The following is a 72,089-nucleotide window of genomic DNA, read 5'->3' on the forward strand; positions in this document are numbered from 1 at the left end:
AGGTCACAGAATGTGTCCTGAACTTAAATGAGATTCTCACTAGTCTAAACGAAAACATTCAGGAAAGCTCACTTCCCATGTACTGTAGGGGACAGGAAATTCAGGCTGAATATTAGAAGGGAATGAAGATAGAACATCCAAATTATATGATTTCTTACAAGATCACAATAACTGTAGGCTTAAGTGTTGACTGGAGAACAACAGTGGTGTCAGCATATCCAAAATTAACAACCATTTGTAGCATTATCTTGAGTATACTGAGTATGTGTGTCCCCCAAACACTATAGCAACATAAAGAAACAATCCACTGCTAAAGAAGAACCCCATTGCATTGTAAGAACTGGGACTTCCTTAACGATGCTGGACTTCGATCGATGTTTGGGTCACGGCCTGAAGGATATAGGAACGAGGAATCAAGGTAGCATGGAACAGGCTGTTGGGATGCACCCTATAACAAGACAGATAATACAAAACATGGTTTGTTTGTAACATTTTCTAACAGAGATAAAACATTTTCACAAAATTAACATCACTGTAGTCGAAAAGGTTAAAAATATTCTCAACACATTTGAAAACTAAGAGCAGGTTTCTGCAACCTTAAATGTTGAGAATTCTTACTGACTCAGATGAAGTAGTCTGTTTGGGGGAGGACCTAGGTCTCCACAGCTGCAGTGAATCATTGATTAGCCACCTACGTTTGGGGGGGGGTACAGCAAGCAGTTGAGGTAAACATTCCTTTTCTCTTCTCTTTGAAAGCTTTTTCATGGAGTTGTTGTGTGTATGACTTTGTAAGTTCGCTATTTTTGTGTCTGTGCTTTGTATACTGTTATTTGAGATTGTGTTTGTTCAGGTTTAACTTTTGATGAATTATTTACAGCATTTCAGTGTTCTTAATTTGTGGAACTGCTAATATGTTGAATTTATAAGATCTATAATTCATTTATAACATCTATAATTCATTGTGTGATGAATTTCATGATGTTAATTGTTTATTGAACTTAACTGACGAAATTTATTTGTGTTTTTGTTTCTTGTTGATTTGATTGCACCACTGCTATTGTCAAATAAATTTTGAGTACAAGGGTGAACTTTCTTTCTTTCTTTCTTTCTTTCTTTCTTTCTTTATTTATTTAATTCCACTGTTATTTTTGTCATAGTAGTACATCTAGTTGATTTTCTGGGCTCCCTATTCAGCTTATTAAAATGATCTGCGTGTACTGTACTTCATGCCTCCGATGTGAGATTTTTCTCGAGGAAAAACATTTGAAATTGGAAAATTTCAAAAATGCCTTTCAACTCAAGCACTTGCTTGAGTTTTTGCTTGAGTTTTTTAATCCTTAAAAAATTGGGGATAGAACAGGCCATGATGAAAATCATGTTATTTTTCATTTGCTGTCATTTGTAATACATGGTAACATATAAGCAAGAAACAATGAAAAAAAGACTAATATAATGACATTTATTTCCAATATACTGCTGTATGAATAGTTACCGTTGTAATTATCACATTAATCACTGCAAATTTGGTTTGATTTAATCACATGGCTTCCACCATCATTATTCAGCAGTGTGTAAAATAGCACTTGACGCCGTACACACTGTTATTTTGCATTTTATTTTTTTCAATTTCATGTTCTGACAGTTACTTGCCTGCACAGCCATGAGATATTAAATCATACTATAAACTTACCCATGTCAGATTATGTCTGTATGGGATGTATGCTATTTTTTATGCTTTTAATTTAAGTTTGTCAAATTATTCAAATAATGCCAAGGTTTTGCCTAATTCAATGCACTCTCCTGTAATGAAAATATACCAACAGTTTGAAATATAAGCTAACCCTGTACTTATCTGCTATGTTTATAGCTCACTTTAAATTTGTTCATAACTTTATCCATAAGAAATTCAGTCCTTGAGCTAAACAATGTGTCATGTTTGTGCTTAATATTGGCCTCATATAATGGCCTCATAATATTGTACAGTTTTTACAGTCTTGAACCGATATTTCAAGGTTGGAATAGGCTATAACTGAGATACAATATTAAATCCTATATATATTCTTTACATTTCATACAGTATATGCATCACACACTCACCTTCATTAAAGTATGAGAAACTTTCCTATGCACTAAAACCCTTTGCTCTCTCACAGGATATGCATCTTTTATTGAGTTGTCATCATGTTTGAACAGCTGCTTCTCTTGCCAGTTACTGTTACAGCGGATCAAAAACAGGCTTTCATTAGTATTTTTATTATGTCTTCCATAGCCGGGTGCCGTCCATCAGTCAAGTCCTACTCTGCAGATAACAGTGCTGCATAATTCGACTCCTGTAATGGGTTTTGCTCTGTTGCAAAACAACCAATTCCCTCTTCTGTCTGGTTTAATAGCTCTATTACTTTTGCTGATTAAGAGATGTTAAGCTGTTCCTTTCAGTCACTTGCTCTGTTCCATTAAACATATCATGCTTAAAGAGTGGATTTAATAGAATGAGTGTTAGTACAGCGTATCATAAATCATAAATGTATGTAGCAATGCCTTGTCCCATGTTTTAGTTGCCTAGAAAAATAACTAACATAGCTAATAAGACAAACAAAACAAAACAAACATGCTTATATTACTTAAACTGCAAAGTCTTTCCCGTGTTCAAAACTTAGTAAAAGCTTAACCTCTGACTGGTACAAATGCTGACACTGGAGACTCCTCCTTTAAAAGCTGAATTAACAACCCTTTACGGAAAACATGACCACGTCAATGATTACACACGTTTTTACTGTATATTGAGTGCCCACCATACAAGACTTCTATAGTAAACTGTTATAGAAATATAGAAAATGATCACGCATTCAAATGCACCTTGCAGATGGAACTACTGTAGGAAAGTTATCAACATCTTCTGGCCAATCAGAATCAAGCATTCCACAGTGCTGTGGTATTATTTAATACAATAGTATATGGTGAACTATGTGTGTATGTTCTTGATTCTGAAAAAATTGTCATCATTTAACACTAATTACTGTGCTGGCATGTTACGCTGAAACAAAACCGCATACCAAAACAATGTTTGTTTTTGTGAAAGGTTGTTGAACTACTGATAAATAAAAAAAACCCAGCCTGATATGTCCACCCTGCAGAATATTCAAAGTATAAAGCTCTGCAAAGTAGGTGGATTACCCCAACTGGATGAGGTTCAGAGCAGTAAATTACAGCTTAACAGATTCCGTATAGGCAGTTCAGCCTGGCAAAGGACTGCAGTTTCCATTACTCTACTGCCACTAAAGCCTTCTTCATACATCTCCGTCAGCAACCTGCTCCACTGATATATTACACTGCAAGAAACTTACAGCTAATGCAAAGGTAATTGCAGCATGGATTTTTAGGACAGACATATACAGTATGTGTCCTAGAAGATAATGTTGAACCTGGATCCATTGGTGGTGTATGTTGATGAAGAAAGTGTATTCCCTAATTATTGTGGAAGGACAGTAATTCAACACAATAGGCTGCAGAAAAAATCAACACCATTATGCATCATGGCAGGTTGGTAGAATTGAAGATTGCCCTCGTTTGTTGGAGTTCTTCCAAAAAAATTTTCCAGAAGTATTGCTGAAGTGTTCTATTTTAGTTTAGTCTTTTGTTCCACGAGTTCTGAAATGTCTAAATTCTTTCTGGACTTTATCGTCATCAGGCATGCCTGTCCAGGGATGATTAGTTATGGTTTTCCACCTGTATATTATCGAACCTATTGTACTGACAGGGATGTTTATGGTGTTTGCTATGGCTCTGTAGCTTTTCCCATTCGACCATGCTTGAAAAGTTTAGGAAGCTCTTTCACCTCCACTGTGATTGCTACTTGTTGTGTGAAATCTTCCCAATTAATGGTAACATCATTTATAATGACACCAAGAACATCCATCTATCCATTCATTTTCTGTCCTACTCAGGATCGCAGGGAGCTTGGAGCCTATCCTAGTTGGGGGCCAACCAATCACAGGGCACAATCGTGCACCCATTCACACACTACGGACAATTTGGGAATGCCAATCAGCCTACAACACGTCTTTGGACTGGGGGAGGTAACCCCCGAAGCACATGTGGGAGAACATGCAAACTCTACGCACACAGAGCGGAGGTGGGATGCGAACCCCCAACCCCGGAGGTGCGAAACAAAATCAAAAGGGATTGTGTGTGTAAATTTGAAGTGGATATATACACTAGAAGTATATTAAATAAAAACAAAAGTGCCTGAAGACTTATTTCCCTTAATTATACATGGAAGGAGTCTCCAGTGTCAGAACGTTCAGTAAGTTTTCTGCCACGGAAACCTCTTCAAGACGGAGGTTATTACGTTATCTTGTTTTGGGTTTGTGTTCCGCAACATTGAATGGATAAAAAGTATGTTTTTCTTTAATAAATAAAAATTGCTCTAAAATTGCTGTGGTATAAGTGGAATGACACACTTTGGGACATGTAACATCAACTTCAGTGTTGCCTTCAGGCATCTCACTAAGCCATCAATGATTGTTTTCCTATAGAGGCATTCCCTGGCATGTTTTTAATATGATTTTACTTATTGATTACAAGAATTTGTATGATTGAAATATAATGTTTTTGTAGACATTTTGGCATGAATTTCCATGTGTTTAGTCCTCACCTTCAAATGTAACTTTAACCTAAAAGCTTGATTTATGTAATTTTTTGTAAAACCGCGCAACTCTTTCAACCTTCAGTAGACACAGAATACGACAGACACACCACTGGATTCATTTATGTGCTTTTTTTAAAAAAAATTTATTTATTTATTTACTCATTCTTGTACAAAAAAAGGAGGTATGATATTACACAACCAGCAAAGGTCACATTTTTTCCACACACACAAAAAGAAAAACATCAAAAAACGATATGTGACCAGTTCATTGTTAGTGTTGACCCAATGTGAAGATGCAAGAAAACTACTTTTTTTATTATTATTATTATTTTTTATTTACTAACATCTGAATTACGATACAAACCTTAAAATGTAAATGCGGTGTACGGAATCAGTTTTAAAACATTTTGCATTTGAGATGAATTGCCAAAAAAAGTGTCTGCGGTAAATGAATTTCATTCAAAGTTTGTTTGGAAGGCCAATATTTCGCAAATTCACTTAGCAGTACATGGTTCAGTTAATCAATTGTTAATCGGTTAATCAATCAAAAACATGTGTTATTTCTATGAATACTGCGTAAACACTTTTTATTTAATGATCATAATAATGTTATTTAATGATCATTAGTCATTTTATATTATAGTACTGGCCTATTATTTACATCAAAAATCTTTTTTTTTTTTAATTAAAAATGCCATAATTAAAACATGCATGAATTTTAATTACACATGCTAATCTTGTGACATTTTGTGCCAAATATGTGTCATGTATTTGTCATTCAGGATTAAATATAATACACCATAAGCCTGGTTAGCAGCAAAGGATGTTGGGAGAGGCGTTCTTATACCGGCTCTTGGGATTTATTAATACTGAGGACAAATGAAGACTTTTTTTTTTTTAAATCAAAATTTTTTAAAATTTTTGTATAGGACCAATCGTAAGGATTGCATATGCAGACGGAGACTATTCAGAACGTCCTTATTATAAGGAAACTGCTTATAATAAAGAAAGTGTGGCTTGAAATAAGAAGAGGTTCATCTTGGGGGAGTTGTCTGAATGAAACATTGAGCTCCTTCATAATACTTCGTGAATTAAATAGTAGCAAAACGTTGCATTAGTCACAGATACAAACTGGGAATGAGACTCAATTTAAAAAAAAGGGGGGGTGGGGGGATATTGAACAAATAGTTATGCATCGATATCGTTTTTTTAATTTATTTTTAAATAGGAGTACACATTTTTTTGTACTCACTGAGATCAAGGGAACATATTTAGCTCTGTTTATGTTAGATGCTGCCTTGTCCTGCTCCTAATGCTGAATTGTGTCTTACACAAATATATACGTGTATGTGCGGGTGTAAATAATATATATTTATACATACACACACACAAACTGTGAGCTTGATATTTTCGCTGAGAGTCTGCTTAGCTTTCAATGGTAGTCATTAAGCAGGAAATATGTCCAGATTAATTTTTGGTCACTAGTGTGGCAACATACACTATGTCACATAATAGCACGCCGTATCAGATATGGGGATCGGAGCATATCTTAAAATGTATTTATTTATTTTTTAAATGAGGTAATGAGAACCTTATCAGTATCGATATCGATGCATCCCTTGTGTTAATGCAAACTCTAAAATGAACCCAGGACATTCATTCATTCATTTCTGGTACAACCTACTGCATAACCATAGGAACACTGAATAACTAATATGCATACATACATACATACATACATATTTCTATACATACTATATACACAAACACAGGGATGTCCTTCACTAGAAGTCTAGTAAACCTTCACTAGTTTACTAGACTGATCTGTACAACAGCCTCCAAAAGGAACTGTGCCACAAAACACTGTCTTGCTTATACAGTAAATTCTATGTCTTATAATACAAGTTCTATAGTAAACTGTCCAAACACAGAAAACATAAAAGATCATGTAGCCTGGAAACGCTACAAAGTGCATATTTTATATTATATATATATATATATATATATATATATATATATATATATATATATATATATATATATATATATATATATATAAATAAATAAAAGTCAGTAAAGCCACTGTCTGGGGAAGCAGAAGGGTGGAACGAATTTTCTGGAGCTTTGTGTAACCACAGGAAAAGAGTTAAGTGGGACAGGAGTTAATTCCTTGATATTTTGTGTTTCCTGGGTAAAATACTGAGAGCTTTTTAATTCAAGTACCGCCATTTTCTAGTCCTAGCCAGTGTGTCCTCTATCGCCAGTCATGTGGGTATTAACAGACATGTAGTAGGGGAAAAAAAAGGTATGGTCATTATAAACACTCAGACAAGAAGGATGTTCAAAAAATCCAAACAGAACAGAGAACACTTCAGTTTGAAGTACGCAAAAAAAGGATCACGGATCTGATTGCTAGGCGTCGACACGTGGATCAAACGCCAAGCGTTCATGTGTGCGTGGGGAGCCATCATCACTGTGGAAACCCTGACCTCTAGAGGGAAATGTTTGAAAGTAAACAATTCTTTGCTCATGTTTGAGACATCACTGGCAAATATGAAATTGATTTTGTTGCTGGCTGCCAGGATGACACTGAAAGTTTTGCAAATGAAAAAACAAAACAAAACAAAACAAAAAAAACAACCCAAATATATTATATATATATATATATATATATATATAAAGCTTCATAAAAGAAGCATTCAGAATTTCAGAAAGAAATGGCCAAAAAGTCTCATTGTGAATGAATTCAGTTGACATTTACTAATTTTCAAGCATTCCCCTCTTGACAGTCCTGTAAGGACTGCATCACATTACAGATTCAGAAGAGAAACAAGCCAACTTTCCTTACTTTCCTACCTCTCTCATCTCTCTTTTGGCTTGGTTTGAAGTAAGCTTCCACTTTTGTTGCTTCAAAACCAGCACTAATTCCTGCCATGTGCCAACAGCACCTCCTTGAGGTCAGGCCCATAAAGCTCTTTTGTCCTTACCCTCTCTGTCTGTCTTTCTCTCTCTTTCTCTCTCTCTCTCTCTCTCTGCTTCCTTTGGTCTCGTAAAGGGACAAATTTCTCTTTGCACTGTCCACTCTCCATAGCCCTCCTCTTTCTCTTGACCTTCTCCTCTTCTCTTCTTCTACGGTTTTAGCCGTTGAGCAGGTAGACGACCAGCTCGTAGGTGCACATCATGATGGCTGTGTTGGGGATCTGGCGGACAAGGTGGGTGGTGAGGCCTCGATACAGTGCTCTGTATCCTTCCTCTCGAACCACCATGCTTAGAGTCTGGAAGAACGAACGGTACTTGCTGCCCTCCTCTCGCAACCGAGTACGGACCACCTCTACAAAAAAGAAATAAGGCTGGTTTCAGTTTTGATGTTCATGCTCTCTACCCAGCAATGGATATACTCTAGTACAGTATACCTGTAGTATTCAAATGAATGTCTGTTACTGTCCCATTATATATTCTAAATATACAACTATATACACTACTTTGCTACTCTATGCAGAAGAAAACAAACATGAATCTACCATGTGGATACGCAATGGATGTGGCGCAGGTTTTGGAGGTGGCAGCGGCCAGCATCATGCCGACGAAGTCGGAGGCGTCCTTCACCGATTCGTCTTCATCATCCATGTTGGCACTCGCCTTGGATTCGAGGAGCTTCCGCTTGATGCTCTCATAGGTGACGAAATGAATGACAGTCTCAGAAATGCCCGCATAGGAGGCCGACATGCCACGGTAAAAGCCGCGTAGTCCATCGGCTTTATACACGCGCCTAACACACTCAAATGCACTCATGCGCCTCTCTCCACGGTTCCTGGGGGGACAAATGTCATTGGTAAGTATAACAATATACAATTTTTTTTTGTAGAATTTAAAGTGTAACAAGTTGGAAAAAACACCAACTCCACACATTTCATGTTACCATACATTTCCTTTGTTAAGTCAATTAGGGTATCTAATTCATTTTCCTTAAGAGGTCATTTCAAAATAATAGCTAAGACACATTCATTTCAGTTTTTATTTACTAGGAAAAAAGTTAACACACACTTTGTTTGTATCTGGAACTGGAATCAAACACTTGGGAGTAGCCTTCTACAAGCTTCTTGCGATACTTCGCCAGAATCTTTGCCCATTCCTCCTGACAGAACTGGTGTCGCTCAGTCAAGTTTGTGGGCAGGGTTTGTGATTGCCACTCCAATACTATTACTTTGCTGTCTTTAAGCCATTCTGTTAGAACTTTGGAGGTACGCTTAGGATCACTGTCCTGCTGGGAGACCCAGTTTTAAAATTTCTGGCCGATTCCCCAGACGGCCGGCCTTGAGGTGTTGCTGCGGTATTTCTAGATAATCCTTCTTAATCCTTATAATACTCATGATGGCATCTATTTTCTGAAATGCACCAATCCCTTTTATCAGCAAAATACCTCCAAAACATGATGCAGCCACCCCTGTACTTCACAGTTGGGATGGTGTTCTTCACATTAAAATCCTCAGCCTTTTTCCTCCATTTATAGCGCTGATCAATATGGCCAAATAGTTTTATTTTTGTGTCATTTTACCAGAAAGCACTCTTCCAAAAGGTGCTGATCACCTGCAAACTGTCTTAGAGTAGGGGTTTCATGACAGGCTTTCAGGCCATGATGATGTTAAACTCTCTTAATGGTGGATGTACAGTATAAACTTTACGTACCGCATGCCTCGAACTCCTTCACTAGTTCCTTTGTTGATGTCGTAATTGACTTGCCAAAAGAAACATATGGTAACAAAAAGTATAGTTGTACTGTTTTTCCTTACATATGACACTAATGCACAAGCATTGTCGTTGAATGGGTGCTTTTTCAAACCACATGCTTTCAGTGTGTTTCAAATTCAAAAGACCAAGATGGCCATTTCACATTTGGTGTTTCTGCAGCAATTTGTGGTTATGTGAATGTAGGTCTCTAAAGAACAACCCTCAATTTACCCCTAAGCAGAGGAAGCCAGCCTGAACACGCTGAAACTTGATGACAGCAAGAATGAACTAAACTGTGCAAGTCATTTGTTATTAGTACTTTGTTATTTTGTCATCCGCATCATGTCTGCTTCTTAGCAAATTTTACACTGGACAGAAACTCTAGGCCAAATAAGTTATAGCCCCAACTGTGTGATATTAAACGATATTTTATCTACTTAACTGACTTATGCAGGTAAACAACACCCATCGGTCTCTTTTGTTTTAAAAGTTCTTTGGTTTTCCCCATGGTGATTGATGCTGAAAGGATTTCACACTTCAATAATTTTGCTACATGTTTTTTGGTTTTGGGACCAATTGTTCGAGTTGGAGAATATGATTATCATGTGTAATGCAAATTATTTCGTTTAAAGCATTATTAGGAAGTTATAAAACTATTCATATAGCATATACTGGGGTAGGGCTTAGGGTTTTATGGGTTATGTAACAATCCCAAATATAACTGTTAATCATACAATAGCCGCTCACCTGGCATCCAACTGTAGGCGAGTCTTTATGAGCCAGATAGGATTGGTGGCCGTGATCGCTGTGAACCCTGGGGAAAAAGGATGGTAGGGTCAGCCATAGAAATGACATTGTTGCTCAACATAGGCAAGGCTAGAGAAGCAGGCCTACTGTCCTTTCAAAACAAAATTTACAAAGAAAAAAAAGAAAAAAAAAAGAAAAAAAGAAGAACTTCAGTTCAAAGAAACACTGTTGACTTCTGCAAGATGTTTTATAGCCTGTTTTTATTGCCTGCTGTTCAGGCATTTTCCTTATCAGGCTTCTGAAATTGGGACTGTTAGGTACACATATCAGTCAGGATTTATTTGAGAAGACTGTGTGTACTACTCAGGAATGCAGCAGTATCATTAACAGTAACATATCTTATGTCACGTGTTTTTTAATTATTATTTTTTAAAAACATTAAACATAATGATTCAAGCTACAAACACATCTTAGAGTAGTTGGCCACAGCATGGAACCTTTTAGTTAAAGCAATAGACAATTCATATAAAAAAAATCCATTTAATTGGTTTAGAGAGCACATTAAAATTATATGATGAATGAACTGAATCTGCGAGGGCACTTTTCAGCATAATAACGCAGTTATATAACTATCCATATGGCATGCCGGAAGGGCGCAGAGACGTAGTGCCACATGTTTTAAATTGATTACTTCACCACAAGTAGACTTTCCACAATGGCATTGTTTGTGTGGGGGGTGGGGGTACAAAATCATGCCTTGTGATGCAAGTGCAAGAGATTAGTAATAAATATCTTCACGGCAATGTTAATATTATGTGCAAAAAAAAAAAAAAAATCTGCAAATAAGTCGGCTTGACGTGCAACTTTCTGGATGCCATTGCCGTAAACCATTAACGTAACCCGTTTTTTGTCTGGAATAAATATTGTCTAGTAATCACAGAATAAAAAGAGGTCAAAACAATGACAGATGAGGCACTGCTCTGCAGTACTTTGGTAATAAATAAACATTCTTACATCAGTTGAACCAAGAACAAAAAAAAGAGGTGACCTTAGAGTAGGGGGTAGAGGGGCTCTAGATAGGATAAGAGACCTAGAGCAAGTGCGTGAAGGAGGATGAGAGAGAGAGAGAGAGAGAGAGTGAGAGAGAGATTGTGTGTCTCTGGCGAGTACTCACACGGGGAGGGGCAAAGCTCCTCCTCACAGCTGCAGGACGGAGCCTGCAGATATGGGGGGGGAGGTTGGAGCAGGCTGGCTCACAGAGTACAGGCCTAAAATAGACACAGGCTTTTCTGTACCACAGTCACAAGCAGCAGCAGCAGCAGGGAGCGGAGCACTTACCCCGTAAGTCCCGCCCTCACATGACCTACTAGACTGATCATCCCACCCAAAATTCCCAAAACCTCTGCTTTTCCCTTTTTTTCCAAATCTCATAAGTACATAGAGAAGAAGTGAAAAGAATATACAAGAAGAGTGAGTTTGTGAGTGAGAGAGAGAGAGAGAGAGAGAGAGAGAGAGAGAGAGAGAGAGAGAAAAAAGAGGCAGATTGGTTGTCTCTTGAGTTTTAAAGGACATCATTAAACCAGTGCTTTTTAAATAACTTGTCTGGAATGGCACAACATGTCAAATGGGTGCTGCTGGTTCAAAACAATCACCATTATCTTATCTTATAACAATAGAGTAACCTTAAGTGGGCCATAAAGTTAAACAGGGGACAAAGGCTACAAAAACAAAAATAAAAGGAGGTGAAGCAGTGCAAGTAAGAGGGTGCAAATGCTAACCTTGTCAACCACTTTGGAAAAAAATAAATAGCCTATATATGCCTATGAGTATGACTGACTACTGTCAAAAGCTTCATTATTAAAATCTCAGTAGTGTTTCCTGTCTGCAACATGTCGGATTATCAAGATAACAAACCTCACCCAGTTAGTTATGGGTCTTACTGTACAGATGCAAACTTTTCCACATTTTGTAGAGTTACAACCTAAAACGACAATGAACTTAATTGGGGCTGTATATCATGAATCTACACAAAATAGCCCAACAGTAAAAGATGTTATTGCAGCTTGCAAACATTCTCCCTCATTGCTGTAAAACCCCTGAATTAGTAAATTGGTACTGCTGCTCATCATCCTGAGAACACCATCCCCCTTTGTGAAGCATGGTGGTGGTAGCAGAATGTCGGTTAGCCTGGGTCACTGATTTTGGTGGGCACTCACCAGGTGGTGGACGCATTCTGAGATCGTCCAAGATTCTCAAGAACGAATGTTTGATGTTTGTAGGATTTATTTGGAATTATCATTTTAACTAGCAGATGAACCGATAAGAATTTAGAACTGGTCCAAATAGGGTCACAGTCACAGCAAGCTCAAAAGATGTCTGAAATGGTTTTTCTTAAATAGCTTCCTTTCTGTTTGAAATAAATTTTAAGGGTATTTCAGGCATACAAATTGGAAACAAGAAAGACCAGACTTGGTGGTGGAGGTATCAAGTTTATTAATGAATTTAATGGTGCACAGGATGTCTCCCTGAACTTTGTCCCGAATTTATCCGAGCCGGGATTTGTGTGTCCCAATTTCAATATTTTGTGTAGACTCCTGACATAAGTCCACTTCAGTTCTAGTTTGTAACACTCCAAAATGCAGAAACGTTCAAGAGGGGTGAGTACTTATGCAAAGCACTGTAAATAACTGGTCCTCAAGGCTGCACTAACGAGACTCCTCCTTCATGCTTAGACTATAGGTCTTCTTGGTACATATATTTGGTACTATGTCACTCCTAAAGAAAGTAGACTCAGTCTTGGAAATGCATAAATGAAAGAGAAATAAATATACTGATCAGCCATAACATTAAAACCATTTGCCATGCACTCTGGGTGCCCATGACCCTAACGTTGGTTCACCGATTGTCCTTCCTTGGACCACTTTTAGTAGGTACTAACCACTGCATACCGGGAGCATCTCTAAGACCTGCCGTTTTGGAGATGCTCTGATCCAATCGTCTAGCGATCACAATTTGGCCCACAAAGTCGCTCAGATCCTTATGATTGCCCATTTTTCCTGCTTTCAACACATCAACTTCAAGAACTGACTGTTCACTTGCTGCCTAATATATCCCACCCCTTGACATGTATCATGGTAACAAGATAATCAAATGTTATTCACTTCACCAGTCACTGATTTTATTGTTATGACTGATCAGTGTAAATAAACAAAAACAAAAAAACAACAAAAAAACCTTGTCTTATACCTATGGTTCTCAAAGTGGGCTACCAGGACCCCCAGGGGGCCATGATAAAAACAAACAAACAAACAAATTATTAGAGCGGTGGAAATCACAACCCACATTATCAAATTTATTACATTTAGTGGTCCAAGCACCAAAGTAAAATCAGCCCTAATGTGTTGGTGGAATATTATAAGGAACATATATAGGGTATATATAGTTATATAGGAAAAGGAATAGAAAGCTAGGTATAGGAATATAAAGCTGTAAAAGATTATTTGACAAATTTTAATAATGGTCATGAAATTCTAAACTGAGGGAGGGGGTGGAATTTATTTTGTAGTTAATAGGGTCCCTGGCTTTAAAAAAACAAACAAACAAAACAAAATAAAAACTTGCGGACCACTGTCCTATACTCCAAGTAAAAAAAAAAAAAAAAAAAAAAAAAAAAAAAAAAAAAAAAAAAAAAAAAAAAACCCTCATTCTGAAAAAGAAGCAGCTGATTTTTGTTTGATTATTTCCAGAGATTCCTCTACTACTCAAGCCTTATTTTTATTTACTTGGAAAATTGAAAGCATCAGACCAGTTATCTTATCTCCTGCCCCATAACCTACAATTATTTATGTGCTCCATTATTGCGCATAGGCTGATTAACTGATTACTTTTAAATCCTAGTTTTAAAGCTATCTACATCCTTTTGGCCTGGAAATCTGAAGAAAAAACAAAAACAAAAAAACCCCACAACACCACAACTGTAGTGTAGAATAAAATATAGTATTTTTTTCTTATAAGTTTTTAAATTTGTGTTATATAAATAGTCTGGACATAAATTACTCTCCAGCTGAGCAATAAGCTATATTTAAAACCATAATCAATCACTCTAGTAGTTTGTATTTTCTTTACTGTTATGACTATGAGTCATGGATTGCCAGAAGTTGTTCCAGTGGTTAAATTTAGCGGTCAGGCAGCACGTGTAACTTTATAGCTAGTGTTAATCACCTTACTCTCCAATACCTTTAAATGAAAATGTATGTTAAAATACCCCCAAAATTTGTGTGATTCAGAAGAATTAAGTTTGCTATACAGTACAACATTGTGATTTATACTACAACCCTGCTTTTTGGTCTGTAACACTTTTTACATTAATGCGCTCGTTCGAATACATTATTGTTTCTATAGCAACAACTCATTCACAGGTATTATATGCTGGACACGCCATCTAACATAAGGTATAAGGTAACATACTTTGTATTCCCGCAGAAATAGTGTGACCTACATTTCCTCTGGAAACATGGGATAGATTCTCACACACACTCTCTCACACACACACACACACACACACACACACACACGGTGAGTGTTCTGATCTGATCGGAGCTCAGTTTTGTTAACGAGTGAATGCTTTAATCTGGAAAGTTTCAAACAAGATAAACTACATTCAGTGAGGCCTCTTTATGTTTGCCCATAAACATAAAAAAAGTTACATCACATTTCATTTCATTTGTTGTGTAGATTCTGTAAAGAGCTTGCATAAGCTATGATCACAATCCGTCTAGCCGAATTAACAGACCAACATTCCTCATTTCTCGGTTGGCAGGGCAGCTTATACAATATTAATATTTATACTATAACATTGTCCCAATTCTCGATTCTGATCAGTGTGTAGGTGTTTACTAATCTTTATATTAATAACGCATTTTAATGCCTATTAATAATGGTTTATACTATTGCGTTCGTTCTAATACATAATTTCTACATGTAATTGTTGATATGGTGAAGCTTGCCTTTTTTTTTTTTAACATAAAATGTTCACTTAGCATTTTTGGAAGGAGTCTCCAGTGTCAGCGCTTCGTAACTGGTCAGAGGTATAAACGTCAGGAGAGTAGTTACGAGAGAGAGGAAAAAGTTGTGATAGAATGACTGTTTATAACAGTTATAATGTAAATAATAACAGGAACTAACTTGTTTTGAGGACGTTCCATAACTTTTAAGGTAACCATAAATGTACAAAATATAATACCAATTTCTGCCCCAGAAGTCAGATGGTATGCTTAAGTCAGGCTAGATAATGATATGTAACTTGCTAGCTAGTACTCAGGACCTAGCTAGTCTGCTTGCTCTTCAATAGTATTCTCTTTACAAAGCATAGTTATGTTTTTTTTCTCTAAAGGTTTAGCAAACAAATTCTATTCTGTCACATAAAAATACCACACATACTAGATATTTATAGATCTATATGTGTAGGTCCAGGCTACTACTACTAATACTTAAACAATTCTTAGCCAATATAATGTATAACAACAAGGTTAGCATTTGCTGACTATATTCAAGAAGATGTTTTCCCCCCTTCATGGCTTACAGGCTTATTAAGACCGTACAATCACAAAGAGATTAAAAGAAAATAAAAAAACACAGCTTCAAGCCTACTAGAGTGGCTACATCAATGATATAACTATCATCATTATCATCATCATCATCATTAGGAGAATCATGATCATACCAGTGAGATGAGAAGTGACTACCTGAGGCGTCCCGATTCCGCCCGCATCGCCCGCGAGGACCGCTGCCCACCGCGCATGGCAACCTACATGTTAGCGTAGCGCCCTGCTAGCGGCCGCTACTACACACAGCACAGACAGCGTGTGAAGCCAGACTGTTTAGTAGCACACTGGTATGTAATGATTTTTGTCCTCCAGCCCTCAAAAGGTAGAAGAAGAAAACAAAAAAAGTAGGAAAGGAAAGCACAACCTAAACTTTGAGGACCTGATTATTTTGAACATTTAGGTTTTTTTTTCCTTTTCTTTTGGCCACACTGTTTATTAGCAAAAAGTGGCATGTACAGTGGTGCTTGAAAATTTGTGTAGAATATTCTATATTTGTGCACAAATATGACTTAAAACCATCAGATTTTCACACACGTCCTAAAAGTAGATAAAGAGAACCCAATTAAACAGACAGGATAAAAATATTATACTTGGTCATTTATTTCTTGAGGAAAATGATCCAAATGTTACATATCTGTGAGTGGCAAAATTATGTGAACCTTTGCTTTTAGTATCTGGTGTGACCCCCTGTGCAGCAATAACTGCAACTAAACGTTTGCGGTAACTGTTGATCAGTCCTGCACATCGACTTGGAGGAATTTTAGCCCGTTCCTCAGTACAGAACAGCTTCAACTTTGGGATGTTGGTGGGTTTCCTCACACGAACTGCTTGCTTCAGGTCCTTCCACAACATTTCTACTGGATTAAGGTCAGGAATTGGCCATTGACATTGCAAAACATTAACTTTATTCTTCTTCAACCATTCATTGGCAGAATGAAATGTGTGCTTAGGGTCATTATCTTGCTGCATATCCCAATTTCTCTAAAGATTCAGATCATGAAAATATGTCCTGATATTTTCCTTTGCAATTTGCTGGTATAATTCAGAATTCATTGTTCTATTAATGATGGCAAATCATTTTGGCCCAGATGCAGGAAAACAGGCACAACCCATGATACTACCACCACCATGTTTCACAGATGGGATACGGCTATTATGCTGGAATGGCGTGTTTTCCTTTCTCTAAACATAACGATTCTTATTTAAACCAGAAATTCTATTTTGGTCTCATCACTCAACAATACATTTTTCCAATAGCCTTCTGGCTTATTCACGTGAATTTCAGCAAACTGCAGATGGCCAGCATTGTTCGTTTTGGAGAGCAGTAGTTTTCTCCTTGCAACCTTGCCATGCACACCACTGTTGTTCAGATGGTGAACTCATGGACGTTAACATTAGCCAATGTGAGAGAGGCCTTTAGTCGCTTAGAAGTTACCCCAAGTTCCTTTGTGACCTCGCAAACTACTACACATCTTACTCTTGGAGTAATCTTTCTTGGTCTCCACTCCTGGGGAGACTAACAATGGTCTTGATTTTCCTCCATTTGTACACAATCTGTCTGACTGTGGATTGGTGGAGTCCAAACTCTTTAAAGATGGTTTTACAACCTTTTCCATCCTGATGAGCAACAGCAGCGCTTTCTCTGAGGTCCTCAAAATTCTCTATCTTTTGAAAATCTTGTTCATGCCATGATACACATGAAACATGTGATGTAAAGATTTTGATAGATCCCTGTTCTTTAAATAAAACAGGGCACTCACTTACACCTGATTGTCACCCCATTGATTGAAATCACCTGACTCTAATTTCACCTTCAAATTAAACTGCTAATCCTAGAGGTTCACATACTTTCGCCATTCACAGATATGTAATATTGGACCATTTTCCTCAATAAATAAATGACCTAGTATAATATTTTTGTCTCTTTTGCTTAATTGGGATCTCTTTATCTACTTTGAGGACTTCTGATGTTGTTTTAGGTCATATTTATGCAGATATCTAGAAAATTCTAGCACACTTTCAAGCACCACTCTATGTAGCAGCAGACTACATTAAAGTAAAGATTTCTGATAAATATCCTAGACATAAAGTAAATAAATACTAGCACTTCATTTCTGCTTCATATTTAACTAATTTGTTTGCTTTGTTTATTTTATTAGCAAAAGCTTATGTTGTGTATAAGCTTTCCAAATAAATACTAGCTAATTAGGCTAATTCCCACCCCAAACAAACACTATAAACAAATACTATCATAACGTTTCATGAAGGTAGTGCTGGCTCTTTGAGTTGACCAATCAGCACTTTCCATTTGGAGATGGAAATAAATATTTGGCTTCACAAGCTGTGCAACGTAAAGCTGACATTTTAAATGAAGTGTTGATCCTAAAAGTCTTCAATTGTGCTTTCGGGCTAAATTCTAGGTGCTAACAAATATCATGTTTGGAAAAAAAAAAATCTATCCAAAATATGGGCCATATTCCATAAACTAACTATTCCCTGTTCACTGAAACACTAAATAAAGATGCTAGCTGATCTCTACATCCATAATATTTATGCTACTAATCTACACTTTAAAAGATGTCCGTTTTCAAACACTGGTTAAATCCCAAGATACAAAGTGACTACTAAGAGGTCATTACCATATTAGTTCAAAATGTCACTCACAAAACCAAACAAGCAGTGCAAATACTTAGCATCTAAAATACGGGGAAAAAAAAGCAACTTAAAACTAGGACCACACATGTGATTCTTACCTGCAAGGCCGGCGGAGACCATGTGCACCTGCGTGGAGTCAGGCTCAAGTACGCCATTTAGCTTCTCTTTGGCCGTTGAGTAGGCTGCAAAGTAGATCGCTCTGTAGAGGAAGAGCCAGACGATGAAGATTCAACACAACTGAGATTCAAGTGCATTGAATGTAGCAGGCGTGTGTAATTGTACTTGGGTATCAACTTTGTTACATCAATCAGTGTTATCTTTAAATGTGTATATGATTTGTTGAGGAGTTAAAAAGGTGATGTGTGGCCCAAATGTATATTTTACCATAAGTACAAAACACATTAACAGCCAAAAACACAAAAGCACCTTTGGAAACATGGCAGCAAAACTGGCAAAGGAAACTGGGTTATTCAAAAAGTCACTGACAATATAAAATCTAGAATCATTTTTTGCTAGGATGAGGTTTTTCCGAATTTGCTCTTGTGGTTTTGACATGTTGTATTTTTAAATTTTGTTGCGTGTTTAAAAAAAAAAAAAAAATTTTTGCTGTTGTGTTTTCTGTTTTTCTTGTTGTGGTTTTCTGATTTGTTGTATTTTTTTTATTTTGCTGTTGCATTTTAAAAATATATATATTTTGCTGTTTTTTATTTTGTTGCTGTGCTTTTAGATTTTTTTCAATTGTGTTTTCCGATTCACAGTTGTGTGTTTGGTTTTGATTTTGCACTATGGGTATGCTGTTGTATTTTTTGTTTTACTGCAGTGTTTTCTTTGTTACGGTTTCTGATTTGCTGTTGGGTTTCTGAATTTGCTGTTTGGTTTTTGATGCAAAAAAACAAACAAACAAACAAACAAACAAACAAACAAAAACAAAAAAAAACCCCACAAAGACAAATTCGGAAACATGACCGTGAAACCACCTAAAGGAAACTGAATTACTACTCACTCTAAAGACAGACGTAACCTCATATAATATTTTCACGTTTCTGATTTGCTGTTGTTTTTTGGTTCTGCTGTTGCATTTTCCGACTTCCTGTTGAGTTTGGCTGATTCCCTTGGCTGATCGGTTTCCGAGTTTGCTGTGGCGTTTCTGATATGCTGTTGTATTTTTGGTTTGTTGTGTTCTGCACTTATCAGACATCACCGTATTCTCTTGGTTTAAGGTCACTGTATTTTCTGCACATATGCCCATGCACTTACAAGGCAGGAAAACTTAACTGCATTATACTCTAGTGAAACGAAGACACGAAAAACACCATCACTGTCATGGAGTATTTCAGTAACTGTGGAAAAAAGATACACCAGCTAGCCCACTGGATGAGTAAAAATTGTTAGCTAGCATAATGTAATGACACACGGTGGGATAGCTAACTATTTAAGTGCATTAAATATAGACTAAGGAAAACGAAAGAGTATATGACTGAACTGGAGGCCACTGCTCATGAGGAATGGACTAAGATTCCTCAGGAACGCTGCCAGAAGCTGGTGTCTGGCTACACATCTCGTAACAGCAAAAGGGTGCTCTACTAAGTACTAAAGATGCTTGCCATGAAGTGGTTGAATAATTGTGAAACTGGAGAAATCATTATAAGTTGAATTTTCAGTTGAATTTGGGGAAACCAATTGAAGCACTAGTTGTGTTGAAAGATTTCAATCGCTTTTGTTTTATTTGCTCACTGCAAACAGCTGAAAGTCTGTATATTTTGACAATAAACCTGATTTGCAATGGGGGTTGAATTTTGATTGCAACTGTATATCAAGTTTTATTATATGTCTACTGGCACAGCCTAATGTGTGAGTGGGTATGAATAAATGATGAAGCAATGAACGTTAGTGATTTCAAATCTTCTTTACTTCCCTTTAGTGCAAACAACAGGAACTAGCAAAACAAGAAACATACTGTATGTGGGACAAGAACATGGTCTTCCCTGACAAAAAAACCCCAACATATATAAATATATATACACACATACAGTATCTCACAAAAGTGAGTACACCCCTCACATTTTTGTAAATATTTGATTATATCTTTTCATGTGACAACACTGAAGAAATGACACTTTGCTACAGTGTAAAGTAGTGAGTGTACAGCTTGTATAACAGTGTAAATTTGCTGTCCCCTCAAAATAACTCAACACACAGCCATTAATGTCTAAACCGCTGGCAACAAAAGTGAGTACACCCCTAAGTGAAAATGTCCAAATTGGGCCCAAAGTGGCAATATTTTGTGTGGCCACCATTATTTTCCAGCACTGCCTTAACCCTCTTGGGCATGGAGTTCACCAGAGCTTCACAGATTGCCACTGGAGTCCTCTTCCACTCCTCCATGATGACATCAAAGAGCTGGTGCATGTTAGAGACCTTGTGCTCCTCCACCTTCCGTTTGAGGATGCCCCACAGATGCTCAATAGGGTTTAGTCCATCACCTTCACCCTCAGCTTCTACAGCAAGGAAGTGGTTGTCTTGGAGGTGTGTTTGGGGTCGTTATCATGCTGGAATACTGCTCTGCGGCCCAGTCTCCAAAAGGAGGGGATCATGCTCTGCTTCAGTATGTCACAGTACATCTTGGCTTTCATGGTTCCCTCAATGAACTGTAGCTGCCCAGTGCCGGCAGCACTCATGCAGCCCCAGACCATGACAGTCCCACCACCATGCTTGACTGTAGGCAAGACATACTTGCCTTTGTACTCCTCACCTGGTTGCCGCCACACATGCTTGACACCATCTGAACCAAATAAGTTTATCTGGGTCTCATCAGACCACAGATCATGGTTCCAGTAATCCATGTCCTTTGTCTGCTTGTCTTCAGCAAACTGTTTGCGGGCTTTCTTGTGCATCATCTTTAGAAGTGGCTTCCTTCTGGGACGACAGCCATGCAGACCAATTTGATGCAGTGTGCGGCATATGGTCTGAGCACTGACAGGCTGACCCCCCACCCCTTCAACCTCTGCAGTAATGCTGGCAGCTCTCATATGTCTATTTCCCAAAGACAACCTCTGGATATGACGCTGAGCACGTGCACTCAACTTCTTTGGTCGACCATGGCGAGGCCTGTTCTGAGTGGAACCTGTCCTGTTAAACCACTGTATGGTCTTGGCCACCGTGCTGCAGCTCACTGTCAGGGTCTTGGCAATCTTCTTATAGCCTAGGCCATCTTTATGTAGAGCAACAATTCTTTTTTTTCAGATTCTCAGAGAGTTCTTTGCCATGAGGTGCCATGTTGAACTTCCAGTGACCAGTATGAGGGAGTGTGAGAGCGATGACACCAAATTTAACACACCTGCTCCCCATTCACACCTGAGACCTTGTAATACTAACAAGTCACATGACACCAGGGAGGGAAAATGGCTAATTGGACCCAATTTGGACATTTTCACTTAGGGGTGTACTCACTTTTGTTGCCAGCGGTTTAGACATTAATGGCTGTGTGTTGAGTTATTTTGAGGGGACAGCAAATTTACACTGTTACACAAGCTGTTCACTCACTACTTTACATTGTAGCAAAGTGTCATTTCTTCAGTGCTGTCACATGAAAAGATATAATCAAATATTTACAAAAATGTGAGGGGTGTACTCGCTTTTGTGAGATACTGTACATACATACATATATATAATGTATCCCCGCTGTGGTGAGGAAAAGCAACAAACCAAAAGGCAGAAGATATATTTTTTTTTAATTTATACAAATTTTCCAATATCTGGTTGCTAGACAAATGCACAATAACGGCCTGAGAATGTGGACTCGTTCGTCTACAATAAATGAACAAACAAAGATTTAATCTCAGTCTCTGGGGTATAGCCTCAGTTAGATTCATTATACAATAACCGCTGTAGGCAAAACACCAGTTGATTAATCGACTTGCGCTAATAAAGTTAATTTTGAATTTGCATTGGTCCGAAAAAGGTCAAGTTCCAACAAGACGATTAACAAAACAATTTGTTTTGCTAACTGCATATAGTGCCCTCCACTAACTAGCAAAGAAGGCTGTGAAAAATTGTCTTTATTGTTTAACCTTTTGATTAGATTTTTTTTAAAAATGACAAACATACTCTGATAAACACACACACTATATATATATATATATATATATATATATATATATATATATATATATATATATATATATATATATATATATATATCTCTTTGGTAATTATATGTGTGCAACAATTACTGGCACCCCTATGAATTCATATCAAATATATTTAAAGTATATCTGCATTGATATTTGACATTATATTATTATATTTTTAGTACACCTGGGTGACTAGGAACAGGAAATTGTTCAACCCTAATGTCCTGTTTCACAGGGGTATAAATATGAGGCAACACATAGACCAAATTCCCTTAGTCATTCATAACAATAGGTAAGACCAAGGAATATAGCTGTGAAGTGCAGCAGAAGGTTGTTGAGCTTCAAAAAATGGGAAGTGGCTATAAGAAAATAGCACAAGCATTGAAAATGCCCATTTCCACCATCAGGGCAATAATTAAGAAGTTCCAGTCAATTGGAAATGTTATGACTCAACCTGGAATTGGAAGCGTGTCTATGTTGTCTCAACTCGCTGTGAAGAGGTGAGTCGAGTGGCCAAAAAATTGGGGTCAGAAAGTTTCCAAAACTACAATCCGAAGTCACCTACATCACCACAAGTTGTTTGGTAGGGATTCAAGAAAAAAAGCCTCTACTCTCATCCAAAAACAAACTCAACCGTCTTCAGTTTGCCAGACACTACTGGAACTTCAAATGGGATCGGGTTCTATGATCAGATAAAACTAAAATAGAGCCTTTTAGCAATAAACACCAGAGGTGGTTTTGGCACACACAGAGAAGTAGCCATATGGAAGAGTACCTCATGCCCATGGTTAAATATGGCGCTGGCTCTTTAATGTTTTAAGACTGTTTTTCTGCCAGAGGACTGGTGTGTGTGTGTGTGTGTGTGTGTGTGTGTGTGTGTGTGTGTATGTGTGTATATATATATATATATATATATACAGTGAGGGAAAAAAGTATTTGATCCCCTGCTGATTTTGTATGTTTACCCACTGACAAAGAAATGATCAGTCTATAACTTTAATGGTAGATTTATTTGAACAGTGAGAGACAGAATAACAACAAAAAAATCCAGAAAAACGCACATCAAAAATGTTATAAATTGATTTGCATTTTAATGAGGGAAATAAGTATTTGACCCCTCTGCAAAACATGACTTAGTACTTGGTTTAAAAACCCTTGTTGGCAATCACAGAGGTCAGACGTTTCTTGTAGTTGGCCACCAGGTTTGCACACATCTCAGGAGGGATTTTGTCCCACTCCTCTTTGCAGATCTTCTCCAAATCATTAAGGTTTCGAGGCTGACGTTTGGCAACTCGAACCTTCAGCTCTCTCCACAGATTTTCTATGGGATTAAGGTCTGAAGACTGCCTAGGTCACTCCAGGACCTTAATGTGCTTCTTCTTGAGCCACTCCTTTGTTGCCTTGGCCATGTGTTTTGGGTCATTGTCATGCTGGAATACCCATCCACGACCCATTTTCAATGCCCTGTCTGAGGGAAGGAGGTTTTCACCCAAGATTTGACGGTACAAGGCCCCCGTCCATCGTCCCTTTGATGCGGTGAAGTTGTCCTGTCCCCTTAGCAGAAAAAAACCCCCAAAGCATAATGTTTCCACCTCCATGTTTGACGGTGGGGATGGTGTTCCAGGGGTCATAGGCAGCATTCCTCCTCCTCCAAACACGGCGAGTTGAGTTGATGCCAAAGAGCTCCATTTTGGTCTCATCTGACCTCAACGCTTTCACCCAGTTGTCCTCAGGATCATTCAGATGTTCATTGGCAAACTTCAGACGGGCATGTATATGTGTTTTCTTGAGCAGCGGACCTTGCGCGCGCTGCAGGATTTCAGTCCTTCACGGCGTAGTGTTACCAATTGTTTTCTTGGTGACTATGGTCCCAGCTGCCTTGAGATCATTGACAAGATCGTCCCGTGTAGTTCTGGGCTGATTCCTCACTGTTCTCATGATCAATGCAACTCCACGAGGTGAGATCTTGCATGGAGCCCCAGGCCGAGGGAGATTGACAGTTCTTTTGTGCTTCTTCCATTTGCGAATAATCGCACCAACTGTCCCCTTCTCACCAAGCTGCTTTGCAATGGTCTTGTAGCCCATTCCAGACTTGTGTAGGTCTACAGTCTTGTCCCTGACATCCTTGGAGAGCTCTTTGGTCTTGGCCATGGTGGAGAGTTTGGAATATGACTGATTGATTGCTTCTGTGGACAGGTGTCTTTTATACAGGTAACAAACTGATATTAGGAGCACTCCCTTTAAGAGTGTGCTCCTAATCTCAGCTCGTTAACTGTATAAAAGACACCTGGGAGCCAGAAATCTTTCTGATTGAGAGGGGGTCAAATACTTTTTTCCCTCATTAAAATGCAAATTAATTTATAAAATTTTTGACATGCGTTTTTCTGGATTTTTTTGTTGTTATTCTGTCTCTCACTGTTCAAATACAACTACCATTAAAATTATAGACTGATCATTTCTTTGTCAGTGGGCAAACGTACAAAATCAGCAGGGGATCAAATACTTTTTTCCCTCACTGTATATATATATATATATAGCCATGGCAGCATGGCTATCCCACTCCCCTGACTTGAAATCCACAGAAAACCTGTGGGATGAACTGAAGAGGAGAGTCCACCAGCGTGGACCTTGAAATGTGAAGGATCTGGGGAGATTCTGTACGGAGGAATGGTCTGAGATCCCTTGCCATGTATTCTCCAACCCCATCATGTATTATAGGAGAAGACTCTCTGTTATCTTGGCAAAGAGAGGTAGCACAAAGTATTGACTAAAAGGGTGCCAATAATAGTTGCACACATATTTAATTTTTTTTTTTTTTTGGATAAACCTGTGTTGTGTTTACAATTGTTTGATATCCATGACAGCAGAGCATTTTTGTGAATTTTTTTAACAACAGATCAAAGGTTAAACAATAAAGACAATATTTTACAGCCTTTTTTTGTTCATATTTACCAAGGGCGCCAATATTAGTGCAGGGCAATGTACATACACTTACAGATAGATAGATAGATAATATTATATAAATATCTTCATATTATCCATATTTTATATATTATATATATTTATCCATCTTTAGTACCACATCAATAAATATTATCTTATTCTACTTTGGCAAAAAAAGACACACGCAACAGCGAGATCCAAATAACCGAGGGATCACAAACCAAAAGAAAAAAAGTTCAGCGTATTAATACAGCAAGCAACATAGAGCATTGTGTGCTAATGCTGGCATGATAACACAGTACTATTTGAATGCTACTGGCTGGAGGCCTATTGCCTAATAAAGCAACTGGCTAAGAATAAGTGCAGGATTTTGTGTGCATCTGTACTGTAGCAGACATTTTGCTGTCCTGCTAACTGTTATATCCCTGTGATTAATTTCCTCAGTAACTAATCAAAGGCAAAGAGAAAGCAGCATACAAATGAACAGAAATCTAATAAGAAAAACGTCGTACCTGGACGGAGCCACTCCCACCAGGTTAGGTCCGAGGCCACGAAAGAGTGAACGAGGACCTTCTCTCTCCAAAATCAATCTAAGAAGAAAAAAAAAGGGAGGTTAACATTGATGGATGCTAGAAATCAAAGGCATGTTCAATGCTACACTATTCATTCATTTATGTTGACATTATTCTGGTTAAAAAAAAAGAAAAAAAAAATTCACCATTTTTTCCATAGATCACATTACTTCCAACATACAGTAAATCAAGGCATGGAATTTTAAAGAATTCTCCGTACCCAAAACAATTTTGATTCATCATTATCCATACCGATGTCCTAGTAAAGTGTGGCCACTCAGCGGCCATCTTGGCTACACGACCCATCAGTTATTTTCAGTCATATAAGACCAGGTTCATATCTACTTGAATGGACAGACACATTTACCAGAAATGGAATTTTTACACTCAGATTTAAAATGGACCTTGAAGATTGGAAAAAGTCCAGGTGATACTTTTTTTTTTCCTTTTGGTCCCGTTTCGGTGAACGTGTGCCTACTGTAGTTTCAGATTCATGTTCCTGGCTGACAGGAGTAGAACCAAACAGGCTCTTCAGCCTCCAGGTCTGACATAGGGTGTGTTCCGAGATGCTTTTCTGCTCATAACAGCTGTAAAGAACGGTTATTTGGAGTTAGCCTTACTGTCAGCTTGAACCAGTGAACCTCTGAAAAAGACGTTTCTGGCTGCGGAACTACCGCTCACTGGATGTTTTTCCACAACAGAGACTGCTGTCCGTGAAAATACCTTGTAGCATATGAGCCCACTTGCTCTGCATTTTTGTACCCCCTTTACATTACGTGTAAACTCACCTATGTCCATAGTAATATAGGAATAACAGCATTAACTTGATTTTCTTCCACAATTGGAAAATTTGGCATTAAAGAACGACCACAAATGATGATAAGGATTATTATAACAGCATGACAGCGATAATGATGATAATAATAAGACACATGGGTGACTCCTATAAAGAACTCTTCAAGGTAGAGAGTCACCGATGTATCGGCCAATAATCGGTATCGGCCGATAAAGGCAATTGTTCACACTGTCGGCCACTGGCCGATAGTTTAAAAACATCTGATGATAAGGGCCGATTATATCCTGTCAATCAAAAGAGGGTGGGAAAACACATCAAATTCGTGCTGTCTGTAAAGATGATGTCTCTTGTGTGGAACAATGGCAAAACTGCAGTTTGTAAGCTCTGTAATCTCTGCACTGATCAAAGTTTACACTGGACACTGCAGCAGTAAAACGGGAGTTTCGTGTCAAGTCTAATTTGTTTTGTTTTTTCCGCGCTGCTCAAGCTGAATTAAAGCGCCAGTGCAATGATGAAAGATTTAAATGAAGATGAGTTGACAAAAAAGTATATATTGCACAGAAAAACATATTTGTAGAGTAGTATATTTCATGTCCAGTTAATGCTAATATATAAAAAAGTTGATATTATATATTACCAGTTTGATGTTCACTGATGAAGTAGAAATGCTTTTGTTTGTGGTGAGTGAATGTGAGACCAACAGGAGGTGTTTCAGAATTCAGTCAATGTTAATATGAATTAATAACATTCAATAAGTTAAGAAATCTTACTTTAATCTTCAGAATTGAGTTCATGTGTTAATGTCAATTTGAGTAAAGTGTTTTCTGTTTATGACACCAGTTACTGAACTGAAGAGAATAAAGTTTTTATTTGCATTTCTTTCAGAATTGTGGAATTAATTATTATTAATTTAAAAGAAGGCATAAAAGGCAGAACTATCGGTATCGGCCGATATCACTCTGAATAATTGGTTATTGGTATCGGCTGAGAAATTTTGTATCGGTGCATCTCTACTTCAAGGTTTGCTTTTTTTTTTTTTTTTTAGGTGTGAAAATTGCTGACTGCCAATGAAGGATGTGGTTAAATAAATAAATAAATAAATAAATAAATAAAATAATATTGCCAATATACAACTGTCCTAGTTGTACTTATCGCATTTATCTCTGCAAATTTAACAATATGGCTATACCATCTTTACTCAGCAGAATATAAAAGCTTTTGATCCAGCACATCCTAATTATTCTGCATAGGACATTTAATTGTGTTCCCAGTTGGACATACTAAATCTAGGTTGGGAAATTATGTCATGTCTGTGTGGAATGTAGACTAAATAATGCCAATGTTTTTGCTATTTTGATGCACTATCCTCTAAAGAAAGAAGAAAACAAACACCACCACAGTTTGAAGGATACTAAAAGAGTTTGCTGGTGAACCACACCAGCACTGACTCTGGCACTAGGCCCAACCCTGCAAGGTTAAAAAAGCAGTAGAATAACCCAACCATAACATGACTCCTCAGTTCTCCTTGTCCTCTTTCACTTTCTCAAACAGAAACATCTGAAGGTCTTACACACTTGCAGCCAGTAACAATGTATAAAAGGGAGTGTATATTCTTTCCTCCCGCTGTTCTTAAGGTTCTGATAAGCTACTGATAATTGATGAATGTTCAAGGGTTTCAGAACATTGTTTCAGGTGCTTCTCGGACATGCTCGTGGAGCATCAAGAGCCTCGCAGAAACTTCACATGCATCTGTAAGGAATTATGCAATGACCTACTTTTCGTTTTATTGCGTTTCTTTTTTTCCCCGTAATACGATGGGTTTGGTATTTCTACATTCCTTCGCAGAGGCTGAAAACGGCATGTCGGTTTGCCAACGCGGAAATCCCCTACCAGCGAGAGAGAAAGAGCGGAGTAGGAGTGCGAATGAAAACATTCAGTCCTTGACCAATGGCTATTGCTCATTTTGGGAAGAAAAAAAAAAAAAAAAAAAAAACACGTAGAAAACTACAGGCATAAATTTGCGTAGTTTTCAGTCCCAGCTTGTGAATTAGGGCTGTGACTGAGTTTCTGTGTGGCACGGCTGCAACGTAGTGATGAAAATGAAATGCAATGCAACAAGAATTACATTCAATTCTGACAAAAATTTAGGTGACTGATCGTCACTAAAGAAGCTGAGCGATGCAATGAAAGTTGTCGGGGTGGTACGTTTTCTTCATGTCACTAATGAACAGTCTGTATTTCGCTCTGGCGTAAAACGATATCCAGAAGAAATGGGTTATCATGGCATGACTGGTAACCCAGGTAATACTGCATGCCATTAATACTTGTGGATATTAAATTGGCGATGGATGGTGTCTGAGCGCGAATCCGAGTATCGCCACAGCCATGGCTGGGAGTCCAAGAGAGCAAAGTTGGCTTTGCTCTCTGGGTGGAAGGGATGGCGTATACTGTATATAGCTAGTAGCAAATAGAATGGGTTTTTAGAAATGTAAATAAATAAATAAGACCTGCGATGACACCTTGGATGGTACTTTTGATGCTTTGCCTCCTATTATGCTGGACACCTGCTGGCAATGGCAGTTATGACACAGCTATGGCTGGCATTTAGCTGCCGGGGAACAGTGGCAAAGGGCACGGAGAACATCCTGTCCAATTACTCTGTATAGCAGTGTGGTACAAAAACAACTCATCTGTCACAACGCATCTGTTTTTAGGGTGTTCAAACGTACAGGTTGTTCTGTGTGTAAAAGCAACATTGTGAGGAAAAGCTCACTATTGTGTTTTATATTTGGTTAATGGGTACATTTAACAGATTTATATTTCACTGTTCTGGTGAAAGATTTAAAGAATTTGTAGTCTGGATTTGGGTTGGAGGGAAGAGCTCTGTGATTGGACAGTGCTTGCATTTCAGTGTGGCACGTCTGCAACACAGTGATGAACGGGAAATGCAATGTAACGAATTTAATGAATTGCATCCACTTCTGACACAAAGTCAGCATTTAATTCTTTAAAAAGCTATACCATTCTGATTGTTCAACCAATGGATGAGCAATGAAATAAAGGCTTTGAGAATGAAAACTAAATTTATAGTGCATTTTGTGAAAAGGAAAGAGCGGCTATGACTTGCTCGTTGGTGTTGCCCAAGTGGTGCGTAAGTTTCGGATGCGTTACTTACTTAAGGCAGTGCAGGGGTCCGGGAGGCGACATACGGGCGACGCTGGCCCCGTTCACGGAGCTCAGCTGCACCTCAGAGATGTAGAGCGTCACCGAGGAAGACTGCAGCCTCGTCTTTACAACCTCCAGTGGACACGTCAAGATGGCGCCGACTGTGCCCCCACAGCTGGACAGAAAGATAACAAGAGTGGAAATTCAACAGACTGACACTGGCGACTCCTTCCATTATACGTTGCTCAATCTGTTCATATTCTCTACAGAAACAATACCACTATGAGTGCGTTAACGTTAACCTACAATCCGTCAGAGCCACTTCAAGACTTCGGCAGGCTTTTTTCCATAACGCATTTCCTACTGGATGTCAATACACAAATATATATGTTGTATAAGTAGGCAAAATGTCTTGGTACCCGTTTCTCAAGTAATGGGCAGGCACATTATAGTCATGGCCTTGTTTCATTCAGGAAATAGGTCATGAATCAGGTGCATCAAGTTCATGGCGAGGATTATATGGCCTACACATGCATGGCGTGTGCAGGTACAAAGGTTGGCGAAAACAGCGCTACAACAAACAGGTGTACTGAATGCGGGGCCCAAGCAAACCTCAGTGCACATTTCATACTCGCAGACCTCCTTAAAAATATGAGATTTTTAGGCGCTGGAAAGAAAACTCATCCTTAACAGGAAAACTAAGGATAAATCACGACTATGATTGAAAAACAATCCTTGTAAAGCCTGAAGTGGAGTATTTTATTATTATTATTATTAATATTAGATTGCGTGACACATCTGCTGTACAAGCACAAGATACTGATAACTTATTAGGAGAGCGTTAATACAAAACCTGTGATCTGAGTTATGGCCAAAACTACTGTCAGAGCTGCTGTTCTAGAAAATTAGGAAATCAACATCTTCTGACCAATCAGAGTTGAGAATTCCAGAGTATGTCATTGATTGAGAATTCATTTTGGGTAAATCTTTGACCACTTTTTTTTTTTTAAATAATCAAAAAGCTATATTTCACAATGTGAAAAGGCTACCAAGAGACCTACAACGACATTAAAGGAGCTGCAGGATTATCTGTCAAGTACTGGTCATTTCCTGCATGTGGTCTGATAAGCCCACATGGTAGATAAGGTAGAACTTTTTGGGCATAATTCTAAAAAAGTTTGTTTTGACGCAGAAACAAGACAACTTAGCACCCAGAGTGAAGCGTGGTGGTGGCAGCGTCATGCTATAGAGCTACTTCTTTTCAGCTGGTACTTGGGGTCTAGTCAAGATAGAGGAAATCACGGATAGGTCCACAATTAATAGAAATCTATTTTTGGCACACAACCTGCAGGTCTCTGTTAGACAGCTGAAGATGGCGTAAAAGGTCACCACAATAACGACCCAAACCACAAAGCCAAGTCAATAAAGGAATGGCTTCAGAAGAAGAGGAACGGCCCAGTCAGAGCCCAGGTCTAAATCTTATTAAAAACCCATGGAAGTACTTGAAGAGGAGATCTCATCACGATTCGAAGCATTTTTGCAAGGACGAGTGGGATAAAAATCACCAAATCAAGACGTTCTAAGTCGGTAGATTCTTACCCAAAAAGACGGAGCGCTGGATCACAAGCTGAAGGTGCTTTAACAAAATATTAGTCATGATCAGTTCACACACAGGCTTGTTTATTGACATTTTTTTTACATAACAAATGAACAGCATGCTGTTCTATCTTGAACCTAGTGAGAAAAGTTTGCGTGGTGATTACAACAGCACAACAGCCTGTGAAGTGCCGTGCCTCTTAGCGAGACCAATTTTGCTCCGCCTTTCATAGGCCGACCCACATTACTGTGACCTTCGGCCTACTTTCCTCCTGCATGTCAACGCTAGAGCTTACTCGCTCGCTCGCTGACGGCTGTGTGTGGAAACATGATACACACACACAAGTATACACACAAGCGTGGGGGGTACAAAACAAAGCTGCAGAAAAATAAAAAAAGTCTGCAAGGAGCAAGTTAGAGCTCAACTTACTGCACTTTCTCCTCTAGAGAAAACGATTTCATTAAAAGGAGCGCACGCGAAAAGCCAAGCGTCCGCCATTCAGTGCTCGAAGGGAAGGAAAATAACCACGTATGAATCGGAAACAAACAATCTTGCTCGAAAACTCCGTCTTGCAGGAAGATAAACAATGAAGAATTACAGCCACTGAGACACGTGCATTAACATTTATTTGACTTTTAGCTTAACCATTCACCTCAAAATCATTTCCAGTGTGTTACCCATTTACTGTGACAGGAATGTAGACGTGGCCAAAGAGTGCATCTCGGTTTGCAACTTGCATTAGGTTACATTTTTAATACAACTCTTGAAGGAGTTGAGACTAAAATCCTCCTGGAGGACTGGAGTCCAGTAAACTTGAACCATTCCCCTACCCTATCACACCAACAATAGGGTTGTTACGGTTAGTCGTGGTGTATGATCACATGGTTACCACACTGTTAACCTATTCATTTACACCAATCTAGTTCCTTACTCCAAGGGTTCTCATTCCTTTTGTGTCAGGATGGACGTTCTCAAATATCTAGCTTGGACGTCACAACCTGCTTCCTTTCGCCCTAAACCGTACTACGACGATCTCCATTTCCCTGTGTGGTGGACTTGGACTGCCCTGAAAACCCTTAGGCTGTGTTTAATCCGCTACTGTTCTAAACACGTTGCTCCTTCTGCTGCCACTCCTAGCACGGTCCTAACTTTATCCTACACGACTGCTACAAAATACACTGATGAACATTGTGTTGCTGACCACAACTAAACCACACAATCTATTTTTGACTAAGCAGCACGAAAGATTGTCGTGCTAGTTCAATTTGATGCTCAGAGTGTCAACTTTCCTCACAGCCAAGCTCTCTTTTGGCTTATAACAACTGACGGTGTAAGAGATCTTACGGAAACGCTGTTTTCATACAGAACAGTTAAAGGGATTTGTTTCCTTTTGGTTTGTTGTATACACAAGGAGGTGAAAAGAGACTTTCTGATGTACAAGCTGCAATAATGTTTTCGTTTAAATTGTTTATCTTGCCTAACAAATCAGGTAAGTTAAATCCTTAAGGGAATTACCAAAAGATTGAACCCTTTACAGGGTCTGTGCGACTTTTCATGGTGATATTTGCAAATTGCTTTTGGGAGACCTGAGTCTTGCTCCTCAGAGACCAAACCAAAAGGGCAGCCTGTTCTCGCCAGTGGCATCCTTGAAAGATCACAGATTTCAGCTTTAGGGGTTTCGCATAGTTTATTGAATTTAGGGTCAGCGAGTCCTTAGAAAACTCCGATAGCCGCCTGACAAGCTGTGCATGTGCGGTGAAGGTCAAAAAGATCTCCATGCTGTTTGTGTTAAGAATAAAACACTTTAAGGAGTACTGTTATAAGCAAATAATCAACAACAGGGTGCTGTGATGAAGCGGATATTCCTGTGACCTCCCTGAAGTTGATTATTTTTTCTATAAAACAGTGCATTCTTAAGTATATTATTTCTCTAATAATTAGGGGGCCAAGCATCAAAAATGCATAGCCACCTTATTTTGGAATGTACGTTTCTTCTTATTATTATTACTTTTGATTTTGCTGTGACAGAAATAATGGGAAAAAAATTACGCAGCGCAAATTGAACCTAAACACTAAACTTCGCTCCATGCCCACACACACTTACTCGGATTACATATATAACGTAAATATAAACTGGGACTGTCTACAGAGTGTCTTGGTTTTAAGATCCGTATAAACAGTTCATTCACAACCATTTGTTTTGCTAATAATCTTCGCAGGTAAACATCACCAATGTCGGTGATGTCGTTTTGTCCCTATTATCAGTTAACATAGTTGTTCAGCTCAGGATCAAAATCACCCTTCGCAATAAAGTCAAAGCCCTCTTATAGGATTGACAGACAGGGTCAAAATAGCCATGTGGAAGTGAGGGGCGTTGTCCTGTCAATTATCTCTCCTCTGATTGGCTGACATAAACGAACGCCATTACACGAATAACAGTCCACCTAATTTGCATATTAGCATCCTATAATTGCGGGTTATTTAATTAATTTGTTTATTTATTAATATTTCTTTTAAAAAAAAATCTTTCTATGACATTATTTTCCCTTTTTTTTTAAAAAAAAATAGTTTTGACAAATAACCTATTTTATTTATTTATTTATTTATTTATTTTTGAATGTACAAATACAAAGTCACGCGAACGCTTCCTTGTATCGATATTTTCATTGACTTTCTAGAAACTTCTAGTCACGGCCCATCACGCATACTGTTGCACTACATAGTATGCTAAACAGACCATAGCAGCACGATAACACAAGCGGCCTATTTAGTGCTGTGTGTGGGATTTGGAACGTAGCCAAATCTGCCCGCTCTATATTATAGAAGACGAACGTTTTCAATGTTGATGAGAGTGTAAATAACAGGCAACGTTAATGCTATATCTGTGCAACTGAATGAAACTAATGCTAACGCTTGTTACGATATATAACACGTATTTTAAATAGATTTACTTATATGTATATTTAAATAGTTAGGGATAAATATAAACAGCGGTTGCTATTGATGTTATTAGCATAGGTTATAACAACTAGCTAGCTGTCTCGGCTAGCTTCTTAGCCCAGGCCTGGATGGAGGATTCGGCACCGAGGTGTGTCGTGATCAGAAATGAATTAAAGAGCAACTAAACACGTATTATGCTAGCTAACTAGCACAATACTATCAGTAATCAGCGACTCACCCTCCAGCAAACAGATGAACCAGTGTGTCCCTCTGACTCATCCTTTAGCATTCTCTTTTCTTCGCCTTCACTCGGGTTAAACTGCAAGCTCGGTGATCAGGTGAATGACACCCACACCCACCCAAAAAGCCTATTTAAAAAAATATATATATTTTTTTTTCCTGCTCCAGGCATGCAAGGCAAAAACAATTCTGCAAATGCACTTTCAGCCCAAATGCTCGTCTGAAAGGATCAATAGCAACTATAAGATTAGAATTAGACAGTGTATAGGCTGTTTTGGGGGGCAAATAAAGCTTCTTAAGAACCAGAATGCTGCTTATTAATTAGAAAATGTACTGTACTCCGTGGCATTTCTGTTCATTTGACATGAGTGTCACAGCATCTCGTCCCCCAAAAGCCGCCGCGCCGCAGCTGCCGAGCGAAATGGGACGGACAGCCGAGTCTGTATTTACAGTCGAATCAGAAGCCGCGACAACAGACGCCGCGATTGGTCGAGTCCGCTGAGTGACGTCACGTCGTCTCCGCCTCCCTTATCATGCACCCTTCACGTGATCGCGTCATTGATGAATTGAGAGGAGGCTGCATGATTGTGATTGTCCAAAGTCTGTTTAAACCAAACATCTCAGGTCTTAGTTAGAGTAATTACATATTACTTCATGTAACTTTCTTTTTTGATAGGATTTCTCTGGAATTTTCCTAAATTGTTCGTCTCAGATACACCCTCGAATTGAATATTTAATACAGAACATCTCGTAAAAAATCTCAAGTTCTTTCTGCATAGTAAATATTGAATGACTGAGTGAGTGTACAACTTGAGTCACTGTCTTGAGCTGCTAACTAGCTGTCTAATGGTTTCTAAGACCTAGTATAACTTTGTATTCATAGGCATGACTGGTAACCCTAAATTACACTGGCCAAGAAACCTTGTGTGTCATAGTCTAAAATGTAACTGATATGAAAACAGAAGCATTTAGCAGCTGATGTGGTTATCTATCTATCTATCTATCTATCTATCTATCTACCATTACTAAGCATTGATAGAGCATTATACATCCCATAGCCAGTCAACAGACTCGCATACATCCAATAGATGGTCGATAAAGTCGTATACGTGCCGTAGACCGTTAATACACCCAAATATTGTATTGCGTACCATAAACAGTCACCAGAGCCATGTACATCACATAGACAGTCAGTAGAGCCATATGCATCCCAGTGAAAAGAGCCACATACATCCCATAGACAGTCAATAGTGCTATATACATCCCACAGACTATTGATAGAGCTCTACACATACCATAGACAAGTCAACAGAGCCATATAAATCCCATAAAGTCACCAGATCCACATTCATCCTACAGTCTATTGATAGAGCTCTACACATTCCATAGACAGTCAGCAGAGCCATATTCATCCCACAGATGATCAACAGAGCTGTATACATGCCATAGACAGTCAACAGAGCCATATAAATTCTACGTATATGCCTCATACGGCCAACAGAGCCATGCCCATGCCAGAGGTGGTTGATAGAGCAGTACACATTCCATGATTGTTGATAGAATTGTACACATGCCATAGACAGTCAATAGAGCTGTATACATCCCATAGGCCACTGGTAGAGCAATACACATCCTATAAACAGTTAGAGCCTCATTCATCATCATAAAGCCATTTACATCCCATACACAGTTGACAGAACAGTATACGTACCATATATGTTCGCTAGAGCTGTGTACATGCCATAGACAGTTGATAGAACCATATATATCCCATAGACAGTTGATAGAGCTTTTATACATCCCACAGACAATCAGTAGAGCCATATACATCCCATAGATGGTCAGTAGAGCCATATACATCCCGTAGATGGTTGGTTGAGCTGGATGCATCCCATAGGTGAGTAAGATTTCCATATTCATCACATAGATGGTTGATAGAGCTCTATGCATCCCAAAGACGAGCTGTACAGCCATACATATCCCATAGATGGTTTATAGAGCCATATACATCCCACAAACAGTTGTAAGGGCTGTATACATCCCATAGACTGCCAATAACTAATGTATTAGTTTTTATATATTAAACATGAACGTAAGTGCTTGAGCTAGTAGAACTAGAGTGCCTCTACTTGAGCAAGTAAAATAAATATCATACAAAGTCTCAGTATACCCACTACACCAGGTCTTAGAAACCCATTTGCTAATGGATAAAATGTCTTCCAATATAAATTAATTTCTGTCATCAGGCAAAAAACCCTAAAAGCATGAGTTAGCAAAACTAAATTCATAGCCAATTTACAGGAAGTTTACTTGCACCCCTACAGACTTTTTTCGATTTTAAGTTTAAATTAAATATACACCAAATAAATGGATATTAGTTTAAGCATAAAGATACAAGTTTCTCTTAAAATGTTTCATTTTTGATGTTAAAACATTCGTTTTCTCCAGCTTGCACTATATAATAGGCTATTCATTTCCCTTTACCAAACTAGCCATCATAAGACTTCTTAAACACGGTCAAATGATTATTTTTTGCAAATTTTCATTTAAAGTCTTCTTTGCTTTGTCTGCGAAACTGAATGCTGCCCAATTCAGGAGACTACTATTTTCCAAAAAATTTTTACACAGTAACAGGGTGCACAGTATCATGAATAAATAGGCTTCAATAACCTATTGTATTGGATGCCTTCAGTTGGGACACGAAAAGAAAAAAAAAAAAAAAAAAATTTTGCTTTACATTGTTCTTGATTTGTGCATCTTTGATCATTTTATTGCATAACATCTTTATGAGGTTGTGGTATGGTATGGTTGTGGTATGATGTGCTTCTTATGCTTCTATATTTAGATATAGCCAATGTAGATATGTCAGTCTTTCTCTGCCTCTTGCAGCCCCTGTTTGTAAAGTGTAAAGCTGAATCCTGAGCATTATATACAGTACGTATAAGTGCAAACTTTTAAAAAAATATATTCTATTAACTCATCTCAGTTCTTCTTTCCCGGAGAGGTATCATTTTAGAGCCTAATATGAACTCCTTGTGACAGTGCCTTCATCAGCTGACAATGGTTACAGCATTCCTCGTGGAAAAATCAGCCTTCCTAATCCAATATCTGAATAAAGTGCACACGTTTCACAATTAAACCCACAATTTACCAAGTCGATATCATGTGTGGCTTAATCTGATTCCTCAAACTTAATGAATATAGAAGCGGCCTAATCTAAGAACAAAGATGTCATGCGAGGTTGGACTAAGATGAGTGCCACTTCTTCTAGTACAGTATGTCCATAACAAACTCTAAAACAGTGGTTCTCAATAAAAATATAAAAATAATAAATAAATAATATACTTTGAGCTAAATATCCTCTATTCAATGTGTTTCGTGCCAGCATTAAAGCATAAGAATTGAGTTATATAACATAATAGTGAAAACTAGTTCAAAGAGTTGCAAGCAAGCTACTAAGTTTGAAGTTAGCGCTCTGAAGCTAATGCACTGTAAATAATTATGTTCCGGTGGGGAAATATTTATGTATTACAGCGTTCCATTATCTAGCATAGTACTTTATCAAGGTTTTTGAAGTGACCCAGTGACAGAAACTGCAAGTGAGCAAATCGATGGTTAATGTTTGACTGTCATAGATAAGGAGTCCAAAAATAGGCGACCCATGGGTCAGTCCCAGTCCCTCAAAACAATAATTCAGTTCATAATAATTCAGCACACCTACAATACAGGAACAGACCAGTAGTATAAAATCTACATAATGGGGGGGTGTATTAGCCAGATTCATATCCCATGACCAACTCCCAGTTGAAACTTGTGTTCCTAACACGAAGCACATTTTCTAACAAGCTCATATGACTTAAATTCACAAACCGCTGCTGTCTTGTCCAACATTTTAGGTTGACCAGCTGCTCTGTTTCCACGTGCTTCATTAGACACACATTCTGTCAGACATTAAGAACGGACACTGTAGCACTGGTGCATTTAAAATAAAATAAATAAAAAAAATTCAGCTGTGAATGAATTCATTTATTTTCCATCAGCATTAAGACATTATAGCAAAGGTAACGTGTTTTTGCTGTACTGGTTCTCATCATGTTGTGTATTAGACACCACATGCAATAGAAATAAGTCATGTTATATGAGGTTGCTCGTGTACTTTGATCGGCAATATATCTATCACTAAGACAACAGGAAATGACTCAGTGGATTCGGTCATATTCTAGCCTGTCCATGTCCATGTCCAGTAATTCCAGAAGATTCTGAAATTGAGAAAGTTACTGTTTACTCAACAGGTTATTGTTAAGTTGAACCAATTGACTATCAGCTCTAACATGCATTTGACTAAAGAGCTGGAGTCCAAGGATCAGGATTTTCAGAGATGTTCATAGTGACATATGATTTAGATTTCTTTAATTATATTCCATGAATTAGATTTCACATTGTACTGTAATTTAGCACACATACAAATAACCAGCTGGTTGATAGAACTTCTCATCAGCCACTCATCGATTTCACATGAATATTTCAGTCACAATATTTCAGTCTACAGTGTCGGTAGACAACACGTTGGAAAAAAAAAAAAACAAGCAAGCTGTTAGTGAAACTGATGTTATGGTAATAACAAATTTTTTTAAATGATTTTTATGATTAGAGTTTTAATCATTTTCCTTTGCAGCTACAGGGTGCACAATGATAATGTTGCTGTATATTATCAGTTTAAATCAAATTCACGGCATACAAGAAGTGATTTTAGTGAATTCTTTATGGATTTTACATTTACAACAGGATGGACGGGGTCAAGTTTTGGCTTGATCTTCCACAGCTTAATTGAGAAAACAGCATACATGATGATATTAGACATATACGTGTGTGTCAAATGAATTCCACTAAAGCTACATCTGGCTTACCTACTATCTGGGAAACAACATGCGAAATAAGTATTATTATCATTGCTATAAGCTAATAAATAGATACAGAGTACTTTATTTGACAATATTTCTGGCAAGTAACAATTTAATAATTTTATTGGTAATAAAATTAAGTAATAAATATTAAGTCGAAATAACACTGATAACTAGCGTCAATCAGTGGTCACCAACCGTTTCCTGAGTATCTACCTTATTGAAGACTTTAGCTCCAACTATAATCATACCCATCTGACCATCCAATCATTGCCTTAAGAAGTTCTTGATCAACAAAAACAGGTGTGTTAGATTTTGGTTGGAGATGAAACCTGTATGAACGTAGATCTCAAGGAAGAGGGTTGGTGACCACTTGCTTAAATAGTGACATATTATCTTGAAATAATGGTGATATTAGATCACAATTAAGGACATAACTTCAGGGTACAGGGCTTCCTGCATTAGACCTTGGGTGCATTAGCCTGTTTATATTGTAATAAAGTTGTAAGAAATCAGACAGAATTCAGGAGGAATACAGTTTGGGCATTGCGTTTGCAGTAAGAGAGCAGTCTCCCCATTCCAACACTCTGTTAATGTCAGCTAAGATGCTTTCATTTCTGACCACAAAAATAGCAACTAAGAGAAAAAATGTCTCACACCTGAGAGAAATTAGCAATATATTGGCATTACACCAGCAAATTCCTCTTGTGCTGGTACTAAAGTAGAGCCTTGCATTTTATTGGTAAAAATGATTTTGTTTCATCTTCTTCACTTTGTCCAAATGGTATGCAAAAATTTTGCACTGAACGTTAATTTATATTTCACACTCCTTTATATATATATATATATATATATATATATACACACACACATCATTAAACATATTCACCTTCTTCAAATTCCCTTCCTTCATTGCTTTTCTGCACCATGACTGTGAGGGTCAATTGTGTGGAATTGATATCACTCTGAATGTTCATTGTAGCTTCTCTACATTTGAGCCAGGAATAATTGAAAAAAGCAGCTTAATCTGCCGTGAAATTATGCACCTCAGTAAGAAAGGCATTTTCAGATCTGATTTAAAAATCTCATTTCAAACTCAGCTCCATTTAAGCCCCTTTTATCAGATGGGTGCTTTTAGGCTAAGTTTCCAGTGCCTTTCTTTTTCATTAGCATAATGTCTGGTTGGTAGAATTAAGTAAGGCAGTCTGTGCTTTTCATTACGCTATGAATGTTAGGATTTATAAAAATGTTTTGAGAACTCGACACAGCATGCAGATACAAATGCAGAGTTTATAAAACAGTCCAAAAATCCACAGTCCAATAAAACAGATGCAAACAGAAAGCAGGGTCAAAACCAGGAAGCAAACTGGTAGAACAAACAGAAACCAATTCCAGTCCAAACAAGAGAAATCCAAAAACAGGATTGAGACCGACAGCCAGTGAGAAATACAGGGGCAGAATCGCAGCTGATTGAAAGTCAAAGAGAGAAAAGCCAAGTTATTGAAGTAACTGTGGTTCTATGAACCCCAGATAACCACCACAAGTGGTGAGAATCATTGATACATTCTTCTGCATGTTATATGCATACCAAGACCTTCCAGAAAAGTCATGTGATGTATTATGATGTATTTGCAATAAGTCTTTTCCTGGAACCTCATGGAGTTCTTTCCACGTTGGCACTGGTTCTGAATCACAAGGAATCATGAACCACACTAGCATGCATGCCTAGCATCTATTTAACCTGACTCCTAACTGTCAGGGTCAGTGAGATATTTTCACTGGATAATGTATGCTACATTGTCTTACAGGTACCGTACACACCTTAGGACTGGAAAGATCCGGAAAGGTGTTCAGAGACGACTGCCACTGGAACAGCAATGTCAACCTTGTAGAACCTGGATAAACTACACATTGACAGACACCAAGGTGGCAGCAGTGCAACTCCTATGCCTATGATGCTGGGCATCCCCGCATGATTTGGCATGTCATGATAGGGGCTAGGTATGAAGTTCTCCCACTCTTTTTGCTCAGTAATTCCTAGCAGAAAGTCAGTTTTCAGACACACCATTTTCAGTTTGGCATCTTGCCTAGGCTAGTAAGGAGGGACCTTAAAGGACCTTAAAGTGAATCCCTCATTGTGCACTTGGGTTATCATGGTAGATGGAGGTGCCATGCCCCTTTCAAAAAGGTCATAATACGTTTATAGCCCCAAGAGAGATGCCATCAACAGTGTTGTGGTGCACTGTGATGGCTGGCACATACTGTATACCGTTAGCTTATATAAGGACTTGCCACCATTGCAGAGCAGCTTTTACCTAGGGGCATATACAAGGCCAGTGTATCAGTGCTCCCAGTACAAAAGTGTACCCCTATCATTCATAATGCCTTGCATCTCTATCAAGCAAAAACCATGTGCCCCTCTCACTGAGACAATGAGACACATTTGTGGTGTTTGGGGTTCATCCATAGGATAAACTTTTGAAAGGATAGTATTTCCAGCAAACCCAGGAGGTTTACATTGGTGGCTGCCATCATCAGTCTTAGCATCTGCAACAAGAGGCAGTACTCGATATAGAGAACTGACTAAGCCTGATGACTATGGCACTGCTGTTGGGGTGACATGGTGGCTAGCATTCCTAGTGAAGTTATTTTCACACCAATGAATTGTGTGGCTAGTTTCAGTATTAAGGAGCTTTTGTTTCTGAAGACTAAGACCAAGTATCACAATGTGCGTAAGGAGGGTGAATATGTGCCGAATGAGCCATTCCATGGTGGGGTACAAGGAAGCAAGTTCAGCAGTATACCTTTGGCTACCTGGGGAGACAATTCTTGCATGCTTTTTGAAAACAATGGTGGATCCTCAGAAATAAAATTACCAAACTGTACTTTTCTTGTCACTGGGGTGCTATCATAAAGGAAATGACTATAAAGTGTACCTTTTAAGGTACCATTTAAGGTACATAGTTAGACCTTGAGAACCACTGATGTTTGTAGCTTTATTTTAAAATCTAATTAAAGATACAGCCCATGCACATTCCCAAGTATGTATGTACCGTTGACAGTACCCTAGTGACAAGAAAAAAAAAATTTATAGTGGCATTAATGAAAGGCTAAAATATAGAACTCTGCTTAGGATTTTCTGTCTTTGGATGTCAAACCTTACAAAGCCTCTGTGTTCTGGGGCAAGGGGAACATGAAAATTGGCATCACACTGGTCCACTGATTGTGAACTAGACTTGTCATTGCACAGCATGAACTACGTCTGATAACCATATAATACAGAAAGGGAGTAGTAGACAGTTCAGCCCTCTTAAAATTTTAAATTGGACAGAAATCACTGTACTTCCTCTGAAGTAGGAAATTAGTTGAGTAGAATACTTTGTAAAATGTGGGGTCTACCTTTTCAATCAGGCCTCTGTCAAAAAGAGAACACGTTTATTGGTTTAGAGCAAGAATTTTGTTGGGGGTCTGATTTTGACAAGTCTCTGAGCACTGAGAAGGTTGGGGTGGCTGGAAGCAGAGCTAGAGTTTGTATTCCTGTAATCTGATGTAGTGCCCAGTGGGAGATGTGTTAGGCTATAAAGTGTCCTGTCACAAGACCCTGCCCTTCAACTAGAAAATAGAAATTTGTGACGTTGTACTGACACTGTCCAGTATGTTTTTTCAACAGCAGACCTCAAACCCTGCCTCCAGTTCCAGCCTTCAATTCAGTTTTGTTTATCTAGGCTTAGGAGCTAGAAAGTGGCTGTAAGTAAACAAATGTCACATTGAATGTACAGTCTGGTGAATGTAGTGTGCCAGAAGCCATGATGTATGATGATGCTGAAAGATGTCTGGATGCAATGTCAGCTATTAGACTAGTAAACATTTAGCATTTTTAAATAAAAATATTGTCATAATAATATAAACTGTGTGTCAAGTAGGCTAGAGAATAATTACTACTATGTGGTCTGACTCTCAAGACCACATACATTTTAATCTAGGGCAAAGTCTTAATACTTAGTACAGCCTTGGGTCTCATTGGTTCAGACTTGAATCACATGCTCAGCCTTGGCTTATGGTTGCAGATAAGATTGCAATCTCCATCCTAGCTTCAACACCACAGATAGCTCTCACCAATTTAATAATTTTTTAAAAATATTTTTGGTTGGTCATGTATGTTTCTCAGGGGCTTTGTCATGGTCAGCATCTGGATATAGAGGGGACATGGTATGGATTTTGAGCTGCCAGTTTTGGTCTTGATCACAATCTTGAGTGAACTAGTCCTGGTCTGGATCTTGATCTAGTGGAACTAGCCCAGGACTGCATTTTGAGGCAGCTAGACTTTAATTTGATCCCATGAGAACTTGTTTGGGTCTTGGTCTAAATTTTGAAGGAACTTGAATCGATCAGGATCTTGATTTTGCTGGAGCTAGTCGTGGTCTGGATCCTGAGGGAACTGTCTTGGTGTAGACCTTCAGAAAAGTAGTCTTGGTTTGATTTTTTTGAAGGAGTTTAACTTGATCAGTATCTTGATTTTGAGGGAACTGGTCTTGGTCTGAATTTTAAGAGAACAGATTTTGGGGTCTTGAATTAGGTCTTTAGGGTAGGTCAGGGTGGGACTGGTCTTGATTCAACTCTTCATGATAGTGATGAACATACCTTTATATTGAACATGTAAGCCTGGTTTCCATTACTTATCTTTTTTCTTCAGCCACAAGAACCCATAACCCATATCTATTGATTTCTTACTGCATTGCTTAATCTGTTATTAATTGTATTAACTGTAAGGACGTATTGTATGTATGCTGTATTAAGGATACAAATATGCTAGTTCTATAGAAATCTGAAAATATTAGATCACTATTACTCTCCAGTATACTGATGACTGGCCATTTTTCTCCACCACTTGATGGCGCCATTAGACCAGTTATTTTCTTGCTGCATTTTCTCGGCTCTTTTTTTGAGTTATGTGTGGCTCAAAAAAATAAAAAATAAAAATCAGGATAAAGAAGTGTTGCAATGCTTCAGTTTGCTGACTCCTGAATCACAAAAAGCATTTGTGGTCTAAATGTATTGGCTTGTGACCGAAGCAGACTGAAGCAGTGTGTCGAGTTATAATATGATATCTCTATCATGGCTTAAGATATGTTGATAAAATTGTCTTTAACATCTGAATCAGTTGAATCAACTGATTCATACAAAAGTGCATAGTTAGTACTAAAGTAATCCTTCTTATCTTATTTTCTTTATTGTTGCTAACTGTTATTTAGCAAGGTGTGTGTGTGTCTGTGTGTGTGTAATTATGATATGGGTGATCTTCAAAGAGTCGTGCATGCTTATATGAGGTGACTGCAGATGGATGCAAGACCCTTTTTGGTTCCTCCTCCCGTCAAAGCTCCATCTCCATTTTTTTCTCACTCTCCCTTTTTCCTTCTTTCCCACTCATTCTTGGTCCTCAGTAAAGTGGGTCAGACATGGTTCTCTCAGATCTCAGCATCTCAATGGGTAGTGACCCCCCCTGTAACTGGAAGAGAGCAGGCTTTCCGCAGCAGGAGGAGGAGGAGCACTCTAAAGCACTATGAAGTTGCCTACTCCACTTCTCCCCGTTGTTCACCAAATACAGAACATTTCTATAAACACAAGTCACAATCAAGGCAAAACCATATGAACATGTTCTCACAATTGCAAATTTTTTGAATGGGGTTCCTATGAGGGATGGGGTTAGCAGTTTTAGGGAATACAATTTGATTCCTACAAATTTTGGCTTTATTCATCGATTGAAAGGTAGTTTCTGTGTGAGAGTTTACTATTCAACATGTTTGTTGATGCAATGGCACCATCACAGTGATTCTCTAGCAGGAACACCTTCTCTTAGTGCTCAACACATTTCCCAGCACAATAAGTGCAGTTCTCATTTTTGTGTGTGTTTTTTTTTGTGTGTGTGTAAAAAATAATTTCCCTCCATGTGCGTACATTGTTTACATTAATATGCACCTTTATTTGATTTAAGTCTTGCATCCACCCCATCCTGTCACTGGTGTGTTTCCCAGTTGTTTCCAGGTGTTCTATGTAAGTCCTTGATTAGTTAGTCTATTGTGTTCTAATTTCACTGTGAAGTCGACTCATCGATTGTGTCTTTGTTTTTCTTGTTACTTCATAGTTGTACCATGAAGGTAGTTGAACAAACTCAGGGTTACGGGATTAGTTTCGAGTTGACAAATTTAATCAGTCTTTATTGGTACCATGACGCTGGTTATCAACATACTCTGTCAACTCAGGCTTTGATCCTTAAGCTATGATTAGTCCACGAGCGCGTGCACATAAACGCGTGACATCGGCACCGAACGGCCAATAGCGTTCAACATGGGTGTGCATACTTTCGGTTGAAAAGCAAGAAATTATTTTCGAGTTTAAACCTACACTAACAGCATAAATCAACACCGCAGAGGCCGCCAAAGCTCGGGAACATTGCTGATTGTGTAGATGCGTTAGTTTACTTTTATAGGCTCACAATGAGAATAAACGGATTGAAAACGTACAACCCCAACATCTTTCATGTAATTTCATTTAATATAAATGTAAATTGTTTTAATTAAATGCTTCTCTGTGAAGTGCTCTTCTTACAATTTGCGCTGGGGAGTCGAATTACTTGCATCACTTATATGTCATCTTTCTCAGAGCTGATTGGTCCAAGTTTGGTTTGAGTTCTCTTACCCAGTATATATAACCTGCCCCAGAGCAGGTTAGCCATGGAGTGTAAGTTACTATGGTGATGAACACCGGTAAAAGCCGAGCCACTTTCATGGTACCTAAAACCGAGGGTTGGCACAAACTAAACTGAAATTTACCTGGCTAGCCACCTAAACCAGCTTCATGGTACAAGCTCCTGACCCATGCTCATGTTTATGTTGATTGAATATGGACTACCTTAGTTTAATGTTGTCTGTTTGTGGTTTTGCTGTGAATTATGACTATGAAAGTTGAATTTCCCCAACTAAACACATCACTATAGTTTTATATTTATCACTTTGATAAATAAACCTCACAATTGAGTAACAAACATAGAAATGTAAACAGCATGCCCATTGCTTTAAGGCAGCTTCTAAACGTTGTTAGCTTGTGTGCATTGGCTTGGGAAATGGAAAGTGGAATGTTTTTCGTGATAAAGAGAATTACAAGAATTACAAATGTTCAACTAGTATTTGTGGAAAACATCAAAGTGATACTACTACCATGTAGTACAGAATAAATATACAGTATGAGCCCCCTCGGCTATTATTTTGGCTTTTATTTTAGGCCAAAGAGCCAAGCGTTCTCTCTGTCAGTTCCCGATTCTGAAAAATTCCTCGCTTGCTTTAGTTGGCACTTTTGATTCGACTCTACTGGTAATCATCGTAGGGATGTTTGTGTGTGCACTGTAAACAGTTGCTGTAATTGTATAGCAAAGTTTACAATGACATCCCATATTGTGCATTTGCAACAGATTATGGTAATAATGTAATGCATTATGTGATGTTTGAGTCGTTTCCAGGAAATGAAAGGAATCTGGCATTTCTGGGAGAAATGTGCTTAAAGCTCACTAAGTTGTAAGCAGACAATGTAACAGTTACTTCAAACTCTTCTTTCTTTCTCCTGATTGATCACATGTTGATTCATTCTTAATAAATGTGCTGTCGGCTTGATCTTCTGTGACTGCTACCTCCACAAATGCATACATTATCATGTAACCAAGCACTTCATGAATAGTTCATTCAATTCAATTTTATTTGTATAGCGCTTTTTAACAATAGACACTGCCACAAAGCAGCTTTACTGAAATCCAGATATACAGTAGGTTTAGATCCCTAATGAGATGTGACAGTGCCAAGGGAAAAACTCCCTGAGATGACATGAAGAAGAATCCTTGACAGAAACCAGACTCAAAAAGGAAACCCATCTTCTTCTGGATGATACCGTATAGTGGGATTATAAATCATCTGCTAAACAAATGCACATGGTCCAGTGATCATCAGGATGTGTGGCCACCTCTATATGAGCAGAACCTTTGGACGTCTGGTGGGCTGGAGCGTTCAAGTTTGTGTCAACGCCTTCAATGCCATGCCAAGATAAGACATCACCAATGATCTCAGAGAAGCAATTGTTGCTACATATCAGCCTGGGAAGAGCTTATAAAGTGATATCTAAACAATTTCAAGTCCATCATTCTACAGAGAGATGTTTTATTAAGAAATGGAGAACATTCCAGACTGTTGCCAGTCTTCCCAGGAGTGGACATCTCAGCACATTTGCCTCAAGGTCAGACTGTTTGATAATCAGAGAAATTACAAAGAGTTTGATCTAGGGAACTGCAGGCCTGACTTAGGATATTAAATTTAGAAGTTCATGGCTCTACTATCAGAAAAAGACTGGGAAAAGACTTTTCTTAGTAGAAAGAACATGTAAGCACGACTTAGGTTTGCCTAAAGATAGCTCAAATTTTCTGGAACAATGTCCTTTGGACAGATGAGACAAAATTGGAGATGTTTGGTTATAATGAACAGCACAATGTTTGGCAAATCCAAAGACTGGATATCATCACAAACACTTCATGCTCACTGTGAAGTATGGTGGTGGAGGGGTGAGGTTTTGGGCATGTTTTGCCACCACAGGTAGAGAGCACCTTATGGTCATAGGAGTTGCCCACTCTTTGAGTTGAGTTGGTCATCTGTCCAGCAGCTAAAGCATGGCCAAATCTGGTTTGTGCAACAACTCAATTATCATATGAACGCACACCAGCACAAGTAAAACCGAATGGCTGAAAAAGAATTAAACTCAAGGTTTTGGATTGGCCATGTCAAAATCAAGACCTCATGTTTTAGACTCTTGATTTTATTACGTCTGGATATTTACAATTATAGAACTGTAAGAATGTTAGATGTTAGATCTATGAAAAGCATACATGATTATGGGTTTGAATATACACTATATGGCCAAAGATCTGTGGACACCTGATCATCACACCAATATATGGGTCTTCCACAAACACAAATTTGAAAGCACACAATTGTTTAGAATATCTTTGTCCAAACCTGTTCCAGCATGACAATGCCCATGTGCACTAAGTGAGCTCCATGAAGACATGGTTTGCAAAGGTTGGAGAGGAAGAACTCGACTGGCCTGCACAGAGCCCTGACCTCAACCCCACTGAACACCTTTGGGATGAACTGGAACACTGACTGCACTCCAGACCTCCTCACCCAACATCAGTGCCTGTTCTCACTAAGGCTCTTGTGACTGAATTTGCAAATCCCCATAGCCATGCTGCAAAAATCTAGTGGAAAGCCTTCCCAGAAGAGTGGAGGGAATTATAAACACCAAAGAAGGACTAAATCTGGAATGGAATGTTCAAAAAGCACATATGGATGTGATGGTCAGGTGTCCACATACTTTTGGACATATAGTGTACAGTACGTAGTGAGCTTGATAGTTAGTTGATGGCCAGTCTCATCTGTCTGTAGTCCTCCGTGATACTACAGTACTTTATATTCACTCTTCACTGCTTTCCTCCATCCCACTGGGATATGCTCATTTTTGTGTCCAAGTACACACACACACACACACACAGTTCCTCATTTTCATACAAACACCAGACACACATAGTGTCTGAAAACCTTGATCTCGGTCGGTAACACAAGCCCGGATCGACATGAAAGGATCCTGTCTGCTTTGCTGATAGGCGATGCATGGCTGAAATCAAATGTCTGCTCTCAAATTGATCCAGAGGAGTCTCTCTCGCGCACACACACACACACACACACAGATTTTTAATTCATATTTGTTTTATTTTCTGATTTGTTGTTATCCCTGACCATGCATGAGTCACGAAAGTTACACCACAGCCGTTTGCTGGACAATAGAGAATCCTGTATCCATGGGCCAATCTTATTTCAGCCCATAATCACCCAGAAGTTATGAGCGCTGTCTGTCATCTTTTGTTGCTGCTTCTAATGAAACCATTTCCTGCTGTTCCGTTCTGGACCAGATGTCAGTCTCTTGCCTTCCTTTGCTTTGTTTGTTTAGTCCCTAGGATCTCTTTTGAGATCGCCGTAATTAAAGGAAAAGTCCAGCCTGAAACAGTTTAAATATGTTTATACTGAAACATTTGTAATGTGCTTATTTGTTGGTTGGTGCTATATTTTTTGTTATTCCTTTGAAAAGTTAGTGGGAATGTGCAGCACTGACATCACAGGATTGGGGCGTTCTAGCGAGTTACAATGGTCTTTAATAGGAGACGAAAACAAAAATCATTGATCTCAATTCACATTTCACTGTTAGCTCCTAAAGACAAAAGAACTTCTTTCATTTTTCCGGCAACATTTGATGTCATATTGGTGCAAACAGCAAAGTTCCAGAATGCAATGTAGCTCTACAAAGCAGACTCCGCTCAGAAAGTTAGCAATAACAAGATGACGAGTATGATGGCATCGATGGAGGCATTAGCATGAAAGCTGGAGCTTTGGGACCTGTGTATAGATAATGTACAGATGAGGAGGTGGGAGAGCTTCTAAAGCTCAGGATTAAAGCACCGCTGCATCGCTCACTCTAGGCAGAGATGAAGCAAGGGCAGAGATCACAAGATTAAAAGGAAGTCGTTCAAGGTGGATTTTTTCCCTTCAAATCTATGACATAATAGTGATGTTGACAATATTATCTATTTGATTCTGGCACATGCCTTTACTGACACAGGCCTCCCCGTTTTCTGGGATTATGACTGGCACTGAGAGTGCACTGGCTCTTGCAGCCCTGATCAGGAATCGAATCCAGGCCGCCGCATGCTAGCCACTAGTCCACCAGGGAACCAGCATGTCATTGGAGTTTGACTTGCCAAATTTCTCTGAAGCCCAAAAGCACAATACTATAGTCTGAGAAAAAATTAAAGATAAAGCCAGTGGCAGATGAATATAGAAAGCAGCAACAGAAAGGGAAGTAACGAAAGAGAGTGAAGGAGGAGGGGAAGAGAGGAAGGCCATTCAGACCGATAACTCAACCTTGACAAGCCATGATGGAATTCATGATTGATAGCGGCTCAATAGGTGCCAGTTCAATCTTCAGCCATAATGAAAACAAGATTCACCTGCGTCTCTCCTTTCTGAAAAGCGACAAGAAAAACACGCCACCCACCACCGTTTTCTCTGTTTGTCTTTCATTGGCATCTCTCTCTGTCTCTCTCTGCCTCTTCCTGTTGAACAGACGAGAACGCGCAGATATTCAAGACGGAAAGGAAGATGGCTAGAAGATGTTTGTGTCTTCTCATCGCCTGTTACACAAAGGAATGTTCAGCAAACATAGGAGAGATATTTCAATTTAACAGACTCACCTCCTACCAAAAACACCACACACACACACACACACACACACACACACACACACACACATTCACTGAACAGAGGCGTGTGTTTTGCTAGCTCAGCTTCTTCTCAGTGAGCTTGAGTTCGCTATCAAATGCTGCAGACCTACTTAAGTCATCATTTATCAAAATATGAATGCAAATGGCACTTACTTTTCAAAAATAACACCTTACTCTGACCCAATTAGTACAGATCTCGTACATCTTGTGGGTGATTCCATGATTGTCGTGCCAATTAGCACTTTATTTATTGTTTTTAAGCAGTGAATCTTACGAAACAAAGTTTCTTTGAAAATACACAAAATGGTGCCCAACTATCATCCATGATAATGGCATAACATTAATTAATAATCATTTACTTAAAAAAAAAAAAAATTAATAATTTACTTTCAGTCTATAATTTGGTTAACAGTGTTGTACTTTCAAAATATCACTGAAAATAAAGAAGAAAAAATACTGAGGATGTACTTTCTTCTTCCCATGATCTTTAGAAAACTGGGATGATGCAACTTCGTGTTGGTGGAATGTTCCAAATAGTTCATTGGGGTGAATGTTTTCATGTATCAGGGTTGACTGAATGTTTTGGGATTTAAACTGTGTTTAAAAAGTCTTTAACCTTGACTTTACATACCTAATACGATGGTCCTAATAAACTGCCAACTGATATACTATACTCTACATCTCTAATCATTAGTAGTGCACGTTTTCTTTCAACTGTACACTATAACTGTCCGTGCATTTTTCCCTCGCTCACTCCATCTAGGGCGTATCAGTTTCCCGAATTGCAGCCATCATTTTATTATTTTTTTTTATAGCTTTCCATGTAATCTAAATGCGCTGTAATGAATTAAGTTGTTTTGTGGTTGGGTAAGCTCAGCCTCTACGATAAAAGCTACATGCCAACACTGACATTTTTACATGCTCTGGTGTGTCTCACTCGTTAACTTTGCTTATAACCAGCATTCGCCGCTAGAGTTTAATATTAATATCTCGTTGCAGTTAATGCTCTCTGACCCGTCTTACCTCATTAAAATGTTTGGAAGTTTGGAAGATGAAAACAGGATTAAGACGTCTTTGATAACAATCAAATTACAAGCGGTACTGTGTGGAATAAGACCACGATGCCAGAGGATAGCACTGTATTTTTATTTACAACCCCAGGTTTTAGAGCAACATATGCTTCCATCTAGACACCATCCTATCTTTACTTGTGAGAGACTCTGCCTGTCTAAAATACTCTTTTTATACCCAATCAGGTTACTGACCTGTTGCCAGTTAACCTAATTAGTTGCAAAATGTTCCTCCAACTGTTTCTTTGTAGTAACACTTACTTTTCTACCCTTTTGTTGCCCCAGTCCCTACTTTTTTAAGACGTGTTGCAGCCATGAAATTCAAAATGACCTTATTTTTTTCTTAACACTGCACATTTACTCAGTTTATACATTTGATATGTTTTCTATGTTCTGTTGTGAATAACATATGGGTTTATGAGATTTGCAAATCATTGCATTCTGTTTTTATTTACATTTTACACAGCATCCTAACTTTTTCCGAATTGGGGTTGTATTATTTATCCGTATTTATTGAGCATGCCTGGGCATCTAATAAAGTACAGTAGAAAACAAGTAAACCAGAGACCCGTTTCATTTCGTAGGCAAGTTTAATTGTATGCACAGACACTACTAGCAGGGTGTTTGAGTGCAAATCTGCTAGGATATGGATACGGCACTTTCTAAGCTCTCCGGAGCACTTGCCCAGAGGAGGGCTGCGAAATGTGGTCAGCAAATTCTTCCTGATTTTTCATATTGGTTCAAACCTAGCTTTGACAGCTCACGCAGAGCTAAAATAGTATGATGGATGACCTTGAGCAAGAGACAATTTTATATATATCGTTTACAAAAAAATACATTTGCGTACGCCGGTGAACATGGGAGGAAGAATTCTTGCAGGACTTCAAACATAAACTAAAGGGCATTCTTTTTTGGCAGGACCATAAAGTAATCCTTGAATCTGTTCGCTGAGGAGCAGAACAATTGATCCATTGTGCGTACAAAACTAAAACTGCAAACCAGTGGCGGGTTTGTTTTATATAGTACTATATATATATGAACTTTTCTACATTTTGGGAAGAGTTTGCTAGAGAACATGTGTAAACAAACAGCATTATGAAGATCAAGGAGCTATCAAAACAAGTCTGGGACAAAGTTTTTGGTTCAACATCCCACAGAGCACCCTTAAATCTATTATTAAAAAGCTGAAAAAATATGGCACTACAGTGACCCTGCCTAGAGGAAGCTGTGCTCCAAAAGTAAGTGACCAGCTAAGTATGGCATTAGACAGACAAGCAACCAAAAGGCCAAGGTTAATGCTAAACATAATGCTACCACCACCATGCTTCACTCTGGGGATGGTCTTCTGAGGGTGATGAGAATTACTGGGTTTCTGCCAAAATGAAGCACTTTGTGCCAAGGCCAGAAAAGTTCAGTTTGATCTCATCAGTACAGAGAACCTTTTTTCCACATGTTTGATGAGTCTCCAAGCTGCCTTTTGGCAAATTCCAAACAGGATTTCAATGTGGTTTGCTGCTCCTTGATCAAGCCCAGCTTTGTGGAATGTCCAGGCTATGGTTATCCTGTGAACAACTTTTAACAACAACATATAGAATAGAATACAATGCAATATAATATAATATAATTTATAGGAATTATTCACCTCATACCTCCAGGGTTGGGGGTTCGAATCCCGTCTCCGCCCTGTGTGTGCAGAGTTTGCATGTTCTCCCCATGCTTCAGGGGTTTCCTCCCCCAGTCCAAAGGCATGCGTTGTTGGTTGATTGGCATTTTCAAATTGTCCGCAGTGTGTGAATGGGTGTGTGATTTTGCCCTGCAATGAGGTGAAATGCCCCCACCCTGTGCTCCATGTTCCCTGGGATAGGCACCAGGCTCCCCCATGACCCTGTGTAGGATAAGCAGTATGGAAAATGGATGGATGGATAAAATAATACCAAATATCATAACAAATGGGTCAAGCGAGAGGAAAGGAGAAATGCAGACGTAGACAGAGGCTCTGGCTCATGGCTGACGTCAACCTTTATCACGGCCCGTCACTTCCATTTGTCATACCAATGTGTTATACATTTTTCTCTACACCAGTATGAGTTATTTTCCTCAGATTGTGGTGTAAGTCTATTAGCTGTTAGACACATGAGCATTCAGTGCTGCTTGCTATTTCACTCCCATTTCCACCGAGTTGCTAATTACTTAATTAGACATTTTGGAAGTAGAAATGAGGCTGTGTGTTTCAACTATGACAAGCCCGGTGTCAAAATGCAATCACTGTAGTGTAATAAGCAATGCCTGTCTGTGTGCTGTCACGTATACAAATCCCTTACAATTACTCACTTCTCACGTAGCTGTATAATAATAAGGTTGCAGACCTATGAATCTCATTTCTGCACCACGTGTGTCTGTGTATATGCACCGACGGCGATATCTTGCTGGGCTGTCAGATCACACTTGCTAAAGCTTAGTGTAAAGTAGAATAGCTTCCCTAGCTGGGGGGCTTTCATGATTGCAGCTTCTGCTGCATTCAGCAATTGTTTAAACGTTCTGCTGAGGAGTGCTGTGAGGCCGAGCACTCTCCAGACATAACATGGCAACAGAAAAGTGAAACATTCTTTAAATAATTAATAAACATCACTAAACTACTCCAGGTTAAACTACAATTGAAAATCTATGCAGGGTTTTTGATTGTTCCAGAAATTCTATAAGTGTCTGTGTGGAGTGTGTGTAAAAATAAAAAAATATATTAAAGAATTAGCTGCTAATTATGAGGGAGATCAGTTAGCATTACGTTAAACAGACCAAGCTGATTACTGTGTGCATTGCTAGCCACTTTATTCACTGATTAAAGCGTTATTGGCCAAACGATTTCTTTAATGTGACATCCTGACCTCCCCTTTCTCTATTTCTCGTTCTTTCCCTCTCAAACAAAGCAGCCACTTGTTCATTAGCTCTATCAGTGGGATAAAGAGGGCTAGCAGTGCATTTCAATACCCGGAGCTGCAGGCATCCTGGGGTTTGGATTACGCAACCATTGTTCTTCACTGCCATCTCGGGCTGGATTGCAAAGCATCGGTATGCTCAATTAATCTACCATGAAGCACAGATCTCTTGATCATTCCATCTTTAGGACAGTAAGCTCTCATCATCTAGCCTCTGTCATTTGACTTAAAAAATAAAAAATACAGACAAAAGTATATTAGGGCCTGTAAATGATCCAACAAATATTCAGTGTTAAACCCTTGGTATATGTGATAGTGGAACATTTATATATTAAGTCCAGATTTTTTATTAAAACATGAAAAGTGGTCCGTTTTTCTGTTTTTCAAAATTATCAACACCCCTACAATTAATAATTTGTGACGCCTGACCTGAAAGAGTTTCATCTACGAGCAAGTCCTAACCTCCTGGCAGAGGAAAACAGGTTTCGAGTTAAAATACCATGGTAACCCCTCAAAACCTTGGTGCTTGGTGCTGTATTTCATCTGATGATCTCAGAACCAATGTTCTTGAGAATGTTTTTAAAGGTTCCTTGGGTAGTTAAGGATGTTTAAGTTTCTAAAATGGGTTCTACATGGAATCCTCTCTGACTGAGAAGCATGCTGAAGAATGCTTAAGGGAGTTAGATGGAACCTTTTTTAAGAGTATCTGATTGAAAGTCCATCCATCCATCCATCCATCCAGTAAAGGTTTATCTACACTGAAAAAAGACAATGTAATCCTTTAAGGGTTCTACAGTTGTTCCTGCAGTGTCCAATCCTATTTCAGAAAGGGCTCCAATTATAACCTAACTATCTATCTACCCTCTTGGACCTTGTAGAACCCTTAAGGTTTTTAAGGTTGTCCCTCTGCGAGAAACGTCCACGGCTCTGTGTAGAACTGTACTGCAGAGTGTTTTCCATTCAGAAAGGTTTCCAAGTAGAACTCTTTTAAAGAGCACTAATTAAATGGATTACTATTAAGTTTTCTACAGTTTCCCCTCTGGGGGAACCGTTAATGGGTCTATGTAGAACACTACAACAGTGTGATTCCCTATCATAATGTACCAAGTAGAAGCCTTATCTAATGGGTTCCCCATTATACAATGAATGTTTATAGAACCCTTGAAAACCTCTTTTTGAGGTCTATCTATCTATCTATCCATCCATCCATCCATCCGTCCAACTAGAGAGTTGCTAAGCAAAGCCGGGTTTTTTCCCCCTCATCTGTAACCTTGTTTCAGATTTTCTCTCTTTCCCTTTTTCAATCTTTGCTCTCTCTCTCTTTCCATCCCTCTGTCCAAATCCCAAAGGAGCAGAGCTCAGTCCCTCAACTGGTATTTATTTCCCTTTTCCCTGAATAGAGAAGGGTAAGGCCCAGTTCACATGTGCTGGATTTATTTAAGCCTTCTTAGTGCTTTTTCTGTCTTTCTGTGTGTGTGTGTGTGTGTGTGTGTGTGTGTGTGTGTGTGTGGCTGAATGAGCTACTTGTGTGTGCGGATGCTGACACAGGAGACACAGAAAATGCCTGGGAGCGGTGGGATGTGTGCACAGCTAACGTCTGCTATGTTACACATGATATATGAATAGTCTGATTTGAAAACCTCTTTGACCCTTAGTGCAAGTGTGGCTAATGACAAATGTGGCTAAAGACAAAGCTTATGCTAACTATCCTGCTAAATCCTACCCTGATTAGCATCAAACCTGTTTGTGACAGTGTCGGTGAAGCTACTTTGAAACAGTAACTGTAACTAAAATCGCTAAGCTACAGCCAAAATACCCTTTTTTTGTGAAGTAACTAGCTGCTAATAAAAAAATAGCTACCTACAGTACACTGGCGCTAAGTAGCTAAGTACACCGAAGCTACGTTGTCAAAATGCTGATTTATTGCCCACAATAATAAGCAGTTCACATTTTTATTTAGTTAATACAGAGAGGACTCGCTCCATTACTCTTGGTTCAGTTCATTTATGGAAATTTCTAGCTAGCTTGTTGATGTTAATGGATATATAGTAATCCATACATCACTGAAATAAACCGCTACGTTTGCTGGAATATTTGCTAGTTATTTCATATTAGCTAACACTAGCTATTAGCTCACCTGAGGTATGGTTTAGCCTACCGTGCTGCCTCAAAACAGTGCGCTATTTTGAGAATTCACTGATTCAAAGCTACACTGCACTGAAAATAGCTCAGTGACTGCTACGCTATTAAAATGTACTTAAGCTTGTAGCATCATTGCTTGTAGCTAGCTAGGCTTTCACTCATCATTTTCCTTTCTGTTTGTCTCTTGTGGACGTGTAGCAACCGGTAATGTTTGCGCTTATCTAGTTATTTATTTATTTTTTTAAAGGTATGATGAGATGATTAGTCTACAGCCAATTACATGATTTATACCGTATACATCACTTTTGCTACACATGTTACATGCTAGACTTAACGGTTAGATAGCTTAGTTGATAGAATAGCAAAGCAGGCTAAGCGTACTAGATATTCACACTCATTAGGAGGACCTCTGCTACCTCCTTCCAAGCTTTATATTATTTTGTAATGTAATCTCTATATACATTTAATGAGAGGTCGTACTGGATACTACAGGATAAGTTGGAGGTTTTTCTCCAATGGTTAAGTGTCAAACTGTAAACGGGAAAGGATTGCAGGTAGGCACTAAAGTTGTGAAAGGGGAACTGAAGAAACGTTGCACCCCATGTGCAACAGGATCGGTCCGAGGATTGCCGTGTCATACCTAATTTACAAAGAATTGAGAAAATCACACCGTTGCTTTGTCGCATGCAACTGTTTGTTGACATCACGTACATTAAAAAAAAAAAGAAAGAATGTTTGTTTTATTTATAAGCTTTGTCGCTTGCTAGTGTGATCTTGGGGTTAGCCAACTGTTGTTATGCAGTGGGGAAATTATATTTGAAGAGTAGATTAATTACATTGACAGCAAAGACATCAAAGACAAAAAATGGAGAGATATTACTTTGGATTTCTTATGATTGAAGAAACGCTATAAACTTTTCAAATGGCATAACTCTCTCACGCTCGCTCTCTCTCTCTCTTTGTCATGTTCTCATCTGTTTGTTGCTGCAAACAGCTGGCGAGCTTTCCAAAGAACTTGTACTTCCTGCCTGTTTGCAATCTTAGAATATTAATTTCATCACCTCCTTGATGGGTTTACAAGGTCTTTCATCCGGGCGTAATTCCGAAAATGCACTTTTTATAGAGCTGAGCGGAAAACGCTGTTTCAATAACTCCATCTTTTGCTCTTTTGCTCTTAGATCGACATGCTGATCCGATCTTGTATTGTTTATGCGGAAATGATTTAAGCACAGCTTGGGCTCCAGAGTGAAGAAAACGTCCTCTGGAAGTCGTTTAATCTACCTCAGACGCTCTGTGTTTCTCTGGGTAAGCCGAGGTCACTGACCTTACAGCAGATATCTGATTTGGAGATTTGGAACTTTGGGAGGTGCGGGCCTGAGAAATGTGTCTGGCTTTTCAAGAACTTTATTAGAATTCTGCAAATGAGATGACTGTAGGGATTCAGGGCTAGCATGAGCTTCAAAGCTTCTGGAGGAGAGAGAGAGAGAGAGAGAGAGAGAGAGATGAGTCAGGGATGGGAACTGGGGATAGATAAAACACTAACAAAGATTTTTCTTGACTCTAAGCTGCATATGCCCCAGTTGCAGTTGTGTCTGAGTTGTGACACATTTGCACCTCCAAATTTATCCCTCTGTGGGAATCCTACAAATAAAGGTTCTATGTAGAATCCTGCAGGCTGGTAGTGATAGTAATGCATAATGTCAAGTCGAGTGGGTGTTGACATTCCTCCATATGACTTGAATACATGGGAACAAAAAGTTATTTATGGAAATTAGGAAAATGCACTAGGAAAACTGTCCCATTAGCAGTGATGCACTAGGAAAACTGTCCCAGTAGAAGTGATGCACTAGGAAAAATGTCCCAGTAGAAGTGATGCACTAGGAAAACCTCATTAGGTGTCTCATGAGCAATGGTATAGTAGGAATACTGTCCCAGTAGCTGTGATGCACTGCAAAAATGGTCCAGTAGCATTATTGCACTAGGAAAAGTATCCCAGTAGCAGTTATGCACTAAGAAAACTGTCCCAGTAGCAGTGATGCACCTGGAAAACCATCCCAGTAGGAGTGATGCACTTGGAAATCTGTCCCATTAGTTGTGAAGCACTCAGAAAAATGTCCCAGTAGCAGTGATGCACTCGGAAAGCTGTTCCATTAGAACTGATGCACTAGGAAAGATGTCCAATTAGTACTGATACACTAGGAAAACCGTCCCATTTGCAGCAGTGATGCAGCAGGAAAACAGTCCCATTACTAGTGAAGCAGTAGGAAAACTGTTTCAGGAGAATTGTTGGAGCAGGAAAACCACCCCATTAGCAGCAGTGATGCACTGAGAAATGTGGGACTGTGTTATTCCAGAGATAATAATTCCTCATTTCAAAGGGTGTCCCACAGGCGGCGCTCATTCCCACACTTTAAAAATGACTCGCTCCTGAAACAGAACAGCCTTCGCAACAGCTTCCCCCCTCTTTACTAGTATTCCCTTCTCCAGTGGAAAATTATGCAGAAGACAATCGACCGATTGTGTCCCAAGATTGAATTGCTTTTTCAAACGTTATACCAAACTGCGAAAGACAGGCGATTGTAAAAAATAGTGTGAGACTGTACATACTGTACAAGTCTTTCCCAAGGAAAGCAGGACTCAAGCAAAAGAGCAGGAAAGAATGAAAAAAATGTAGTCTGTAGTTTTGTTCAGGTCAGGTCTGCATATTGTCAGGACACAGAGTGTTTGGCTACTGAAGGCCAGGCCATGACAGTTACAGTCTAAACACACATTTTTATTTAATTTCTCTTGCTAAAGTTTTTGTCATGCTCAGAAGACTAAAATTTTAAATCAGAACATTGCAGCATAAAAATACACAAACGCTTGCAGCAAAAGTTCACTTTTCACTGTTCACTTTAAAAAAAAAAAAAGAAGCTTCAATTGCTAATTAATTCTATGAGGCACTGAGGTGACAAGGTGGTTATATTATAATTATTGGAAACAGACTAAGGTGTGGGAATTAATTAATATACTGAGGAACACATCCTGCCCAATTCAAGAATTTAAGGATTAGCTAGCTATTTTTTAAAATAGATCTGTCTAAGATCTCTTGATTATCAGATCTCCACTGATAACCAATGATAAGCTCTATATTCTGTTACAATACAGATTAACTCATGTAGAAAAACACTACTTATTCTATTATATATACTACTAATAAAAATAAAACAACAGCAGCGACAACAATAATAACCAACAGCAATAATAATAACAGCAACAACAACACCACCAACAACAGCAATAATAATAACAACAGCAACAATAATGACAACAACAGTAAGAACAATAATAATAATGTTGTTGTCATCAACACCACCACTAGCAACAACAGTTTCTATTTGAAAGCTTAACAATTTTACACAGAAATGTTTTGGTGAAACAGCGAATTCAGACAATTGACTCTCAAAGCAATGAGAGAATGGGGGAAGAGAAGAAGGATGGATGGAAAGAGAAGGATGAGTGCAATCTGTCTGCAATTTGGATTCATGGGTCATGGTCTACCCAGGTTTGACCATGTGAATTTTGGTGATTGTGGCTTGGGAAATTAATGAATTAGAGCAGTTAAAATAAAGTGAATGGGGGAAAAGGGGGGCAGAAAAAAGAGGGACAAATGACAAGTGGAAGGTCCGATCCCTTAGAAAAGCACAAGCACATCTTTTGGATTTAAGTCGGATAATGAGTGAAAGTTTGGTGAATGTAGGTTAAAAGCCATAGGAGGAAATAGAGTCCAAGTTACTCATGTAAACACCTTAATCACAATATTGTCTGTATTCAGAATAAGGTTAATAATTAGATTATTGCTGTACATGTAAACATAGTCAGTGATAAATATTTAATTACTTAAATTACTCTTATATTTTAATTAATTAATTAATTACTCTTATAATAAGACTCAAGCCTTTGAGCCCTGCAGGTGAGTCTTGTCCAATTTACTGCAGACCACATGCGAGGGCTAAAACAGTTACTTTTATTGAAAACAGAAACCAGACACAGCTTTTCACAGAAATCACACATTTAGCATTTTTTTTTGTGTGGCAGGAAAAAAAAATTCTCATAATAATCAGAGCTGTGTGTGATCAGCATGAAAAAGAGCAGTGATGACGGCAGAAGGATGGCAGCAGGTCGCCGTGCCTGTCTGTCATCAATCGTGTAAAGTGTTTATTTTTCCTTAAACGGAGCCGTGTTTTTTTCCGCCCAGCGCCCTAACTGAAAGTGGTCTTAATGATGCGCTCATGTAGACTCATGCTAAGACACACACATTTATACAGCCTGCGGTCCATGTGAGGCGACTCATCTTTATCATTGTCTGTCTGAGTGTAAAAGCGTTAATGGAGCAGACACGGGAATGCCTGACAGGAGAGACATGCATACTTTTTTACGTATAAACTGTTGATTTGAGAGAGTAGTTATTCAACTGTGCTAGGGAAAGTTCAGTGAGGGGGAAATTAAACCTCCTTCTCTATTTTTCTATGATCATTAATAACCCATGCACTGGCAGAAAATAAACCAGAACAAACCAAATCACAATGTTTTCGACTGCATGCAAAAACGGTTGGTGATAATATAATAGTGTACCGTAAATAAAGAAAAAAACACGACAGGGTGTGCTGTTATAGGAAAATGATGAATGACAGGGTGGTGCAGTAGAGTTACTGTTACCAATAACATGCAGTATAATAACACCTTCTCAAAATGTTTTATTCCACTTATTCCACAGAAATTTGATCTGATTACTTTTGATCAACTAATAGATACGTTTAATGTTGCGGGACGTCCATGAAAGTTCGATCCTGTTATCACCTACGTTATAGAAGCTATAAACAGTCATTCTCACACCAGCCTCTCCTTTCTCTCCGTTAAAGATAATAAATAAGACAATAATAAATTGTCACAGCTTGTCATGTTACTGAGAAATCAGACAGCATAATTGCCTCTGTCCTGAAGATTTTTTTCCATGTTGGACAAAAGAGTATACCTGCCAAATTCAAAATGTCTTCCTTTCATTACTAATTGTATGTTGACTCACATAATGTTGCTCTAGAACCAACATAGTGCTCTATACATGTCATTATAATTTCACAGGAAAAAATGTAACAAAGTATTAACAGATTAACTTGTAGACCAAAGTACTAGTGCTACTACTACTTATAATAATAATAATAATAATAATAATGATAATTATTATTGTTATTATTATTATTATTATTATTATTATTATTATTATTAGGGCAAGAGTAGTTATAGTGAGCCGTGGACAAAAATGTCTTTGGCCTTTCTTTACATACATATTTGTAAATGTAACATCAGAGGGAAACAAATGGCGCGCCAATTATGAAATCACCCAAAAAGTCACACTGCTTGAAAGAATCCTTGTGTACACTATAAACATCTCCAGTCCAAATGTTCCTAAAAGCCTGCCGGGTTTTCCAATTTCACACCCTGAAAAACGCCTATATCATTTTTACTCTGTGTGCACACACTCCCCAAGCCAACGATGTGTGAAATACATTAGAAGCTTTCATGTAGGGGAGATGGCAAACATGTCCATGGACAAAAAGAGAGCGTTTTGCTTATAGACATGAGGACAGCACGTCCCGTTGGCTAGAGCTGTGTTTCCTGAGTGCTAAAGGGATAAAGGGACATGTGGGAGTGTTTGCAAATGCATTAAGAGACGCCCTTGGGCACGTTTAATGCGGTAGCTGTACAGCTGATCGGAGCAGGCTGTGTGGACACAGGTGCTAAGGCTAATGCACTCTACTGTAGCTCCATCCAGATCTGTGCATATTGCCTTAAATCCACTATAGTAACCTTAAAATCTACGGAGATATGATGTGCCGAGCAAACTCATTTACAGATTCTTACAGGTCTTATGACTGTCGGAGAAGGAGTGGAGGAGCATGTCGAAATGATATAAGTGTTAAATTATTTTGTTAAAGAAATGACTTCATTTTCAATGACTGCTTTTTTTTAGAGAGACATTTAGCAGTTCTATGTCAGGTTTTTTTTTATTTTGTAAGATATTCACCTGTTATTTGTGTCCTTTAAATATTTAAATACTTTAAAAATCGTATTAAATGTACATTAATGTATAAATCCATTTAGCAACATATTTTTCCACAAATCATTCCATTACAGGGTATGAAAAGTGGACATTTTAATTTACTCAATCCAGTTACTTGATTAATTTTGCTTACTTTAAGGAAGTTGAGAAGTTACTTACAGTCCAAGTTGGCATAACAAGGTTAACTGAGATTCTGAGAAGAAAATCACAGCTATGATATGATACTAATGCTGACTGTTATATTTATATGAATTGTATGTGTCGTGGTAAAATTGTACATCACATGTTAGGAAATTGTTCTAGGAAAATAACTAAATACTGTTACTGTTACCACCCAGAAGTTTATTATTTATCAAGTTCAGCATGTCCCAACGTGTTTTAGTCCACTTATATCACAGCAGTTTACCAACAATTGCACTTAAAAAATTATTAAAGAATTCTATGTTGTACTTTTTATTGATTTGTAGTCACATTTAATGTTCGAGAACATTGGTTCTCAAAATGAGGTCCATGAAGCATAGCCATGAAGTCCACGAGTTTATTTAGTTGTTTGTTTGTTAGTTAGAGTGGTGGAAATAACAACCCATATTTTCAAGGTTATTATAGTTATGGGTCCAAGCACCAAAGTAAAGCCCTAATGTTATCTATCAGTGGAAAGTTCAGGAATAGAAGGCTCCGAAATTATTATTGCCAAAGTTTTCGTATGATATTCATGAAAGCCTATATACTGAGGTGGTCCGTGGAATTTATTTTACACTTAAAGGGGTTGCAGGCTACAAAACCTTTAAGAACTACTGTTGTAGAAGGTTTCTAAAATGTTCCTGTTATCACGAACATCGTTCCCTCACCAGCTTCTCTCTTTTTTCTTGAACTAAATAAGTAAACAAAAACAACAACAAAAAAAAAACAAGCTGCCCTGAAGTCTTACCTGTGTCATAAAAGTGACAGGTTTACCTCTGACTGTTACAAAAGTGCTGACACTGGAGACTCCTTCCAAAAAATGCTAAAAAACATCTCCTCACAGAAAACATCGTAAGTTATGCGGACGTTCGCTTCAAACGGCAAAACATTTTATTCCAAAGTGCAAGAATGTTTTCTCTCAAAATTAATTTTTAACTTGTAAATATTACATAAACAATGAAGGTGAATATATAAATATATAACAGCATATATGTATATGTTTTACTTTTTACTTCATTTCTACTTTTACAGTCTGTCCTTGACAGTGTGACACAATATCCATCTATCCATCCATGGGGGAGGATGGGTCACGGGGGAACTCGGAGCCTATCCCAGGGAACACAATGCGGGGGACACCCTGGATGGGATGCCAATCCATCCCATCACAGGGCACAATCGTGCACATACTCATACACCCAGAGCTAAATTTGAGCCGGATCATGCTGGAACAGGATCAGGCACCTCTAAAATATAGTACACCTGCCTTCCGGAACCTTTTTTATCTGGATCCAGCACCTCTGCAGCTGGATGTAATGTCTCCCGCAGCAATATTATCAAAACAAATAGTTTTGCTTTTTAATTCACCAAAAGTAAAACATAACAACAACAGCGACAAAAAAACGGAAATGCTCAAATATTGCACATAGCTAATCAATAGCCTCCTTCACATAAAGTAATCATTTCAAGTTCAAAGGTCACCTGAATTTATTGTCAAAAAGCGAATCCTACAATCACCTACAATAGCATGCATTGTAGAGTGTGTCATGGCGAAAAGAAAGCAGATGTCATTACCAACATTTTTTTAGAACACAAACAAAATACTAAAAAGACAAGAGTCCAAGGGAGCGAGCGGCAGCAGGTCACTGATGAAGCAGTTTGGTTACCGTTCCCACGGCTAGCCTGATTATGGGAGGTTTTTAGAAGCGCTTATGAGGCTAAAAATTGTCAACCTGCACATGGTTTTGAAAATGAGATTGGCTGCCCGGAATTAAATAGAGTTAACAGCCTGCGTACAGTCATTCTGGCTTTTAGGGAGTACAGGGACTCAAATAGACAAAAAACGTTCCAGAAGGACTGAGGCAGTTGATGGCTACTGTGAACACCACACCAATCTCCAGTGGAGCGCGAGCAGGTTTTGTCCAAAATGAATCTCATTTGTAGCTCGCAGCATGCATCCTTTCTCGTTCCCACCAGCTCGTCTCTGATGTTTTTGAACATGGTGGGTCCTCCGCTTATAAAGTTCAATCCCAAGCCTTTTGTGCGCTCGTGGATATGTGAGGGACACAGGAAGAGTAGGAGGACACTGACATGACAGCTTTGTGGAATATTTTGTATTCAGTAAGATGATTTTTTTCTTGATTATGTTGTGCAGTTAATATTAGTTTATTTCAAGTATGCTCACTGTATGATACTTAGCTTTGTTTTCGAAGTGCTTTGGGCAAATGTGTTTTGTAGCTAACTGAGGTGACGGCACATAAGCTGACAGAATGTGCATAAATGTTTCTCTTTGTACTGAGATCACACGTCGCTGTACCAGTGTGATCAATTACATAGGCTTACCTATCAGCATTGAATATCGTTGGCTACGTGAGATACTGGAAGCACTTTTACATGTCTGTTCGAGGACCGTGACTGTCACCGTACCTCCAGACCTGCCGGATCACTGCCTTCTTAGTGTTCCGGGACCAGATTACGCACTGCACACACACATTCACACACTACGGACAATTTAGAGATGCCAATCAACCTACAATGCATGTCTTTGGACTGGAAGAGGAAACCGAAGTACCTGGAGGAAAACCTAAGGTAAAGCACAGGGATTCCACACACAGGGCAGAGGCAGGAATCAAACCCCCAACCCCCGAGGTGCGAGGCAAACGTGCTAACCACTACGGCACCGGCAACACGAAATCGATTTTTAAAATTGTAATAAACAAAAAGTGGCAAGATGTGTAGCACAACATAAAACACACTTTTATTGCTGTTAAACCAGATTTCTTTTGTACTATTGTCATTTCTTTAGACCAATGAAGACATCTTGGAGTGAAATAAATTGTCAGAATCAAAGCTTTTTTGTGGTGAAGCAAAAAAAGAGTAGAAACCGTTATATTTGGCCGTCGAGGCTGTCGTTGATGCTTTGATAATGATCAAAGAAGAGGAAAGGTGTGTGTGTGTGTGTGTGTGTGTGTGTGTGTGTTTGTGTGTGAATGTGTGTGTGTGTTCACCTGTTTTCCCCTCCTCCCCTGAAACCTTTTATGTTGTCCTATCTTTGTGTTTCCTCTTCTTTTCCCTTTTTCACCCTTTCTTGCTGCTTTGCTACAAAGCACACACACACACCCACACACACGCTCACCGTCTCTGTCCTTTTGTCTTCCTGTCTGCCAGTGCTTCTTCCTGTCTCACGTTTCCACCCATATGTGCGCTGTAATCACTCAACAGCATCTTTCAGCAGACCTACAGCCTTCCTTTAAAAAAAAAAAAAAATAATAATTTAGATTTTTCTTCTTAATTTTATTTATTTCAATGCACCTTTGCGTTACTTTGAATTTATCTTTAGACCATATCTTTCATATCTTTCTTTAATGTATAATGTTTATATTTTAAATGAACCAAATGTATCTTTGGAATGGATTAACTGTATCATTTTATGTTTATGTTTTTGCTTTGCCTCAAATCCCATAATGCACATAATATTTTTTACACTACTTGCCTCTGTAGTATCCAGGTTGGATTTTTATAGAGTAGAAACATAATAGATCAAACACTAACCTTTCAGACTAAATGAAAACGACAGATTAGAGTGTGCGGCCATGACGTCATTGGAAGAGCCCCAAATGGAAAAACCCCAAAATGTTTTTTTGGGTTTTTTTGGTTAATGCATTGGCCATTCAGGAAATTTTAAATGGCAGCGTACTTTGATGACTCCTCCCCATTCCATTGCCCAGTATTTCTGTTGGTGATTTAAATTCCAAACAAAGCAAGCATCCAGTGGTTACAGTGGCAAGGAAAAACTCCCCAAGAGCACGTGAGGAAGGAACCTTGAACGTTGGAACCAGATTCAAATGGAATCCTCCTGAATTGTGTTTAGCTCAGTTTGGTATGAGAAGACTGTGAATCAGAGTCTTGGGATGACTTTGATTATGTTTACAGCAGCAGTTCTTAGGTACAAATCTTCGGTATCAAGGTGAAATTACTCACTGAGGCAAAGGGGAGTCTTGGGCATAAACACACACATACAAGCATACTGTAACTTTCCATGATCTTTGTAATATAGCTCTCTATAAATTTTAGTTGTGGAATGCCATGTCGAATTAGTCTGGCCATAGAGTGACTCGTATTTGTCTATGTTTTCCAGTCACGCAGGTGATGGCATTTTTACATGGACTGTGGACTGTTTTCTCCACTGCTGTTGACTTCTGACCTCTGGATGAAGCTGATGACAGCGGTTGGGGGTTGAGGCAGATGCCATTTGCTCTTTGAAATGCATCACATTAAAGATGAAGGCGCAGAAAATGCTCCAAAGCAACAGACTTGACAGTCATTACTTCTATTGTTCTGACGTGATAAGACATGGGGAGTTTGCCAAGTCAAAAAAAAAAAGCAAAAAGGTTTCTGTCTAAACATTCCAATCTAGTTTTTGACAGTAAATTGGCTCTTATTTTAATAATCCATTTTCCAGCATATGACCCTCAAATGCCCAGATTTGATGTGAGTGGTGGTTCATTCTCAGCACAGCAGTTATACTGATATGGTAGTGTATGTGGCGTTGTGTATCAAGCATAACAGTCTTGCAATTTTTTTTCCGATTCTGGGTTGAAACAACTATTGTAAACCAAACCTAAACAAACCCTAACCCTAGCCCAAGGCGAACTCTAGCCCAATGTTAACTCTAGACCAACCTTAACCCTAGCACAAGGCTAACCCTAGATTAACCCAACATTAGATTGGGTCTGACCCAAACTCATCCCCAAATCAATCCTAATCTTAGACAAAGACTAACCAAGCTCAAACCTAACCCAAGACCATGGTTAAGTCTAGACCAACTCTAACCATAGACCAACCCTAACCCTAGATTAAATATACCCTAAACCTAGCCCAGGGCTAACCCTACCTCTAGACCTACCCTAACACTAGACAAAGACTAACCCTACCTCAAACCAATCCTAACCCTAGGCCAACCCTACTCTACTCCAGCACTAACCTAAGACCAAGCCTAACTCTAGACCAACCCTACTCATACCGCAGCACTAACCCGAGACCAAGCCTAAATCTAGACCAACCCAACCCTAATTGGACCTCTTACCCCAGCACTAACCCTAGACCAAGCCTAATTCTAGACCAACCCTGGACCAAGGCTACCCCTAAACCACCCCTAACTCTATCCCAGCCCTTACCCTCCCCAAGTGTAACTCTAGACCAACCCCAAACCTAGACTGAGGCTAACTAAAGGCAAAACCTCATCCAAGCCCAATCTTAACCAGCATTTATTTCTGGATTGAATCGAAATTATTTAGCCAACAGTGCTGAATGGTCAAAAACTGAACTTTCTGAAGGACGAACACAGATTATGCATGGACAAAGATGAGCTATAATCTCTAACTGTACACCTATGCACTAGCTGTGTCTAATCCATTCCATTCATCCATTTTCTGTAAAACCTATCCTACACCGGGTCACAGGGAGCCTGGAGCCTATCCCAGGGAACTTGGGACACAAGGCGAGGGACACCCTGGATGGGGTGCCAACCTATTACAGTGCACAATCGTGCACACACACTCACACACCCATTCACTGTGTCTAAAAATGTGTTTATTTTGTATTTGAGTTTATTTTATATGCTCATTTATACGTTATTCTACTTTAGTAATTTTTCTCGATGTGCTATGTAACATTTTCTCTGTAAATTATTCTTGGGTTTGAGTTATTACATTATCATCATTACTGCTTTGCATAATGACAGCTGATCATATTGAATGGTAAGAAAATAAAGAATTCTACTATCTATCAGTAACTTTGCTATATTGTTTTAAAACCATCATGATTGAGCTTAATAGCATGGGGTCTCACAGTAGGCATAAAGCTATTACGAGTACACACAGAACCATACACTTCTTGAATGACAGATAGACAGATAAATGCCTAAAGGTTTATGCTTATCATCTTAGAAATATGTCCAGCACTAAAAAAAATCCTATCTGAAGTGCTTATGCTGACATGCTGTAATTCATAAATTTCATTTTATAGCTTGTAGTGCATTCAGACATTTGTAGCTTCTCAGTGAGCATCCCCTATCAAAATTCATGTCACACTTTCCCCAGATTAAACACCTCTTCAACTGTATCTCTAATCATATCCTCCATCAGTTTCTTACAAGGCCCTGACATGCACAGCCAGTGCTGATGGGAATTGCAGTGCTGCTCCTAAGCTACGAACATCAAATTCTTCAGCCGTGTGAAGGTCAAGAGTGAGCCGTGGCCGGTGATGTCGGCTAATTAGGCACCAGGAGGGCACTGATGAGCTGAGGGAGAGAGAGGGAGAAAAAGAGGGAGAGCAAGAGAGAGACGCTCATCACTGATACAGATCCAGTGCTCGTTCTGTCAGAGAGGCAGATGGACAACAGCGGCTGGTGTTTGTGTGCACGCGTATGTGTATGTGTGTGTCTGACTTGGGTTGCATTCCAATAATTCACCACAGAATTATACGTCGTCTTTCTCTCGCCATTTGTCCTTGGTTTCCATTTTAAGGGCCGTCTTAAAACTTTATCAGATCAGATCAGATGGCTTCCTCGAATAGCATGAATAGATTCGCACAATATGGAAATGCCTTTTAAAATGGTACGTACTGTTGAAATGAAATATGTTGTCAAACCATGTGGTACAGCTTGTTTGTGTATGTGTGTGTGTGTGTGTGTGTGTGTGTGTGTGTGTGTGTGTGTGTGTGTCCTCACCCCCTCACCCAAATGACTTCCTCTTCCAATTACTCCCACAAGGGCCTGCTATTAGGGGCATTAGTCTGTCTGGTGGAGACGTGTGTGTGTGTGTGTGTGTGTGTGTGAGATAAAACACCCAACAGTCCAGTGGGTGGCCATGAGGGAGGAAGATTGGCCCAGGAATTGAGAGATGGACACGTCCTTAAAAAAACAAAATTTCTTTATTTTGCCTCAGGAACAGTAGCTGCCTTTAATCCCCCCCCCCTCCCCCCCAAAAAAAAAAAAATAAAATGTAATCATACAAAAACCAGAGATTATTTGAAACTGGTAACACATTAATGTTAGTGTGAGCAGGCTGGCTCACTTTAAGGTATGACACACACACACACACACACACACACACTTGGAGAGCTAATGAGTTGGCATTAAAAAAGAGCTAAAGCTGCCTTGAGCTGCATCTCTCTCCTTTTCTCTCGCCCCCTATTTCTCTCTCTCTCTCTCTGTCTCTCTCTCTCTATTCTAACACTTTCTTATGTCTCCTTTCTCTCTCCTTTCACAGCGTGTTCCTGCAGACCTTCAAGGGCACTAACACTTAATGCACTGGGCAAATGTGGCAGCGATTAATAAAGCAGCGGTTCCAGAAGCTTTAATCATCCCTCTATGCCCATCTCTCTCTCTCTCTTTCTCTCTCTCTCTCTCTCTCTCTCTGTCTCTCTCTCTCTCTCTCTGTCACTCACTCTGTAATTCTTTGTAGGAAAAAGAGTCGCAAACTGCAGACGGCACTAAAAGCAGCAGCAGACAGAACTGTCTCTGTGTGTGTGTGTATGTGTTGCGTAGGAGGCAGAGCTGGTGCATGTTTCCATTTTTGCTTACTACATCTGGCTAATGTGACAGGAATAATAATATTAATAATGTAAAATAATCAACAAATTATTGTTACCAACCCAAAGGTCATTATTTATGTTCTAAAGACTTTCCTGAAGATGGAAAACATTCATTTACAGCTTTAGCTATGACTGTTCCAAACCATTGACACTGGACACTCCTTCCATAAGTGTTAATTAAACATCTCCTTGCACAAAATGATTACACACAGAATGCCCACTATACAGTACAAGTCCTTGTCCAAACGGTTACTGTAGAAACAGTAACATATTCAAACAAGCACATTAATATAAACCAGAGATTTGAATTAAAACTGCTGCTACAGTCTGAGCTGCTGTTATAGAAAATGAATCAACCAATCAGATTAGAGAATTCAACTGTGTGTGTGTGTGTGTGTGTGTGTGTGTGTGGGTGTGTGTGTATGCATGTGCATGTATATATAAAATACAAATAAGCTTTACAGATCTTTATTGGAAAGGGTTTAAACGATGCTTTTCATGCTTGTTCAATGAACCATAAACAATTATTGCACATGCACCTGTGGAACAGTCCTTAAGACACGAACAGTTTACAGGCGGTGGGCAATTAAGGTCACAGTTACAATAAGTTAGGGCACTAAAGAGACCTTTCTACTGACTCTGAAAAACACCAGAAGAAAGATGCCTAGAGTTCCTGCTCACCTATGTCAATATGCCAAAGACCTGCTGTAGGGAGGCATGAGTACTGCAGATGTGGCCAGAGCAATGAACTGCAATGTCTGTAATGTTAGAAACCTAAGGGCCTGTTCACACCGGGACATTTTTCATTGCGTTTTTTTTTTTGTGTTCACACCCACATGTTAAATGCGGGTGATGCGCTGAATGAAAGTGCAAGTTCACTCCCTGACAGTAGATGGTGCTTATTGAAAAGCAGAAATATCCCGGTACACAAGGTGGCGCTGCACAACTTTCCGTTTCTGACGTCCGCTTATCACTGAGAAGAAGAAGAGAGCCAGGTTTCTTTAAGCCGTTCACACACTTTTTGCTAACTTT

The 72,089-nt window shown here is 38.8% G+C and overlaps 1 protein-coding gene across 1 annotated transcript; it reads right to left on the reverse strand.

Annotated features, from left to right (window-relative positions):
- Nucleotides 1-6,723: 6,723 nt before the first annotated feature.
- Nucleotides 6,724-35,212, reverse strand: slc25a36a (solute carrier family 25 member 36a). Its single transcript, XM_053628302.1, has 8 exons — nucleotides 35,110-35,212; nucleotides 34,769-34,898; nucleotides 30,004-30,168; nucleotides 25,973-26,050; nucleotides 18,483-18,583; nucleotides 10,124-10,190; nucleotides 8,170-8,459; nucleotides 6,724-7,979 (listed from the first exon to the last, which is right to left on the reverse strand). The coding sequence occupies exons 2-8, from the start codon at nucleotides 34,807-34,809 to the stop codon at nucleotides 7,786-7,788; spliced, it is 936 nt and encodes a 311-aa protein (XP_053484277.1). The 5' UTR covers nucleotides 34,810-34,898; nucleotides 35,110-35,212; the 3' UTR covers nucleotides 6,724-7,785.
- Nucleotides 35,213-72,089: the final 36,877 nt, after the last annotated feature.

This window comes from Ictalurus furcatus, chromosome 7 (genome assembly GCF_023375685.1).
Source record: "Ictalurus furcatus strain D&B chromosome 7, Billie_1.0, whole genome shotgun sequence".
Lineage (NCBI taxonomy): Eukaryota > Metazoa > Chordata > Actinopteri > Siluriformes > Ictaluridae > Ictalurus > Ictalurus furcatus.

What these genes read in the sequence shown, in the direction of transcription:
- slc25a36a (XM_053628302.1), bottom strand. Translation starts at nt 34,809, where the DNA reads ATGAGTCAGAGGGACACACTGGTTCATCTGTTTGCTGGAGG. An exon ending in GTTCATCTGTTTGCTGGAGG is followed by an intron (nt 30,169 to 34,768) that starts GTGAGTCGCTGA and finishes CTTTCTGTCCAG; the next exon opens with CTGTGGGGGCACAGTCGGCG. An exon ending in GGTCTCCGCCGGCCTTGCAG is followed by an intron (nt 10,191 to 18,482) that starts GTAAGAATCACA and finishes CTTTTTCCCCAG; the next exon opens with GGTTCACAGCGATCACGGCC.